We start from the raw sequence: 59,965 nt of genomic DNA, 5'->3' as shown, positions 1-59,965 counted from the left end.
GAGAGATTAAATATATAGATGAAATATTTAAATATATAGCCTCTTCATGAAAACTATCTTACAATTTTTTCTAGAGAATGATATTTTTTAAACTTGAATAGACATATTCTCTTTTGGAGAATATTATTTTCTTATGGAGTAAAACTTATAAGAAATAAATTAAATATAAATTGAATAAATATTTTAGATAGTTAGAGTCTCGTACTTATAATGTGTTATAATAGATGCAGAAAAATAAATAAAGATGAGATAGAAATTTACATGGTTCTACTATACCTATTCCACAGGCCGATGAGATCAACAACTTTACTATTTCAGGAAAAATTATAAGATGATTTAGAAATGACCTTATATAAAATATTTCTATTCATTTTATCCCTTCTTTTCTCTTCCTTCATCCTTTTTATATGTCTACTCTCTTTAAGAATGCTTTGTGTATCATATAAAATGAAAGGGAAATAACCCGTTTATAGAGAAAGGGATGAAAAATAAAGGAGTGGAATATAAAGGAGTTGAAGAGGAAAGGGGGACAACCATATTTTTCATTAACATGTGCTTTATGTTTAAATTATTAACGAAAGGGGTGGCTAATTTTTAAGAGATTTTCTCGTGGGTTACTCCCTTCCCGCTGCCGCGAGTACCGAGCAGCGTTCGAGCATCACCGCTGCGCCCGCCCAAAACGAACACGCTTCAACAGCACCCCAGCTCATTCTGCAGACTTCGGCAGCTCAATCGCTTCAAATCTCAGTGTAGAAGAAAAAGACACATCGAAGAAACTCCATATAGTAGTAGAGTAGAAGAAGAAGAAGAAGAAGCAGCAGCTAGATCTCGCAACACATCCTTTCAGACATGAGGAGGTACGAACGATTACTGGCATTTCCATTATACTTTTTGTCGCTTTTTGAAAGCATCAATTCAATTTTGTTTTCTGGAGCAACGAAAGCATTTCGAAAATCTTAATCGAGAGCATTTCCAAAATCCAGTTTCTTGGATCTCTCCTCCACTGATGATCCATTTTGCAATTTCTCTGGAACTGTTTCTTTGTTCGTGCAGGCCTGGGCATCACCTTCATCATCACCATCATCGGCAAAAGCAATTTGGAGTAATACGAGCGCTGCTGGGGAGGTCCATGATCGTCGTCGTTGTTATCTTGATCTGTTCCATCTCGCTCTTTGCGACACTTAAAGGGAATAACCGACCTGCGTCTCCATCTAAGGTCAGTTAAAACTATTTCGGAGGGGTATTCAATTTAGAGATCCGGCAGTTTCTAGGTTACCTTTGTTACTTTTGGAACCTGATAAGTGCTTCCAGACTCTTGATCAAACTACCCGTGAACTTCAAGGAACTCTGTTTCATCTTTTAGTTTCCATGCTTCAACTTTTAGGATCCTGAATGGCTCCACTTAACTAACTGTTCTAGTCTAAAAAAAAAAAACAAACAAACATGTGCTGTGGCTTACAGGCTTACAACGGATTTTTTATATGAAAAAAATGTTTTATTATTAATATGAATAATTTGATTAATGTGTTTCCAAAATTAATAATTTGTTTTTGACATTTTATGCAGATTGATTTAGAAGAGATTTGGGGGTCTGCTTCTTCCAGGGGTTGGAGGCCATCATCTGCGCCACGATCTGATTGGCCCCGTCCGTAATTTTCCTTTTCTGCACAAGGATGTTTATGTGGAATGATACTAATGTCATACTGAAATTCTATGACTCTACAGTTTCTGATTTTGGGGTCTATTTTGTCTTTTTCCACGGTGGCAGCTCCTCCTAATGAGAGCAATGGCTATCTGCGTGTTCGATGTAATGGTGGTCTGAATCAGCAACGCACTGCGGTTGGCTTCTTATCCTACCTATGGACACTGTTGCATAATTTAGGCATACTTTCCTCATAAAGTTTTTGTTGCAAAATTTTCTGTGGGTTTGTCTGCTGCTTTTTCTTTTTTAATGTACACAAGTTTGCCTTCCTGTTATGGTTCTGTTTGTTTTGGTGCTAAATGAAATCAGGAAAATAATTGTGTTTTTGTATCTAATTGGGGCTGTTCTGTATCTGTTTATTTTGGCTGAAGATGATTTGGAAGTGAAGCATCTTTTTGCCTATCTTTGAAATTGTTGGGTTACTAAGCTAAATATTGAAGAGATCAAAAGATAAGCTGAAGGAAAGTAGTATCCATAGTTTTAAATCACGGTAGCGGGTAGCGTAACGTAACAGTAATGGGTGTAATGGGAAGCGGGAGTAGCTGATGTTACATAACGGGAAGTAGGTGTCACGGCCGTGAATTTTTTTGAAGCACGCCCAACCTTGTGCATATTAGCGTACTTGCATGTTTTAAGCTTTTAGCCCTTCTTAGAAAGAGTTGTAGTGTATTTTAGATCCTTTAGTTCGTGTAACTAAGTTATTTGGTAAGGGCAACAAGTTTACATTTGTTTTAAACCACCATTAATAGAAAAATTTCGTGTGTATGTGTATTTATGCTTCTCATCGTTCTTATCTGTGATAAATTCTTATGTGTGGTAAATTAATTAATAAAGCAAAATACATTATACACTCCATTAATCTATTAGACACATAAGACGTACGAATAATACAAATATAAAATAGCTAGAAAAGAAGGAAGGTTGAAGTTGAAAAATATAGAACATAAATATCACATTACTAATATTATCAAAATAAAATGTTTTCCTGACAAGTTTGTATTTTTAAATTGTTAATTAATGCATCTATTGTGAGTATTTAAAGAAATAGTAAATTTTGTGTCATTGTCATCCTCATTATAATCTTTTCCTCCTTCTGCCACTAGGTATATTGAGAATGATATATGAAAGAGAGGGAAAAAGTGAGAAGAAAAAGTAAAAAATAAAATAATTTTTAAGTGTGACAGTCCTGTACCGGTTACGTAACGGTCTTAGCGGCCTTTATGTAACGGTCACGGTCTGTAATGGCCGTTACGGCCATGATTTTCTTCCCACCGATTTCGCGGTGTGTAATGGTATGGTAACCCAAAAAACCATTATGGCGTTACGTAACGATCGCGGCCTTTATTTAAAACCATGGTAGTATCTTTATCTTTTTGCTTTTGGGATATCACATCGCTAATTAGCAAGAGTAGTACTTTCTTCCTCCATTTTGAAGAAATGCATGATGCTGGACAGCGGGAAGATGAAGGGCAAGAGACAGAAATAAGAGAGAAAGAGAAAACCAGAAGGACGGAAGAAGAGTTGCTTTATTCTGGAGGGAGAAAGAAGAGGAACACAAGAACTTTTTTGATTTCAAATTGATTACTGATTAGAAATAAGAGAGAAAGAGAAAACCAGAAGGACGGAAGAAGAGTTGCTTTATTCTGGAGGGAGAAAGAAGAGGAACACAAGAACTTTTTTGATTTCAAATTGATTACTGATTAGTCTGATTCCAACATACAACTACCAAATGCTTGTATTACCTAAGCCTACTAAAACACAAAATTACAAATTATTCTCTGAACAACATGAAAATATATTGTATATACAACAAATAGAGAATACATGCATTTCATTTCCTGAAACTACACCTAAAATGTATGCCAACCAGGTGGCCTGAATGGTGATGGCGGTCTTCAGTCATACTCCCCAACCGGAAAGGAACTTGACTGTGGAGAGTGTGACTGCAAATGACTAGTGATATCTTGGGAGAACCATCATGAAAAAATTGAGCTCTGTCCTCAATAAGCTATGTGTATCCCTTTCATTTTGGTAGGATTTAAATGGAGAGTGTAAAAAATCTCCTTTTCAGAATGATTGATGGGTTGTAGAATGCCCATTCAATGATGTTATAAACATTCTTGACTGGCTTCACCATCTGGAAGAGTGTCTCAGGTTTCATTAATGAAGACAGCTATTAGAACATTGAAGAACTGCAGGACACGCTTCTAATGGACTTGGCTACCAAACTGAGAAGCATCCCCCTTCCATGGAATGAGAAAGCAGTGATGTCTTAATATGAGTTTGTACAGAGGGTAGAGAGAATATTCAATCAACTGTTCCTATGCTATTCTTTCTGTTAGCAGGGGGCTGGAGAATGAAAGTAACTTTGGCAAACAATTTGGAAAATTAAATGCCTGCAGAAAATCAAAATGCTAATTTTTCTTGCTGGGGTATGAGTCGTATGACAGACTCCATACTCTTGATTTCAGAGCCAAATCGGGCATCACTGAAAGCTCCATTTTCCTGAGATGCTCCTTGGAACCAGAAACAGCCTTACATGTATTGAGATTGTTCTGAATCTAGGAATATTTGGAACTTTATGACTCATCAAGATGACAACTTTTTCTCAAAACCACTCCATGACTGGCTGCTGTCAAATGCTTAGGACAGATTTGTAAGTTCAAGTATATGTCTGTGTGTGTTTCTTTTTTGTTATGGACTGCGAGAAACCAGGTTGTGGTTGGAGACCAAAATTATGCAGCTAGGCAAGTCATCCACAAAATTGTTAGGCGAAGCGATGATGCTAGAGCATCCTTTGATGATGAAGGCAGCAGAAAGGATCACACAAAAGTCCATCTTATTAGATGGCTGCCTCCCCCTTCTCCCTTTTTAAACTGAAACACCTGATGGCTGCTGCAAGGGCAACCCTGGCCTGGCAGCAGGATCTGAGAAAATCTGACAGAGGTTGGACATGGGTTTATGCACATTTTGTATGATTTTTTACCACCAGCATTGTTGCTGAACTATGGAGCTTAAGGAAATGGATGAGTGTTGCCTGGGAGTGGGGAGTGAGGAGAAGTATTGTAGAATCAGATTCACTATGCTTTTCACTTGCTCAGATCCGAACTGGGTGAACGAATGCTAGTCCCATAAAGCCTTATTCAGGATTCAAGAAGTTAATAAAATGGAGCTGGAATGCTCCATCCAAGAGACCCTCGGAGAAGGAAATGGTTGTGCATATTGAGTGATCAATGAGGGAGTTAACATCTAGGTTGAAGACTTTTTTTCCCTTCCTCCTCTGCTGGGATTTATGATCAGTTATTAGCTGATACTTTTTTTGGCTGGTATCTGTACTGTTTCTTTATAAAACAGAGTTGGAATGCTCCATCCAACATACCATCAGAGAAGGAAATGATTGTGCATATTGAGTGGTCAATGAGGGAGTTAACACCTTGGTTGAAGACTGCTTCTTTTCTCCTTGGCCTCTGCTGGGATTTATGATTAATTATTAGCTGATACTTGTTGGCTGGTATCACAACTATTTCTTCTGTTTGTTGGCCCACCCCCCACAAACAACTAGTCAACAACAACAAGAGGAGGACAAATATTGTGGCTTTAATAGATCAAGCATAATTGTAGGATCTTCTATTCTTAGAAGATGTCAAATTTAATAACAATTTGTTTTGCTGTAATATCATATACAATTCTACTAGCTACATTGTTGTTTTTTTTTCTTTATAGCATTTTTTTTATTAAGCATTGTAAAGTTCAAATTTTTATTATTTCTTGTTGATTCATTCCCTTAAAAATGATAAAGTTCTATTTTTTATTATTTTTTCTCGATTCCTCCCCTTATTTATTTATTTTTAAAAAAAGCGTACACATGATTTTTTTTACTGTTAATATATGTTGCACTTCCACCATAGATATAAAGGATAATTTTTTCAAAAATTTTCATGAATCCTTATGTTATTTTTTTAGCATATCTACTTAATGCTTTATTTTTGACTCTTTAGCTTTTAGTGTATCAATTCATATTTGTTGAAATTTCAATATATTTTACTATTTTGTTTGTTGTACACACATGCATGTCATTCGGAATCGATTTTTCAAATTTTGTATCGAGTCTTAATATTTGATTTGATTCTCAATTCTCGATTAATGAAATTGGGATTTTGATTCACAATTCGAATCTCGATTTGACAACTATGGCAAAAGGTACAGTGATTGAGTCTATTTTAGCCATCTAGAGTGGCCATATTTAGAACAGTAACTGTGTAAGCTGGGATAGCAGCTGACATTATGGAACTATGCAAGAGCCAAAGAAGATTATTTACAGAAAAAGAAATACCTGATGTAACAACCACATCTTGGGTTAGACAAGGAATACACAACTTTGAGGCCTAAAATGACACATTTAGTGACTACACCATGCAAGAAGAACTTTTGATCTAAAGGAAAGTGTCCTCCATTCCTTGTCTCCTCTTTTAGCCTCCTCATTCTACATCACTATCAAAATTTTATTCTGGGCAATGGATTGCTGATGATTGAATTTGGATTTTTTTTTTTTTTGGGTGTTAGAACCAAACAAGGCCCTAAAAAAGATTACATATGAGAAAAATATCAAACTGAAGTCATGAGTTGTTAATGCTGGACACTAAAAGAAGACTTACTTCTCTGAATGGTTAGCATTAGCTTTGTGCTTTCAAAGAAAATGTTTATGTAACACTTTTCCAAGCTATTTGAAAATGCATCTTATTTAGTAATGAAAAATGAAGAGAAAGAAACCTTATCCATTGAGGAACAGTTTTTGTTACTGTACATCAGTTTGCATCCAATGAAGAGAAGACAGCTTGGTTCCTGAGTGGTGAGTGGATTATATGACAAAGAAATTGTGGGGCCCAGGAGCTCAAGTTGGTTAGGAATTCAGAGGAAAAAGGCTGGTTTTGAAGAAAAGTGAGGGGGGTCAAGGGGTTGAGGGAGCTAGTAGGCATCTTTTTTTTTAAAATTTTTTTTTTTCTGTTTGTAATAACTAATAAGGGATATTTTGGCAAATTTTTGAGCCTTGTTTCATTTCATTTCTCTTTTACATTTTCAGTTTTTGTTGTGGAAAAGTAAGGGAAAAGTAAGGGAACACTTGGCTCTGTTGTCTTTATAGTTTCCGGTTTCTATTGAAAGTTTTCAACTATTGTCACAAATATGATTTTCGGTTGTTGTGGTAACTTGATGCTAACTGTACTCTACTATCCAAAATATGCTTGATTATGAATAAAATCATTATTTTACAGATTTTTTTTATTAAGAAATTTATAAATTAAAATATTTTCATCCTTTTCAAGTTTGGATGTATAGTATAATTCTTATTGGGTACTGTTTACCCAAGAGAATTTAAAGGCATAAGTATAGTGATTTCTCTTTTTTATTATAATATCTTTTAATGTGTGTTCTTTGTTTTTTCACGATTCTAATCATATTTTAATTGATTCCATGTTTAAATCTATTTTTAAATGTTGATCTTATAAAAGTTTAATAGTTGTACCATTAGTTGCTTAGGACTTGAGAACAAGAATTTTATAGTGATTTAGTGGTGGCACAATAATGAATTGTTATTTGATTCAAACCAAAAAAGAAAAAAATGCATTCAATTAGGTTTTTTCATTTTTATCTTTTAGGAACATACCAAACTGGTTGCTAGTTTTCATTTTTTAGTTTCTGTTTGAGGTTTTCAGTTTCTGTTTCTAGTTTTTGTTTTTGGAATTTTTGACAGATACAAACTGGCATAATACTTTTGTTTGTAATGTTTAGTGACACAAATAACTTCTCAAGAAAAAGAAAAAGCATAGTGGCGGAGAGGGTTCATTGAATAATAGCAAAAAGGAAATAGACTTAATCAGCAGAAGCTGTACTTTACCAATTCTGCCAAAATATGATTAGGGTTTAGGGAGACACAGAGTTCCTGCAGTAATCCTCCAAAGAGTGAACCTTGAAGTTCCAAGGGTGCATATTTGGCAACCACACAAAATTACATTAATGATTCTTGAAATGTTGATTGCCTCAAGCCGCTGAGACCTGGTTTAGGTGGTAAAGGACTGTGGTGTGGGTTGTGGGAGATCAAAGGTTCAAATCTTACCAATAAAAGCCCCAAAATGTTAATTGCCTCATTAAGAATGTTTGGTAACTCCTATGGTTCTCTTTATCTTTAATCCATTTGAGTGGTCACCTGGAATTATGATCTGAATTCCCATTGTTTTGAGTCTTTGTATTTTTAATGGGTACGTAAGAATCTTTTGGGCTTGTTCAGTTCCTCCAAAAGAGCACTCAGCTTAGCAAGTGCTTCAAATTTTGACTTTAAACTTAATCCCTGGACAGTGCTCGCATAAAAAACTGGAAGAAATATAGGTCACCATTCTGATGAAGCTATTATCATAGTTCAATATATTCTTGAAACTGCTATTATAAATTGTCATTTCACTAAAGCATTTCATTTAAATGTCCTTTATGTCGTCGCTTTGGTACTCACTGAGGATACAAGGGGTTATTTGAGGCTGGACACTTTTTGTGAAGTACTAAAACTCAAATTATGTGTTCTTCCAAGCTAAAGTTCCTCCATAATGCTCTCAATTGTTGGAGTTGGATCTCAACTATGAAGGAGATTTGTGCAATGTACTGTCTAATGGAACGTGACAGCCTGAACCACAGGGTTCATCAGTAATTTTAGGTTGCAATTGGAAATGCAAAAACTGAAAAGTATAGATTTTGAAGAAACAGTGAGTGCAATGACCATATAAATATCTCATCTTGAAAATTATTAGAGAAACATGAGACATGTCTAGCTGGTATTAAAGGTATGGATACGATAAAAGATTTATTATCAAAAGAATCCCTGTCCCTATCCTCCGCTTTTGCCCATTGCATTAATAAATTAACTCTGGTGCTATTGACTAGTGACGTCAGATCTTGTCATTTCTGGGAGAAGTGATGCCAAGATTATTCTAGCAAGAATAGGTATAAATGGATTTCCCACAGGGATTGTTCTCTTTGAAAGATTGGAGCTTTCAAGTCAATGGATGGCTATTAAGGATAAAGCCAGTTGAAGCTTCTGGTACAAAAAGGAAAAAAGAATTAGCAGTTTGTGCAAAGGAATCTCATAGGGTGAAAGAATTGAACATTGCAGGAAGAGTTGCACACAGAAGAATAGGGTGTGCGAGCTAATACTGTTAATTTCATAATATAAATATGATCCATTCTCTCTGTTTTTTCCTGGGTCTTTACATTTAGGGGGGGGGGGGGGGGGTACAGCAAAAAATAAAAACTGTGATACTTGGGTTTAGAGTTCACTTTAATCTTGAATTGGTGTTTTCCATCAAGCTCATTTTGTTTTTTGGATACAAAAAATCCATTTCTTTATGCCAATAGCTCTTATGGGGTGCTCTTTTATCGTTGTATGATGGCAACGTTAATGCTGCATCTTCAAGGGTCTTGCTTAGTTTTGATGGGTTTTCTATGAAGTATTTTGGTGTTAATTCTTTTTCCTTGGCATTAATCGTTGATGAAAAGTTGTACTTACAGTAGCATGTTTTTAAGTGCCAAATATGCTATTGACATTAATATCAGATGCAGATGACTAGTTACAAAGTCATAAACCCCCCACTCCCCAAAACAACCCAATTCTAGCTGTTAAGTATGCCGCAGCTATAGAAACCTAGTACTGTTTAGAATTCTAAGTTTAATTACCTTGTTTGTTGATACTTGCATGTAGGGAAAATTGGTCATTTGGAGTTAGTTAAAATTGCAAGGCCTGTTGCTATTTATGGATGTCGTATTTTCTCCAAAACTTGCATCAGTCTCTGTGCATCTTTGGATATTAACCTTCCAGGGAAACAGTTACTGCTAAAGGGGATGCATTTAGGTCTGAATTGTGTCTTATGGGCTGCAGAAGAGCAGCCTTAGGTTGCGTATTCTAGGGAATATGGCTTTGTGTTGCCCACCTCCATGGGGCAGAGTAGAGCTAAATTTTGATGGATATGCTATTTTCCCTCAATATTGGTTGCACTTTGGAATATTTGGATTGTAATACTATTCCTTGTTTCTCCAATATTGCAAATCCTTTCTAGTCTTTCTCGGGAAGCCTAGAGAGTTTAAAGGGTTGGATTAAAGGGATTTAGTGGTGAACGAGGATTTTTTGGTTGTCATCTCTTGTGCAAACTTGGAGGTACGGGATCTTGGCCTATTGGTTTGGTTGATTGAGGGTGATTTTTATATAGTTTTTTCTTTTTTTTGAAGGATTATTCTACTATTTTGTATTCTCTTTCTTTTTCTTTCTCTTATATACTTTTCTTTTGTTTTTTTCTTTTAATAAAAAAAGAATCTTACAATTGACTTGGCATTATATTTCAATTATCTAATGTTTTTGTTTTGGATAACCTGGGGACTCCAGCCACCATTGCCCACTTTGAACACTATGGTGCGGCACCAAACCCGGGGGGGTGAAACCCGCCCGCCCATTGACACACTCCTGATAATTCACCGAGGTAAACTCTCAAGGGGGAATCGAACCCATGACCTTGGGGTTACCAAAGTCACAAGTCGCCCTTACCACTTGAGCCAACCCGGCTGGGCTTCAATTATCTAATGTTGATATTGATTTGTTTTGAAGCAGTCTTCTACTTCAGAATTTTAGCAATTTGAAGAAAAATAATAAAGTTTTCCTGCAAACACCTTTAATACCACAGATGCTGCCTATGAATGAGGCTGCTCATATGAATTAATATATACTATTTTGGATGCTCTAGATTTGTAATGCGGTCCTTGCTGCACGAATCATGAATGCTACACTCGTGCTGCCTGAGTTGGATGCAAACTCCTTCTGGCATGATGACAGGTATGTCTTTCAAATTACTTCATAGTTTGTGATTCATACAATTTGCTTAGCATGTAGTGCGTTTCTAACACATTAGGGCTTCTCATCATTAAAGTGACATGGAGGGAACATAATTATGCTGTGTGGAATTTCTCAAGAGACTAGGAAGTCAGAATATAATAACTGTAATTAGCATTGGTAGAATTGGAAAAAAAATATTTACATAGGTTTAGAGATATGGTGGTAACTGGAGTTAACACTGACAATCTATTTTGTTTTAATTAGAAAATGATGTGGTTGATATGTGTACGTGAGTATTTGTGCATGTGTTCCATGTCTGTATTGATAATCCGAGATTGACTCTTTGATGGGGCTGTTAGAAGTTGTAACAGGGGTTCATGGATGAGACCTTCTGGATGAATGCCTTGTAGTTCTAAAGGAACTTGGTTTTGGGCTTTTAAGAATTTATCTGTTACCTATTTTGGATGTTGAATAAAGAAATGCCTCAATCTTTCCCTCTTCCTTTTGTTCTAGAAGAGAAAGTAAACATTATGTTCACTTAAAAATTATCGTTGTGCAAATTACTATGCCAGAGTTTATCTATTTTTGACATATCCTACGTAGGTTTGTTCTTTGCTTAATTCTTCCTATATGGGTGGAGGTCCCTTTGCATGTTTTCCTGTATGGGGTGAGCCCTTTGTTTGGAGTTGATGTGGAAGAAAAGAAACAAACCCTCACGTAGAGGCAGTGTTTGGGGTGGCTAGGAGGAAGGTATTGGGGGGATAGAGGCACATGAGGATTTTGTTGAAGATTTTGGCATTGCTTGGGTTTCAGTTTCTTTTGGAGCATGTCATTAATGTTGAAATGATGTAGCTGTGACTTCTCCTGTTTGTTTGATTGCTCAACCTACAGGTGCTTCAAATTGGTTTCTATTGAAACCTATTGTAATGATTGCTCTTTTGAAAACTAGACCAAATTGAATCAGGCTGATTATGGGCCTATTGTGTTTTTTTTCATCTATAAGTCTACTGCTTCGGATGATGCCATCATAGCAGAGCTCCTTGTTTTATCTTGCAGTCTAAAGCAGGCTAAAAGAAGACGTTTATCAATGTTTTTGTAGAACAGAAATTCTACTAACCTTGTCCTTGGATGTACAATGGCATGGGCATGACATGCATCACATACCAAGGGACATTTGGAAACTACTTGTATGATGGTATCTTTCAATTGTAAGTTTCAAGGTTGCCTTGATAACACAGACTTGGTTGACAAAGGTGCCCATGGCTTGGATTGTCTCCTATGAAAATCCTTCTGACTTAGCTTGTAATCATAGGGAAATGCATGACTCCCTAACTTGCTCCCTTTTAGTTTCTCTCTCTCTCTCTCTCTCTCTCTCTCTCTCTCTCTCTGTTTTTCTAGTTCCACTTTCATGAGTTGATTTCCTTTTACTTTATCTTTTTTACCCTATAGTAAATTTTATTTAGTGCATACTAGCAAATTAAAGAAGAAAACCGAAAAGAAAAAAGAAAAAAACAAACAATCAGCTCACATTAACAGTCCAGCAAATATCGCCAATCTCGCTAAATATCTGAAAAGCTCACCCCCTTAAAATTCCCATGATCCACACATCGAAGGGAAGCCATATAATGAATCTTCTCCCAGACTGGCAAAGATGACAACTTCTCTGAGAATATATGCGCATTGCATTCCATCCACAGCCCCAAAAAAGCTACAAAGGAAGCACATTTTTAGAGCATTGCCCTTTCCTTTTTCCTGCCAAAATCAACAAAAGAAATTGCCAAAAAATCTTCCACTGTTGCCGGACAAACTCAACATTCTCCGAGTAAACCAAATAATTTATTCTGTACCCTCCATGAAAGGTAGGGATAATTTTTTCCAATATATGAGATTTCAGTTGAGCAATGGGGCCAACATTTACTTCTGGCATGACGTGTGGTGTGACAGCAGTAATATTAGAGCTGCCTTTCCTTCCATCTACAGTTTGGCTTGTGACAAAGATGCCCTCATCAGTCATCATCTCCAAATCACTGATCATGGGATTTTTTGGAATATTCCTTTTACTAGGGATGTGGGAGACATGGATCTTCATGCAATCTTTGACTTTTCCAGCAATCTCTATAGTTTTTGATACCAAAACTTTTCTCAATGAACCAAAATGGGGTTTGGACAAAAATGGTGTTTCAATGTTAGATCTTTCTACAAGAAGCTCTCTTCAATGGGATGGGAACAAATTTCAACAACTCCCTTTGGATTCACATTTGGAGGACAGCAGCCCCTTCAAAGATTTTCATTTGTTGTGAGTCTACACATGGAAATGTTTTAATCCTTGACAATCTACAGACAAGGGGGCTTATGGTTGCAAATAGATGTTTTCTTTGTATAGCTGATTGTCAACCACATTCTTCTCCACTGCCTCTGGACAAGGAATTTGTGGAACATGTCTCTGTCCTTGACTGAATATCAGTGGGTAGCTGCAAATTCTGTGGGAGGGGAGATTTGGGCTTGGAAAGGCATCAAAGCTACCAAGGAGAAGTGAAAGGCTTTGAATCTTATCCCTATTGCCACCTTTTGGCGTGCTTGGAAATAAAGAAAAAAGAGAGCCTTCAAAGATACAACTACGTCGCTTCAGATTTGCAAAGAGCAGTGGATTGCTGTTGTTTCCAATTAGCATAGTGGGCAAATTGTGAGTGGTCATAATGTAATTCTTGACGTTTGTGACACTCTACAGAGTAGTTGACATTTTGTATGACAGGTTGGCATCCCCTTGTAATTATAGTATTGGCTACAACTATCATTTGAAATTAAACTATATAATTAATTATGTAATCAATATTATAGTTCAAAAATCTTTAATTATGGACACCTTGGTTCAAATGTGTACGTAATTATGTAATTGTGAGTGTATGCAATTAATTTGGTTCAGTTATGCAAACCAATTAATATGCATGCATGCATGTACTTGGTTACATAATTGGTTAAGTTAAGCTATGTCCGTAATTATTTAGATATGTAACTATAGTATTGGTTACAACTATTATTTGAAATCAAATTATATAATTAATTACATCGTCAATACTACAATTCGGAGATCTATACATAATTTGTAATCATGGACATCTTCAAATATTTAACGCAATTATGAGTGTACAAAATTGGATGGGTTCAATTTTGAAAACCAATTAATATGCATGCATGCACGTATGTATGTGTTTACGTAATTGGTTTGGTTTAGATATGTCCATAATTATGTTGGTATGTAATTATAATATTAGCTGTACTTGTTATTTTGAAATTAAACTATGTAATAATTTGGGGATGTATGTGCATAATTTTGTAAAGTGTTAGGGTATGTACATAATTATATAATTATATACATACATATGTGATTTGGTTTGATTTAGATATGTATGTACATACGTACATAATTATAATATTGACTACACTTATCATTTGAAATTCAACTATTTAATTATTTAACTAGTTATGTATTTCGTAATTACGTATTATTATTATTATTATTATTATAATTCAGGTATTTAACCCTATAAGATGGAGGGAAGTTGTGGCAATGATAATGTTTGAAGCTATTAGCTTTTTCCAATATTCAACAATTGGCTTCTGATGTTTTAATGTTAAATGGGTTGACCCATGTCTAAGTGAGTAGGGTCATAAATGGTCAAATATTTTATATAAATGGGTCATAAATGGGTAAATGGATCACGAATGACACAATCCATTTTGACCCTGCCCATCTTCACTCATACCCCCTCATTTAACATGAATATCTAGTGTCTCCCTTGTGTAAATTCTCTTCCTATGAAAGAAAATTTCTTTTGCTATAAAAAAAAATCATGAATATCAAGAACCGCCACAGCCATTTAGCAAAGAGAGTTGTTTTTTTAAGATACCAAATTGCCAAGACCCAAACCATCCTATCGTTTAGACCTACACATCTCCTCCCACCTCACCAAATAATCCCTAAGGCCCCCAATCCTCGACCACAGGAAATTGATCATTATTTTCTCAATCTTGCTAGCAACCCCCATAGGAATCTTAAAAATAAAAAGAAAATACAACGTGATACTAGAAAGACATGCCTAAATGAGAGTAATTCTACCTTCAAGAGAAAAAAGAGCATCCTTCCACCCATCTAAACACTCAAACACCATCTCCATGACCGGATCACAAAACTTAGCAAATAGGATTACTCAACAAAGGAAGCCCTAAATAGGACAAAGGCCAATTGATGCAAGGACCTGCAGCCAAGGGAGAGGTTAGAAGAGATTGAAGAGAAGAACGAAGGGGAAGAGAGGCGAGAGGAGATACAAAGGGATGGGGGGAACTCACGTTTCACTTCATTTCAAATTCAACAACCTCTTAGAACATGGCTTTCAGATACTGTTTACAAGAGAGCCTCTTCACATGAAATTACACATATGCCCCCAAAACTATATTACATTATAAGCATACTCATAGAATACACAAAATACTACAAACAAGCCCCCAAATACACATAATACTATATTAAATAAACTAAACCCATAGTAAACTACTAACAATGTTTTAAAATGCGTTTTTGAGGTGTAGTTCAATAGGCGAAAATCTAGCTATGCATACACGTTTTGGGTCAGAGCATATGCCTCCACTGAAGAAATGCATTTTTTATGCCTCAAAGAGGAAGGCACATGCATTCTGGGCCAGCACTTAACTTTAATAATATAAAAAAATTAAAGGAACTGCAAAATAAGACAAAAAGACCCTTTCTTTCGTGCTTCTATCAACGAATGGATGAAGAATCGAACGATTGAAGGTTCCTTCGACAAAGAGCCACTGTCATCTTCTTCGACAAGCTCCTCCAATGGGATGACTGCACTGCCAGCTCTATCTAGCTGTTCATCCCTTTCGCTCTCGTGTTCTCTATCTGCAACGAGATAATTGGGTCGTCGTCTCTCACTCTCGTCTCAAGTGTCTCTTTCTCGGCTCGAGACCCTTTTCGATGGAGGTAGTGGACTGTGGAGGGAAGATGGTGCGAGAGAAGCAACCAAAAAAGTAAGATTTCTTTATTGGGTGGGAAGGAAACCTGCAAGGAGGGCACGTGGCAGTGGAAAGTCCGTGTGGCTGTAGCATTATTTACACTTATAGGAATACAATATAGGTAATAGAGACAACTTTGATTAATGTCTTTTGATTTTTGTTGAACTATTTTTTTAGTTTAAAATTCAGACAACAAAATTTATAATTTGTCTTAATAAATTTTATATTATTTTTTGAATATATAATTTTTTTTATATTGTAAAAATAAAAGCATAAAAATATCAAAAGGCTTACGCCTCCTCTTCTCAACAGGGGTAAAATGCCTCACCTTACACTTTTGCCTTTTAAAACACTGCCACTAACTAAATCCAACAATTTCTTAACCCAATTCTTCTTAATTATTCTCCACCATGGATCTTCCCAAGGTCTTGCTTCTTGTCCTACATCAACTCTCCCCCAGTTAGAAAAAATTCAGCTTTGAAATTTGACATGTTGGAGGATCATAAGCAAGAAGCAAACTTGGAATCTTTGAAAGCTAATGCTTGATTGAGACAAGAAACCATGTTCTATGGACAATACCATAGAACAGATTTGAGCATTGGCATCAATGAACTCATCGGGGATGACAAATTCCACAATAGAAATGTTTGGTACACTTTGGATGTCTTTGAACACATTCATTTCCTTTCTTGTAGTGTCTTCAAGTTGAGTAACTCTAGTAGATTCTTTGTCTTGGTTGATTGGTAGAGTGGGCTTCAAAATGATCTTATTACCATTATATTGGAAGACATTTGTGCTCTCAAGCCCTTGAGTCACACCCAATCATCCAATTAAGGAGAACCAAGGAGAACATGGCCAATCTTCATCAGTATGACATCACACCAAACATTATCAAAATAGTCACCCATTTGGATAGGAACCAAACATCTTTCACAAACATGTGTGGTAGTGTTATCAATCCAAGATGTCTTATGAGGCTTTGGGTGAGATTTTGGATGAAGTTGCATACAAATGATCCCATTTGAAGAAACCATGTTAATAGGGCATCTTCCAACGATGATGATTTTGCAAACATTTCCTCTACACCTGAGAAAGGTATGGAAAAGCTTGAAATTGTGCCCAAGGTATGATAAATGGCACTCCTTTGTCCAATAATTTGTCACTTTATTGCTGGATTTGTAAACATATGCACTACAATTATGTATCACCAAAAGTTCTTAAAACAATTTGGCCTCAATTCTCATTCTATACATGTAAAACCACAAGTTCACTTTTAAATATTTTCAAGTTACCTTTAATCTTGGGTTTCACATAGATATAAAACAAATTCACTTACAAAACTCACAAATTGCAGCAATAAAACCTAATTTTTTATGCTGGCAGCGACAATTTCTTGCTTTTCATACAAATTATTGCGCTTTCTTGCAATATATTGTCCACAATCAAAATACCTTGTTGCAGGTCAAAATATCACGGAGAAAATCCACAGAGAAAACCCCAAATATTGTTGCTGGAACCAATTTCTTGCGATTTTGGAAGCTGCATGAGAGTCTGGCAGAATCTCACCTGCAGTTGCCTGTGTGTGGGGTGCGTGCGCCGCTGGCGAGGGTCCTCCAGTGATAAAAGTTGAGGCGATGGGAGATCAAGGGATGGGATTGCAGTTGTGGTGGTTGTTGATGAGAAAAGCATAGGAGGTTAGGGTTTTTGAAGAGTTGACAGCTAGGAAATTTTGGCCAGGGCATGGGGCTTTACCGGTAGCCAAAAGGTGATGAAAATTTACGCTCTAGGGTTTCGGCGGGGGAGGGGGGGGGGGTTCTGTTTTTGTGGGTGTGGGTGGCGTTGTAAAATCTAGGCTGGAAATTAGGTTTTTGAAGAATGAAAAGTTTAGAACTGCTTTTTGTGTTTTTCTGTTTTTTTTTAAACTGAAATTATGGGCTGAGAAGAACCAGAGAGAGAGAGAATGAAGGAAATTGAGATGGAAAAATAAAGATCGATTTTGGGCTCTGATACCAAATGATGCAGGGGCAGGATCAAGGATCTGCAGCCAGGGGGAGGTTAGAAGCGATTGAAGAGAAGGAAGGGGAAGAGAGTAGAGAATAGAGAGGAGATACAAGAGGGGAAAACTCATGTTTCACTTCATTTCAAATTCAATAACCTCCTACAACGTGGCTTTCACATACTATTTATAAGAAAGCCTCCTCACATTAAATTACACATATACCCCTAAAACTACATTACATTACAAACATACCTCTGGAATATGCTAATACTACAAACAAGCCCCCAAATACACATAATACTATACTAATTAAACTAAACACATTGTAAACTACTAACTAAACCTAATAATCCCTCTTCTTAATTATTCTCCAACATGGATCTTCCCAAGGTCTCGCGTCTTGTCGTACATCACCAATCTAGACAACCACACCACATCTCCAAAGACAACTCCCTAACACGCTCAATAGACACATTAATAGCCACTTTACCACTTTTCCCCATATTAATCTTAAGCCTAGAAACCTTCTCAAAAATATGGAGAAGACCCAAAATATTCAAAAAAAGACTATGATCCTCCTAAATGAAGATAGTATCGTTAGGAAACCAAAGGTGTGAAATCATTAACCACTCCCTCCCCACTTCTAGCCCTTTCACTATACCTCTATCGGCAACCCTATTCACCAATCTACTCAAAACATCGGCCACTAAAACAAACAAAAACAAGGAAAGGGGGTCACCTTGTGTAACCCCTTACATAGCCCTAAATCAAAATTTATGCTTGTCGTTCACCAAAACCTAATAACTCATGTTAGACAAGCAACCTATCATCCATCGACTCCATCTCTCTCTAATTCCCATCCTCAAAAAAAATCTTATCCAAGAAGCTCCAGCTCATTTTATCGTAAGCTTTCTCGAATCCAACTTAAATATGAGCCCCTTCTTACTTCTCCATATATCTTCAATGACTTCATTAGCAACCAAAATGGCATCCACAATTTGTCTCCTCCCCATGAATGCACTTTGAGCCTTAGTGATATTTTTATCAAGCACCACACAAAACCTTTTAGGTAGGTTGATAATTTTATAAAAAATAGATACTAAACTATTAGTGTATAATTAGATATCTTGATAGGCCTACTTTTTTTTGGCACTCATGAAAATGGAATTAATACTCCAGCTTAAAATCTCATTCCAAAAAAATTCATTAGAAACCTTAAGCTAGTCACCCTTAACCACTTGCAAACAATCTTGAAAGAAAGTCAAATTGGACCGGCTTTGATGGCAACTGTGGGAAAACCGTGTATAATTAGTTAGCTATTTTAGGATGTTCTTTTAATAACAGATTGTATCCTTAGAATTAGGCCTATACAGCTAAGTTTCCTATTCTGTTAGGGTGTCCCATAAATCATGGGATTTGATTTATTAATTTACTTTTTGGGAATGCTAGGATTGTTGTATATACTCACATGTAATGTTTAGATCAATACATAACTCTTTTCAATTTTCGACATGGTATCAGAGCCAAATTAGGCTCCTTAGAGTTTCAATTTTTTTCAGCCTTCATCGCTGATATTTCCAGTCTTCATTGCTGGTTTCTTCCCGTCTTTGTAGACCTCTGTTCTACTCTATTTTTTGAGCTCGTGCACCTCTGTTTCTGCCAAGTAGGGCTTGTTTTGTCAAAGCCTTAAAAACTTCTATTTGCCTTAATTGCCTATTTTTCTCTTCTGTGGGTTTCACTTTTGCCCAGTCGTCATCATCATTTATGCTTCCGGTTGACATCATCATTGATTAGCTGATTGTTGAAGCCTTCAAGATGTCAGAAATCGTGGAGACTACTACTACAACCCAATTAGAAGAGGTAATTCGACCCCAACAAGCAGGAGAATTGCAGAATATTCATGCCTCCTAGAGGTTAGATGGAAAGAACTACCTTAAGTGGTCTCAACTCATTCACATAGTGTTGAAAGGCAAGGGAAAGATTAGCCATCTCACGGGCATAGGTCCTAAACTAGGGGATCCTAAGTTTGAAGCATGGGATGAAGAAGACTCTTTGATCATGGCGTGGTTGTGGAATTTCATGATTCCAGAAATAAGTGACACGTGCATGTTTTTGGCTACTGCAAAGGACATCTGGGATGCGATTTAGCAAACCTATTCCAAAGCTAATGATGCGGCACAAGTGTACAAGGTCGAGGTAAAAACTATGGCTGCAAAACAAGGGAATAAAACAGTCACTGAATATGCAAATCAACTGAAATCCTTGTGGCAGGAATTGGATCACTACCGGGTGATAAAAACAAAATGCTTCGATGATGCAGCGGTTCTAAAGGCCTTTATCGAACAAGATAGGGTGTATGATTTTCTGGTTGGACTTAATCCAGAATTTGATCAAGTGAGGATACAGATTCTTGGGAAGTTGGAGGTTCCAAGCTTTAACGAAGTAGTGACTATAATCCGAAGTGAAGAAAGTAGAAGAGGGTTGATGCTTGAACGACAAATCACTGATAGTTCGGCTATGGTGGCTAGTGGTAACAATCAATCAGCCACAAACATGGAGAGAGGAGCAACACTTGAAGGAGAAAAAGGTGGCCAGATGAAAACCCAAAATCATGACGGATTATGGTGCACTTACTGCAAGAAGTCTCGTCACACCTGTGAAAAATGCTGGAAACTTCATGGAAAGCCTCCAAGCCGAGAATGGGGCCAAAAAGGAGGACAACCATGGAGCAATGGACAAGTTCACATTGCTGCAGGACCACAAGGTGAATTGACATCGTAGGAGCTGAGTAGTTTCAACCAAGAAGAGATTGAGAGGCTGAGATCACTTATCAACAGTCTTGGAAAACCTGAAGGATTTCCAGGTACTTGCTCTTTGGCATATTCAGGTGAGCTTCCATCTTCTATTGGATTAAATGCCTCAGATAAAACCTTTACCAACTCCTGGGTCATGGACTCAGGAGCAATCAATCATATGACCCATTTATCCAATGTTTTTTTAACCTATACTCCATGCCCAAGCAGTAGGAAAATAGCCACAGCAAATGGATCCTTGACCACTGTAGCTGGTTTTGGGGATGTGAAAATAAGACCATCAGTAACTTTGAAAAACGACAAATCTGGTCTCTATACATAAACTCACTCAAGATTTATGTTGTAATATGATTTTTGATAGTAGTAATTGTATATTTTAGGACAAGGATTCGGGGAAGATGATTGGACGTGCTAGGGAAAGGAATAACCTCTACTATCTTGAAACAGCAAGTCAGTTGCACATGACCAAGGACAAATTATCTTCTTCCTTTATGTCAAAGTTTGTCTTATCCAATAAAAAAAAAAATTTACTTCATCATTGCTGACTTGGACATCCATCATTTAGGGTTATTAAGGTTATGTTTCCTTCCTTGTTTAAGGATTTAGATGTTGAAAACTTTCAGTGTGAGGTATGTGAACTTGCTAAACACAAGCGAATACCTTTTCCAATTAGTTACAAAAGAAGCTCAATTCCTTTCTATCTTATTCACAGTGATATTTGGGGTCCATCTACTCTTTCTAATGTTTCTGGGGCAAGATGGTTTGTTTCTTTCATTGATGATTGCACTCGTGTCACCTGGATTTTCCTACTTAAACATAAGTCTGATGTTAGTATTGTGTTCCCAAATTTCTATTCCATGATCAAAAACCAAGTTGGGGTCAATATCAAAAGGTTTAGGTCAGATAATGCCAGGGACTATTCAATCAAATTCTTACCCCATATTTTCAGATAGAAGGAATAGTACATGAGTCATCTTGTGTCAATACCCCATAGCAAAACGGGGTAGCAGAGAGGAAAAATGGCCATTTCCTTGAAAAAACCAGAGCTTTGTTGTTTCAAAAAAATGTGTCTAAGGTTTTTTGGGGGGAAGCAGTTCTGACAGCCACTCATCTGATAAATCGTTTGCCTTCAAGAGTCTTGGGTTTCAAGAGTCCTATGGACATACTTTCCACATTCTACCCAGACCTAACCACTACAAACAACCTTGTTCCTAGGATTTTTGGGTGTGTGTCATTTGTCCATGTTCATAGTCACAACAGGGGGAAATTAAATCCGAGGGCTCTAATATGTGTCTTTGTGGGTTATTCTTTGACTAAAAAAGGATATAAGTGTTACCCTCTGTCAAAGAAATTCTATGTCTTGGTGGATGTTACATTCAATGAACAAGAGTCTTATTTCACTAATCCTTATCTTCAAGGGGAGAATTCAACTAGGGAAGATAAGGAAGATTTTTTGCTTGATTTGCCATCAATTCCTATGTCTAAAACCTCGAACCCTATACCTGTACCTCCTTGTTCATCTTGTTCCAACCATGTACTTGAGAGTTCTTCTGAACCTGTTCTTGAAACACGTAATGAACCCAAAGAAAAGAACGATTCTCCTCCTAGAAATACCATATTTGGCAAGGTGTTCACAAGAAAAATTGGTTGTTCCTGAACCAATGCAGGTCCAAGAGTTCAACTCAGATCATTTGAATGAGGTAACAATTGTTAACCATCCATTGCAAGATGAAACTGAATCTCATGTTGATAATGATGACTATGACCTTCCAATTGCCTTTAGGAAAGGAACTCGAAAATGCCCAAAGCAACCATTGTACCCTCTTGCACATTTTTTGTCGTTTAAGAAATTTTCACCATCCCATAAAGCCTTTCTTGTAAGCCTAAATACCATCACCATTCCTACCACATTATCTGAGGCTTTGTCCAATGGAAAATGGAGACAAGCTATGAATGTGGAGATGGAGGCATTGGAAAAGAACAAGACTTGGGCGTTGATGAAGTTACCGGCAGGAAAGAAACCAGTGGGTTGTAAGTGGGTATATACGGTGAAGTATAGGGCAGATGGGTTGATTGAGAGATACAAGGCGCGGTTGGTAGCCAAGGTGTATACTCAAACCTATGGGATTGATTATTTAGAGACCCTTGCTCTTGTTGCAAAGATGAACACAGTTAGAGTATTATTATCACTAGCAACTAATTATGGTTGGGAGTTGCAACAATTTGATGTCAAGAATGCTTTCTTACATGGGGAACTAGAGGAAGAGATTTATGTGCAGGTTTCCACCGGGATGTGGGAAGAATTTGGCTGCTCACATTGTGTGTAAATTGAAAAAGGCACTGTATGGCCTTAAGCAATCACCACGAGCATGGTTTGGGAGATTTGCAAGAGTTATGTTGGCCATGGGATACAAACAAAGTCAAGGGGATCACACATTGTTCATTAAACACTCTCCTTCAAGGGGAGTTACAGTCCTTCTAGTGTATGTTGATGACATAATAGTGACAGAAGATGATGCTAAGGAGAAATAGGTCTTGAGTCAATATTTGGCTAAAGAGTCTGAGATTAAAGCGTTAGGGAGATTGAAGTATTTTCTCGGGATTGAGGTTGCTCACTCTAGGCAGGTGATTTTTATCTCTCAACAGAAGTATGTCACAAATCTTCTCAAGGAAACTGGCAAGACAACATGCAAACCAGCGAGTACTCCCATGGATTCTAATCTTAAACTTGGAAAAGTTGAGGATGTCGTAGTAGATAGAGAAATGTATAAACAACTGGTACGAAGACTCATTTATTTGTCTCACACACTACCAGATATAGCATATGTAGTGAGTGTGATTAGTCAGTTTATGCATAGCCTGAAGGAAGTTCATTTACAAGCAGCCCATGGAGTACTACAGTATCTCAAGGGAACACCAGGGAAAGGTATCATGTTTAGAAGAAATGGAGGATTGGTACTTGAGGCATACACTATTGCTAATTATGTTGGATCAATTGTTCATATAAAATCAACCTCAGGATATTGCACTTTCTCGGTGGGAATCTTGTGACATGGAGAAGTAAAAAACAAAGTGTGGTAGCTCGGTCGAGTGCAGAGGCTGAATTCCAGGCAATGGCTCAAGGTGTGTGTGAACTACGTTGGCTGAAGATCATCCTTGAAGATTTGAAGATTAAGTGGGATGGCCCTATGAGACTTTATTGTGACAACAAATCTGCAATCAGCATAGCTCATAACCCAATACAACATGACCGAATGAAGCACATTGAAGTTGACAGAAACTTTATCAAAGAAAAGTTGGAGAGTGGATTGATTTGTACACCTTACGTGCCTACACATGGTCAACTTGATGATGTCCTTACCAAAGGGTTGAGTAGCTTTGTTTTCCAAACTATTGTTTCCAAGCCGGGAATGGAGAATACCTATTCACCAGCTTGAGGGGGAGTGTGGGAAAACCCTGTATAATTAGTTAGCTATTTTAGGATATTCTTTTAATAACATATTGTATCCTTAGAATTAGGCCTATACAGCTAAGTTTCCTATTTTGTTAGGGTGTCCCATAAATCATGGGATTTGATTTATTAATTTACTTTTTAAGAATGCTAGGATTGTTGTATATATTCACATGTAATGTTCAGATCAATACATAACTCTTCAATTTTCGACAGCAACAAAAAACAAGATTTTGCCCTGGATAAGGGCCAACTTTGATGACAACAAAAACAGCATTTTTCCCAAATCAGTATGTGTGGTATTTCTATTCTTACTTGGGGAATGGAGGAAATATGCGCAATCTCTCTCTTTGTCTCCCTTATTATTGTTCTCATTGTGTATTTATCATGAAGGTGGTAACTGTCCATGATTGAGATGGAGCTTCAGAAATCCATCTTGACCGTAGCCAATGTCTTTGATCTGCAACTAGAGAGAGTAGGCTTAGGGGTTTTGTTCAGATCAAGAAGAAAAATCAAATATGGCGCCCAAGATGATTTGCGAGAGTTTTATCTTCAATTTTCACTCATTTGGAGCGGTTTCCTCACAAAATGCAATTTGGTAGGATTTGTCATTGGGCGATGGTTCAATCTACCCATGTAGGTAGATTTCTTTAACTGGGTCCACAATCAAGAGGCAAGTGTTTTTCATTTTTTTTTTTTTCTTTTTGGAGGTTCAAATGGCTCGGAGATTGTTTTGTGAAACTTTGTGGTTGATTGTGGATTAGAAGGAGCCATAGAATGCCGCATCTACTATTACTGTTTTAAAAAAAGTATGCCATAAAATGCCCACATCTACGATTACTGTTAAAAAAAAAAAAATGTCCTGGAAGGGAGAGTCTCTTTATTATCTATCGTTCACCGTATAGAGTGGAACTTGCTTGCCAAGTTTTTTGTTCTTGTTTTTGTTTTTGTTGTTTTTTTCCCCCAAGGGTTCAAATGGCTCAGAGATAGTTTCATTAAATTTTGTGGTTTACTGTGGATTAGAAGGAGCTGTAGAACTCAGGTCTGCAGTTGACAATAACCAAGGAAGGCAGAAGATGATGTGGTGTTGTGAAAGGAGGTGTCAGTGTAGAAATCAAGTCAAATGATATTTCAACGGTTTTGTTTTTTGATGCAACAGCAGCAGCGTGGTGCAATCAACCAGTGGGTGTGACTCTGGCAGTTTGAAGAGATGCAGACCTAGGGTTTCAGGTGAACCACACTTTGAAATAGGGTGCGGTGGTAATGGTTCAAAGCGAGGTGGCTATGTGGTTTCCTGCAAGCCAGATATAAAGGAGAAGCTGGGGCTGGATGGGCTAAAGAGTAACGAGCCTACAATGATGCAGAGAATAAGGTCAATAGGTGTAATGAGTCTAAGTAGGTTGTTGTCCTTTTTGATTAATGGATTAAATATTATTGGGCCTATAAGGTGGCTCTATTGTTTCCTGCAAGCCATAAATTGAAGAAGAAGATGGTGATGAATGGGCTAAAATGTAACGGGCCTTCAACCCTGCAGAGAATAGGGTTAATGTGTGTAATGAGTCGAAACAGGTTGTTGGGATTTTGATTAATGGATTTCATATTATTGGGCCTATAACTAAATGTAAGGTTTCGTGGGCCTGCTGAGAGAGGGAGGGACTTGGTCTAAAAGTCATAATAGGTGTCAATTGGTGAATTGCTGTGTCCTGATTTCTGGGGTGGAATAAAGTTGATGTAGATTGAAGGCTTAATGGTTCAGTGCCCAATTATAAAAAAGTCAGAAGCAGTTAATAGGGTGTCACAGGCTCAGTTAAAGGTGTTTTCTTTGAATAGTCAGTTTTCAGTGTTAAAAAAATGGATTCCTCAAGGGGATTTCGTGTTGGGGCAAATATGGATGCTATACAAATGGAGAAGAGGAAAGGTTATGGTTCGGTTCCTTCCTCCCCAAACCTGGTAGGTAGTTCTCGAGGAGATTCTTCCCAAAATCATATGGGTGACCCATTCGAAATGGGTGATATGCAGTCTTAAGATGTTTGATAGATGTTGATCTGGTCACTAAATGTGCATTAAAATTTAATGATTGAAGTGTTCATGGTGTGGAGGTGCCCAGTAATATTTCTTTCATGATTACTAGGGCTAATAATATGAGATTTTACAGCTGTGGGAGTTTGGGTAAGGGTCAGATGGCCAGAACTCATAACTATTTTGATGAGATGGATATCCTATAAAGTGTGTGGAGAATAGTGGTGTAAATAATCTTGTTTGTGGGTGGAGAAAATACTGAATTATAAAGAGGAATACTGATGGTAGTTTGTGTATTGTAGAAAATCTGAGGGAATTGCAAGTGAAATCAGTTAAGGAGGAGAGTGATAGTGGTAAAGGGAAAAAGAAACAGGGTGATGAGTCTCAGGGTTGGAAGATCCAGTGGAGCTGTTCTGTAATTTGTTGTCTTTTTTTGGTTTTTTTCTTCATTTGTTTGTTTGGTTTTTTTTTTTTAGGTATTATGGGAGGATTTCTTATTCTCCCTATTTTTCCTTTTTATTTTTTAGTTGTAATATTCTTCCCCTATTTTAACAAGATTATTTGTTTATAAAAAAAATAAAAATTAAAAATTTTAAAAAATAATGGGAGTTATCTTGATAGTGAATTTGTTTGTGAGTATTTGATGACTTTTATGAACAATATGGGTATGCCTCAGTTTTCTCTTATCTAGGGCGAGATTTCCCATGTGCTGGCAAGTCTGCTTGAAAGCCTGGAAGGTGTTCCTATTCTTGAGGATGATGCTAGGGAGCTGAAGCAGCTGGTGAAAGATCAGGTTAAAGATGGTATTTTGCCTCGTCTGATTCGCCTTTGGGGGGGGAAGGGGGTGGTTATTGAGAGTGGTGTTGAAGCTTAGCACTGGTTTGTGGTTAGATAAGATGGGTTTATGGTTGTCTGATCTTGGACAACAAGAAGTTTGTTTTGATGGTGGTAAGAACAAGGGGAGAAAAGGTAAGCATGAGCTTGCTAATTCGAAAAGTGCTCAATCAATTATGAAGGCAAGGGATTAAGAAGGGACATCCTTATTTAGGTTGAGTTAGGTTTTTCCTTTTGATGTTTATGTTATTTAATTTTGTTTCTGGAGAACTTCTGATCCTCCTTTAGCTTGTAATTCTTTATCTTCTCTCTGATTATATTTCTTTTGTTATATGAAAAAGTATGAATAAATCAACTACAATGTAACAATAGCTATGCCATGCCTATGCATATTATAATGGCTATGCCATGTATAATGTGTATTTATCAAGTGCTGCATTCATGAAATTGTTTGCAGAGACTGAAGATAATATTTTTTCAACTGAAGCTAGTATGTGATTATAATAATAACTTTCTTTTTTTATAGATCATTTCATTGAATTAAATTTGGTATAGTTCTGTTTCTTTGTAAAGTGGCTTTCAGGGTATCTATGATGTTGAGTATTTCATCATGTCACTGAGGTACGATGTCCGTATTGTGGAAACAATTCCAGAAATTCGTAAAAATGGAAAAACTAAGAAGATAAAAGCTTTTCAGGTATGATGTTGGCTTTTTGTTCAATTGCATCCAAGAATTTGAAGCTCAGATTCATGAAAAATAATTATTGAAATGTTAACCCTTTTTGCTTCTTTTTCAGCTTCGCCCCCCTAGAGACGCTCCTATTAGTTGGTACACAACAGTTGCTCTGAAGAAGATGAAGGAACATGGTGCTATCTATCTCACTCCCTTTTCGCATCGTCTCGCTGAAGAAGTTGACAATCCTGAATACCAACGTTTGAGATGCAGAGTTAATTATCATGCCCTCAGATTTAAGCCACATATTATAAAGTTAAGCCACTCCATAGTCAATAAACTTCGTTCTCAAGGTCGTCATTTCATGGCAATACATCTTCGTTTCGAGATGGACATGCTGGCCTTTGCTGGGTATGTTATCTAATTATCTTGCAGTTTCTGTAAATGTCTTATGCTGACATGTGCATGTGCAATGGACGTCCATTGTCCTATTGCTACATGCAGATCTCATTTGCTTAAAAGAAGAGTATGTGTGCTGGAGTTGAGTTGAACTGAGCGAGAATTTAGGGGCTGTTTGGTATCATGTTTCATTTCTGTTTTCTCTTTTATGTTTGCGTTGCAATACGTTGAAAAAACAGATTATTTGTTTGTTCATGTTGCTAGTTTTCTGTTCTGTTGACAGCTTGATTCTGCCGCAGTTTAATATCCACAATTCAGGATTAAATCATTCATTTTATACCTGCTTTTAAATTAAAATTAGAATAAAATTAAAAAATATCCGTAAAATTTATAAAAATTTGAAATAAAAAGTCATTCAAAAAAAATATTTTTACTATTTTTAATTTTCCAGTATTATAAATTGTTCTTAGATCACTAAAAAGTAAGTTTTGAAATATAATAATGAAGTAAAATAAAATTTATTTAATTACCATTTTAATTGTAACTAGTAAAAGGCCTGCACTACGCGGTGGGGCAATTTAATCTCTATATAGACTTTAGTATATCTACAGAAAAAGATAAGCATAGAAAGTTCATGTCAAATAATATCACTAAGACCTAATATTGTATGCTAGAGAAAAGTAAGAAAAACCCAGAACAAGTTCACAAAAGTAATTCTTAAAATAGAACAATGTAAATGTATAAAACAAGTCTAAAATGATTTTGATTCTGTTCTTTTTATCTTACTAATTATTTCATTACGACCTTAGTTAATAAGGAGTTTAAGTTAATTTTCAAATATAAAATTTATACATTTAATTTAATAGCTTAATTTTGTGTTTTATATTAAATAATGTCATCCAAATTGCATAATTGATGCAAGACAGGTGCAAGAAGATACTAAGATATGCTCAAGAGAATTACAAGCTAGAAGAGGACAAGTGATCCTCAAAGCAACAATAAAGAGAAAAACAAGAAAGACAAAGGAAACTAAAAAAAGCCTTTTTAAAAATTAAATGACAGGTGTGTTAACTTTGATAACTTAAATCTCTGAAATTTATGTCCATGAACCAAAGTAGCATGGATCTTTTCTTGATAAGCACATATTAATCCTAAAAATTTAAATTAAATTCAAAATCAAATCTAAAGCTATCCCAAAAATCTATAGTACAAGAGACTTGGAACAGTAATTAAAAGAATACTGTAACACACATAACACCATTCTTACGATATAATAACATAAATTCAATAAATATTTAATTCTATGCTTTATTTATTTGTGGAGCAATTCTTTTTTTCATTATTTTATTATACATATCTGAACTCATCAATTCATTAATCTTCTAATATACATGTTAGAATATCCAATAGAAAGTTTAAGTGTGAAAATTTTATATCAATAATATCATTGAGGTTCATAACACAAAACTTAGAAAAACCTAGAGCATGTTTGCAAATATAATTTTTAAAGTAGAAAAAAATGAGAGGCATTCCTTGCATTTTATTGGAAGAAAAAAATCTAAGTTAATGGAAGATGAATTTTTCATTTTATTTTTTTTTTAATTTTTTTATATATACCAAGTATTAATATCTACGATTAAAACACCAAATTACAGAAAAACCCCTGCAAAACTGGAAATTACACAACAGGAAAAAATCAAATACAATCATACTTTCCTACTTCTATTCCTAAAGTGTGCTGAATAGGCAGCCTAAAGGATGTAGGCGGTCCTCCGTCAACTTGGTTTTGTTTTGCTTTTTTCCCCTTTTTTAAAGTAGGTATTGCATTAATGGAGCACCTAGGGGGTGCTTAAACTATGCACAAAAACAATCCTGCAACAAAGTCAAGAAATCCAACCAGTCAATTCCCTGAACAGTCTGAACTCAAAGAAAACAGTGTGAATGGTTATATTGTTTTAGTTTGTGCCTTAAAAAAATTCTCCTGTTTCTTTCTCACCAAATATTTCAGAAAACACTGTGAGGAATCTTCTTCAGATATCTTCTGCTTTGCCTTGAATGCAATAGCTTTTCTGCCACAGCAGGGATCTCACGTCCTTGTCTATCATCTGAGTGATGCTGAACTATTTTCACACCCTTCTCCACATCTCTCCTGCAAAGCAGTGCAATAAACAGTGGTTGGGGTCCCCTCTGAGGTCTTACAAATGCAGCTCCCATTGGTCAAGATGACCCCTTGTCCTAAGGTTGTCTCTCATTAGTATTGTTCACACAGAATAAGCAACTCTTCTTTGAATCATTACGTTCCAAATAGTCTTCCAAGGGAAAATGATGTAGCTATCAGCTCTTAAGATATTATCAAAATTTTCCCTTAAAAAATTCCTCTATTTTCCCCTAGCCACCTTGTATCTTCTTTATCAGGCCTCACCTTTGGTTGTGTCAAGTTGACTTGGTTGAGTTTAAAGTTGACTCAAATGGGATTAAGAATAGCAGTCTCGATTTTAGAAACTTGTCATAGTATTGTGTATTCTATGGTGTACAGCTGGGTGCACCTAGTGCATTAAACAATGCCTTATGCATTTCTGTGCCCCCCCTTTTTTTTTCCAATAGTTGTTTAGAGTTTTATTCTTTTTGGTAGTTATTTTGATCATTATCATCATATTGTCAATTCACATGTTTCTTATTGTCCACAAATCTTTTTGAAATTGTTTGTGTTAACTAGCAGCCTAGCATATATTCAGTCTCTGCCAAACTTGGTGCTGGCCCCACTCAGTCCGTGGTTTACTTAAGCTTGGAATTTGTGCCGCTACTGGATATGGCTATTGCCTGTCATAAATATTTTTCGATTAGAAGAAATATTCGTTAGATGTTTGAGGATATAAAAGCCTACATGAAAAACAGTTAGAACAAAGCAAAAGTTAAGTTTTGTGGAGTTGAAGGGCCTTGGTGGATGTGGGAAAGGCATTTAGTTTGTACTATTGGCTAGTAATCTTAGAAGGGTCACATCTTAAGCTTACAGGTGTGGTAAGGGGAAATGGAGCTGAGAGAGATAGAGTCTTGTTGCAGGTTGATTAAAGGTCCTATGATCTGGTTATGAGGATGTTTATAGAAGAGCCAAGTTTTGGCCAGTTTAATATCTATGACAAGATTCTTGTTGATAAAGGGGAATCCTGTGGATTTTTCTTTTTTGCTAAGCTGGTGTTGAGTTAAAATGGAAATATTTTAAAGGAATCAAGGGTGGGAAAAGGTTTATGGAGCTTTTGCTATGAACAGGAAAAGACATTGTTTCTTAAAGGTGTTGGAGAGTTGTCACTGCAGGGGATGGGGAATTTTGATTTCTTGACTGGTTTCTTCAGGTCTGGAAGTGGGTCAGATTTGTAGGGGTTTGTTGCAGAAATGAAGCAACCATCTTCTTTTGAGAGGGAAAGCAAGTCAGGAGGTAGCTAGAAGAGTCGAATGACAAATGTTTTAGTTGAAGTTCTGGAAGGTTTCAGTAGGAACCAAATCCACCTTTTGCTGGAGTCTTGCTTGCCAAAAGTACAGCATCTGAGGAGTGCATTTGCTGAGAGGTTTTCATCTGGAACATTAACTTTCTGGTATGGTTTGTGAAGTAGAGGCCTTTGTGAATAGGAAATGGAGAGTTCTTTCAGGAGTGAAAGTGAGTTTATTGGTTGATGACCTGTTGCTCTTTCAGTTTCTGTCAATGAGGGAACTCAGGGAAGCAACCAAGGAGGCGAAGAGAATCCTCTAACAGGGGAACAGACCAGAGGTGATGGGATCTTTTTACTCAATTGGTAATACCCGGTGGATAGGGTGTTGGGACTACCAGCCCAATCTGTGGGATGACAAGGCAAGGAAGGGGCAAGATTTGCAGTGGGCTAGGATTCTGGAGAGGATGTGGAAAAGCAGGATTCCAGTCTTGGGTGGGTTGCATGTAGGGTCTTGGGTTGTTGAAAAAGAGTGAGTCAAAGCATCTCCATGATGAAGATTTCGAAGAATGGAGATGTTGCAGACCAGGGTGTGTTGGCTAGGAGGAGGAAGGAGTGTGCAGTCCATGCAAGGGGCATGTGTGGAGGAAGAGCAGTATCAGATTGGTGTGGAAAATCATGTGGAAGCTGATGGAAATTTGATTCCTATTTAAACTTCTAGCAGGGTTGAAATGGTTGGTGGAACCCCTGGAAGTCTCAAGAAGTTGGGCTTGAAAGAGAGAGAAGCCCAGGAAGCTCCTCCTGATACTTACTGATATGCAAAGGCTACTCAGAGTTGAGGTGCGAGGCGTACGCATGCACCTCATGAAGCTGAGTGCTCTATTAAAATTGCGTATAGAATGCCCATATCGTGGATTCTTAATTTTTGTAAGCACATTAGCGCTGACAACTGAACCATTAAAAAAGACCATAATATTCAATAGTTTGAAATGTATCTCAGACGCTAATGTAGCAGACAAAGAATACAACTGCCCAGTGCTCTAGGTAAAAGGGACAATAGGCAGATGCTTTGCTGTGAATGGGAAAAAAATAGCAGCAGAAAGGGGGAAAAACAGCAGGCAGTGATCATGCTAGAAATGCCAGAACCCCAGAGAAAAGAAGCAGAAATTCCAGGAAAAAGCATCAGAAATGCCAGGAAAAAGCCAATTTCCTTAAAAAAAAGAAAAACCATCTGAAATTCAAGGGAAACGTAAAAAAAAAAATTCTTTATTTATTTTTATTTTATTCTTTTTTGGGGGTTGGGGAGGGGATGAGCTGTACAAAAGCTGAAAGACACTTTTTTGGCCAGGAAAGTGGAAATTTTAATCCTAATGTCATGGAGATCTATTTCTCAGATTTATCACTTATTTTTTCCTCGCATTAAATTTGTGGTGAGGAGGGGTTCTGTGATTCCTTTTTGGAAAGATCTGTGGTTTGGGAATGATGTTCTAGCCACATCTTTTCGTTTTCTTTCTGTTGAGCTCAGGGCAGAATAGTAGGATTTCCTTCTTTGTGGTTGATCCGGTTAGCCCTCTGGTTTCTTGGAATTTTCATTTCAGAAGATCTCTAAATGATAAAGAGCTGACAGAACTCTCCTTCTTCTTGTTGTTATTGAACAGTTGCCATCTTTCTTCAGCTAGGGATGCTTGGTCTTGGGCTTTGGATCATTTAGGGGTGTATTCTTGTAAATCTTTTTTTGAGTTTTCAACCCGTTCCAATTCTTGTTTTTCCCTATATTCATTTATCTGGAAGGCCAAAGCTCGCCCAAAAAATAAGGTTTTCATTTGGCTGATTGTGCTAAAACCAACACTACTTGCCTGTTGCAGGTCAGGAGACCTTTGAAGGCTTATCTCCAGATATTTGCATGCTCTGTCATTTGAATTCTGAAAAATAGTGCCTCATCTGTTTTTATACTCTGATTATGCTTGGAAAATCTGGAAAAAATTATTTGGTGGGAGAAACTTCGGTTTGTGCAGTGTCAGTGGAGAATGTTGTATATTTCTTTTGAGGGATTTAGAAGAAGGAAGGAGAGGGTAGTACTATGGAAATGTGGCATTTTTGCAGTGTTGTGGGGATTTTTGTTGGAGTGTAATGCACGGATTTTTTCAGGGAGAAATTGAATGGGCGGCTGGTTTGGGAGAAGATTCAGTGTTTGGCTTCTTACTGTGTGTTGGCTTCGGTTGCTTGAAGGGAGTTAGCTTTTAGGAGGTTCAGTGAGAATGGAGGAATATTTTGCTCCTAGTTCTTCTGTTTTTAAGTTTTTTATTCTGGATTTATTCTGGAATTTTGACGGGAGAAGTCTCTTTCTCCTTTTTGTAAATTTTTTTTCTCGTCAATGAAATCTCTTCTTTTGTTATAAAAAAAAGATGCTGATTCCTGGTTCCAGTTCTTGGATTTTAATTTGTTGTTGTAGCTGTTCTCTGGTTTTTTGGCACCCCCTTGATGCCTTCTTTTGGAATGTACATCTTTCCTTCATATAATAGGTACATGTCCTGGGTTTTGCATATAAATGAGACTTTTATATGTGATCTGTAGGCTTATACATGTTTTTGTACTTGTACATGTCTTGTGCATGTTTTTTTACATTTTGTCAGTGCATACCATTTTTCTTAGGAAAAAAAAAGGAAGATATATCATTATAGAGGAAAGGATGTACAAAGAGGAGAATAATACATCATCCAAAAAGAAACCAAAAAAGACTTATCAAACAATCAAAATAAAACTGTCATTTTATACCTTTAAAGATGGTACATGTTATGTGATCTATAAAGGTCACATAATATTTTGGGCATGCTTTTTGACAGAAGATCATTCTATACTGTTAAACATAGTTGGCCTCATATACTTATAAAACTTTACTGTGATGTCTACAGGTGCTCACAGTTTTTCTCCTCACTCATCTTACTTCATTGAATTCTTGTGCTATCAATAGAATGACTTTTATGACTTCAAGGATTTCTCTTACCTTGGATTTAGCAGCATGTATTTTGGGCCTTGGATTTAGTTTTTTGTGGGTGAACAAATTACTGTATAAAATTGTATTTTCTGTATTCAATAAGAAAATAGCCAAGTTTGTTTTAGTAGTAAAGTTAAGCACACTTCTAAATAACATTTGAAATTGGGCTGAAATATCTGGAAATATCTGCAGGTGCTTAGATATATTTACCCCTGAAGAGCAAAAGATATTGAGGAAGTATCGGAAAGAAAATTTTGCAGACAAAAACCTTATATATAGCAAAAGAAGAGCCATAGGAAAATGCCCATTAACTCCAGAAGAGGTAACGTGTTCTTGTTTGTCATTGTCTTATCTTTTGCTGGAAAAAATAAGATAAATTATGTCTTTGCCATAGGTTGAGTTCATGAACTTCTCCATCCAAGTCTCTAGCTACTATTTGCCAAACACTTTTGGTATCCCTGTTGTTATGCAGTGGCAGATGTTCTTTTTTCTTTTCTCCCTCCCCCCCCCCCCCCTCCCCCTCTTATTTTTGGGGTGGGGGTGTTGTTTCTCTTTTGCCTTAGTTTTATCTCTGTTTATTATTTCTTTACTGTTCTAGTGTTGATGAAGTTCTGTTATGGTTAGAAATAGCCCCAAAATTTATACTGGATAGTGATTGGTGGATTTAGGTTATTGAAATCAAACCTCGTCAGTCCAGCGGAAATCATCACATGCATCAGTTTGTGTCTTTTGTTTTATTGAGTGGTTATTTCTTCTTTTAAGATCTTGACAGTTCTACATTAGTTTTGAGCAAATCTTGCTCAAAGTTAAAAGGAACAACTTTTAGCAGTGTCACATGATTACCGACACTGGGTCAAGTAAGGCCTCTAGTCTCTTAATTGAACACAGCAGGAAACTGTTAGGAGTATGGTGGGTGACTAATAATAGTTTTGCCTAGTTTTTGGTCAAAGATGCCTCTTCCAAGTGATAATCCAGATGATGCCTAATAGGAAACTCAATTGCAAATTTTGTTCTTAAACATTATTTGATTCCCTACATCTCTTTGGTTAGTTGATTTTAATCTCTTTCTCCAATAGAATTAAATTGTCTCAAAACAGTATGCTTTTGCAACTATCTTCCCTGAAATAATGTGAAACCATATCAGAAAGAAGAAATCAAGATAGGGATATCTTGCATTGAGTCTAGTAATTGGTGTGCATTAGCCCAGTAGAAATTTCTTTTGCATAAAAAAAATTTAATTTGTGTTTAAAAAAATAATCAAAAGTATCTACCATTTTCTATCTTAGCTTGTAATTGCAAATATGAGAAGATAGGACTATCTCGTGTTAATTGTTAACCATGAATACAGTTAAAGAGTGTATTTTGTTTTCTTTAAAAGTCAAATTACCTTGGCAAAAGGGTGATGGAAAGAGGATTCAAGATCCTTGGTAACTTAAAGAGACTGAAACTCTTAACACCTTGTTATGAGGATGATAGATACACATCTTTAAGAAAATCTTGATTGTTGAGTTTCAAAATCATTGATGATGATTTTAGGATTAAAATCAACTTGTTCAAGAGCAGTTTGGTGGGCATTAAGGTCAGTGGTAGGGAATTAGAGCGGTTTAAGGCCCTTGCGGGCTGTGCTACTATTGAGTGGCTGCTCTCTTATCTTGATCTTTCTCTTAGAGGCAACCCTAACTCTAGGGTCCTAAGATTCTAATGGTAAGGTAGGAGGTTGGAGGGGTGGAAAAAGACAAATTTTTCTTCAGGAGGTTGCACACTTGCACCACCCTCATTACTGGTGCCCTCTGTAATGCCCGGTGTTTACTGTTTTTTGTCTTTTTAGAGTGCACAACAGTGTTGCTAGGATCTTGGGAGGATGATGCATGACTTCTTTTGGTTGGGTTTTGGGAGAAGAGATCACCTCGTGAGTTGGGAGGTTGTTAGCAGACCTAAAATAGAAGGGGACTTGGACATGCTAATGTTGATTTAAAGACATCTCTGACTAGAAAGTGGTTGTGGAGGTTCCCAGAAAAGTTAACTCCTTATGGCATAAGGTGATTAAATATGGGATTCACCGAAATGGTTTGGATGTTAGGGGAAGGGGCATTGTTTCTCATGCCAGTCCTTGGAAATTCGTGTGCTAAGTTGCTTGTCTTTGCTTTCTCCTCACCCATTTTAAAGTGGGGAATGGCAACATTGTTCGGTGTTGGGAGGATGCTTAGGTGGGTGAGGGTCCTTTGGAGTTTATGGTGCCCCATTTGTTTAAACTTTCTACCCTTCGAAATACACATATCATGCCTTATTTTCTTTTTTCTTTCTTTTTTTTTTTTGTTGGGGGGGGGGGTGTTGTTGCTTGGGATTTTTTCAGGAATCTCAATGAAAGAGAGGTCAACGAGCTTACCATCTTACTTAATGCTCCAGATCATTATGAGAGGTTTGGGAGGGTAGTTCCTTAAGCCTCTTTTCCACTTAATCTTCCATTTCCTTGTCCTTCCCCCATTTTCTTCTGTTGGAGTCACATCATTTGGAAGCAAAGGGTCATTTCAAGATTTGACTTTCATCGGGACAATGACTGTAAACTGGATTCATAATTTGTTATAGATCAGAAGGCCCTCAGCCCTGATATGTGTGTGATGTGCCATGAGTCTAATGAAACGAATGCTCACCTCTTCATTGTAGGGTGGCAACCGATTTCTCGAGTATCCACTTTTCTTGGTTTGGTGAACCTGGGGTACCACCTCAGGCGGTGGGCAATTTCTTGCGTGTGAGATTCCAAAGTTTTGGCTCAAGTGGGGAGGGAGGAGCTTCTACGGTGCAATTCAGATTTGTTTTTTTTTTTTAAAGAAAATGTGAACTTTATGGTTGGAGAGGAATGTGAGAACTTTTTTAAGGATCACACTCTGTATGTTTTGGGATAGAACAATGTTCTTGGCCTCTTTTTGGGTCCATTCCTTTAGGTTTTTTGGGGTGTGTGGTTTACCTGATCTGCCTAGGATTGGAAGCCTGCATTATTGTAATTTTCTGGTCGTTTTCATTTGATCTATGTAGGAATTCTTGTCCTCCTCTTATTGTACTGCCCATAGGAAGATCATTGTCTTATCTCTGTACATTTCCTTTTCTTGGAATATATATTCTTTTCCATCCAAAAAAAAAATCATTCAATTCTTAAATGGAAATTAGCATTCCAATCCCCACAGGGAGAAAACAGAGATGCTGGTGTTAATTGCATCTTGGGGTGCATCTAGATGGAACTGAGATGTTGTCATCAATTGCATCTTTTTCGGGTTCATCTTAACAAGGATCTATGTAACAAAACAAACTAGGAATATGATGTCTAAATAGAAAAACTGATACAATTTTGCAATTTTTTTCAATTTTTGTTTTTGTCAAGTGTTGTTATTTATGGGTGCTATGGGTATTTTTATAATTTCTGAATTTTGGGGTTAATTTATGTCCAATTTGCTTTGGGTCATTTGTAATTTTCAGGGGTATTTTTGTGATGGTACTTGTTTTTGGTGGGGCTTTAAAAGTGGGTGGTTTTTAGAGGGAGCTATGTGCAAAATAGGAGTTGGCTTCTCTTGGAAGTTTTAGGCCTTGTATATATAGGAGCCTCCAGCCACTTTTTCGGGGAGTTTTTGGCATTTATCTTTGAGAAGATTTCTCTCCAGGGCTCAGCTCCGGATCAACTAGGGTTTGAAGATTTGGAGGCTTGGGTTTTGAGGATTCAACCTTGTGGTGACTAGAAATCCCTCTGGCGCTGCTAAAGGCGCAAGAGGCTAGCAGAAAGCCGTTGTTACTGTTCCAAAACTGTGCCTAAACAGTTACTAGTCTGAGGATTAAATTGCTGCTCTGCAAAAAAAACTGCCTTTTTTTTGTTGTGCATAGAAACACCCATAATCTCTTTATCATTTGGAGGATTCAGTAGTTATTTAAATCAAGAAAGGTAGCTAAAACACTATCCTGAAATCTCAGCCTTTATTTGTGAATTTCTTGTTATATTTCCACACCAGTTTGCATCAAATTGGTATCAAAGCAAGTTTGATCTTGTGGGATCATGGCTGCAAGTGGTGGAAGAGGAAATAGGGGCTGTAGAAGTAGATATGTGACTGTTGAGATGTTTGGATAGCTGAAGGAACAAGTTAGACAACTTACTCAGCTTGTTGCACAAGCTATGGACTATTGAGGCTGCTGAAATGATGGCAATAATGAGTATGTTTTTGTTTGAGGAGCAAGAAATGAAATCAATGAGCAATCTGAGGCTGAAATTGACAGCTCTAGTGATGATAGGAGTTCTGAAACTGAAAGGCCTGCACAACAAAATGAAAGGCCTCTCCAAGATAGGTAGATTGCATTGTACGTCTACAAAATTCTAAAGAGTATGGTGTGCAAGTGAATATATCAGAATTTGAAGGGAATATGGAAGCTGAAGAACTTTTGGACTGGGTTGATAGCATTTAGAGTTATTTTGAATGCAAAGAAGTGCTGGAAGAGAGGAAAGCGAAGCTTGTGGGAGCAAGGCTTAGGGGCCTGCTTCTACTTGGTGGAAACATTATCAAATCATTGTGAGAACAAAGGGAAAAGGAAATTCAAAAGACAGGACAAGATGAAAGAGAAGCTGGAGGCTCAATTACAACCCTGGGATTATGAGCAAACCTTGTACAAAAGGGTTCAAAACTTGAAGCAGTATGAGAAGTCAGTCGAAAATTACACCCAAGAGTTTCATAGGCTTTCATTGAGGTGCAATCTTGCTGAAACCAACAGTCAAAGGGTTAGTTGCCATGTGAATGGTCTCAAAATGACCATACAAGACCAAGTAGCCTCGCAGCAGCCTTATAAGGTGAGTTATGCAACTGATGCCTGTCAGCTTGCACTAGCACAACTTCCCTGCAACATGCCTAAGAAGCTGGCAGCACTAGAGCTGGTTGGGCAGCAGCCCCTGATAATCAACCAACCAGAAATAATAATGGTAAAGCAGCCCAAGTATACCAGGGGAAAACAGTGGTGAAATGATACAGATGTTTCGAGCTTGGGCACAAGTCAAATAAGTATCCGAAGAGGGCTAAAGGCTGAGTTAATCTTGCCAAGGATCATGAGGCTGGTTGTGAAGAGAAATTTTCAATTCTTGAGTACCACGTCTAGCGACTAGATTCTGTAAAGGATGTGGCTGAAGAAGGCATTGACGGTGATGTCCTTGGTGAGGCTTTAGTCTTCAATGGTCATTACTTCCCTTCCAGCAAATAGTGACAATTAGATACATAAGAATGTCTTCTAACTAGATGTACAGCTGGTGGAAAGCTTTGCAACTTGATAATTGATGGTGGGAGCAGTGACAAGCTGGTTTCTCAAGTGATGGTAGACAAGCTGGGACTGAAAACTGAAAGACATCCACAGCCATACTGGATTTTGTGGTTCAACTAAGGAAATGAGGTAACCATCTCATCAAGGGCATCTTGTTAATTTCTTAATTGGTTCCTTTTAAAAAAAATCTTTTTATTGTGACGTGGGCCATGTAGCTCCCGTGTATGCATGTCATTTTCTTCTTGGGCAATCTTGGCAATATGAAAGAGGCACAATCTGATGGTATCAATAATACTTATTCATTTTTTATGAAAGATGGTGATAAAAAGAAGAAGCTTGTGCTGAAACCAATGAAGGATGATGATGTTAAGAGGTGAGATAATGGTTGTTCACTTGCTCTCTCAAATAAAAAGGATATTGCTCAAGAAAGTATGGAAAGTGGGATGATTTATGTCCTCTTTCAAATGGAAGGGAGGCTGCAGTTGGAGCTCCCAAATGATGTCAAGGAGATACTTGATGAGTTCAAAGATGATGCCAAATAAGTTACCTGATGGACTTCCTCCCATGAGAAACATAAAACATCAAATTGATGTTTTACTAGGTGCTGCATTACCTAATTTACCCCACTCTCAGATGAGCCCAAAGGAGCATGAAAAGCTTCGAAATCAGGTTAGGGAACTTCTTAGAAAGCCTCTGTCCTTGTGCCATACCAGTTTTACTCACTCCTAAGAAGGATGGAACTTGGAGGATGTGTGTGGGCAGCAGTGATGTCAAAAAAATCACCATTAAATACAGGTTTCCTATTCCACAATTGGATAATATGCTTGACATGCTAGCTGCATCTTAGTTTTATTCCAAGATTGACTTGAAGAGTGGTTATCACCAAATCAGAATCAGGCCAGGAGATGAGTGGAAAACAGCCTTTAAAACCAAGGGCTCTATGAGTAGCTGGTCATGCCCTTTGGGTTGTCTAATGCACCTAGCACCTTCATGAGGTTTGTGAATAATCTGCTAAGATTTTGGGATTTTTTTTTTCTAGTTTTGATGACATTTTGATGTACAGCACAGAAAGCAATGCCACGTTGACCATTTGAGGGCTATCCTACAGATCTTGAGGCAAAATCAGCTCAGGCCCAGAGATGAGTGGAAAACAGCCTTTAAAACCAAGGGCTCTATGAGTAGCTGGTCATGCCCTTCGGTTGTCTAATGCACGTAGCACCTTCATGAGGTTTATGAAATATCTGCTAAAACCTTTAATTGGGATATATATATATATATATATATATATATATATATATATATATATATATTCTAGTTTTGATGACATTTTGGTGTACAGCACAGAAAGCAATGTCACGTTAACCATTTGAGGTCTATCCTACAGATCTTGAGGCAAAATCAGCTTTAAATATACATATATTTTTAAAAACACTAAATCGAGATGGAATTGCAAATGAGTTTTCTTCATAGGTCTCCATATTTTTTTTGGATAAACAAAGGGTTATATTAAAGGAAGAGAGAAGTACAGTAATGAAAAAGAAAAAAAAAAAAAAACCAGGGAGAACTACATATCCTTCCATTACAAAAGGGAAGCAGCTAAACAAAATGAATGTAAATGTGATACAGATCATAGAGTAATGTCAATCAACCAATCCCACTGCATGCCTCCCAAAGAACATGCTGAAAAAATCCATTTGCCTATTACCAATGAGATGCCAAGAAGACCACTCTGCTCCAAAGCATATTGCTGAAAGTGCTAATAGTGTAATAACTTTAAAGATTCTAGCTTTTCTTTCCAACTAATGCCCAAATAATAGCCAAATCAGTACACAGCCAGAGAACTTTTCTCTCTTTCCTTTGAACAAAGCCTCCAAATATTTTTTTGATAGCAGAAGAAGTTCATTACCATGGTCTTAAATTTTCATGAAATTGCTGAAATTTCCATCAAAATTTTTGCTTTCTGTCACCCTGGAAATCAAAATGGCAGTCAATTTCTGGCTTACAAAATTTTTGTTGAAATTTCAATGAATCATCTGAAATTTATCAAAATCTTAAAAATTTTAGTGAAATTTGTCAAAATTTTGATCATAGAATGAAATTTTATTCGATTTAAAATGTAAGATTTCGATACAAAATGATTTCTCTCTTAATTTATCTTATTCTTTTTTGGGACAAAAGATTGCTATGAAGGCTTTTGAAGTTGTATGAAAAATTAAACTTGGATAATAGCAACAACATTTTATGTGACCATTCATGTCTAAATTATCTTTATACTTAAAATAAATGATATTTAATTGATTTATGAATTTCATTCATACAAATCAAATATGCTTAATACACATATTATGTTAAAACTATTGCTCTTCATACCCAAGATGTATTTAATTTATAAAATGTTACTCCTAGAACTTTCATTCTTACATCTATTAATCATTTGATCATTACTAGATTAGGAATACACAGAAAGGAGAATAAGGCATCTCCCTAACAAAATATGGGACAAAAAATGCAAAAAACAGAATAAGAAAAAGAAAACATACAAAGAACTCCCAGCTCACAATATCAAGCCAACAAAATACACCAATCACATTGAATATCTCACTCCTTTAAAATTCCCTTTCTTCTGTATCCTTACTTCCAGTTCAATCCAGAAAGGGCCATCCCCTTCAGAATGTACTTAGGAAGAGCCAACCTCACATTGGCCTTTTGCAGCAGCCTATATAGATTTATTCTCTTTCAAAAGAGGCCCAATTGCAGTTCTGTTTGCAAATAGAGTGCCTATTACGAGACAGAAAGCATTGCTGCTGAAATTTCAGCTCATTAGCCTTGGGCCCATCAAGGTGAGACCCAACAACAAATTTCTCAGACTGTCTGAAATTAAAATTAGATATATCTTGCAAAACCAGAAGTAAATCTCTCCTCTTTTCTTGCGAATTTTAAACAATCAGGAACCTGGTCTTTTTTGTCTGGAATGAATCCCTGCCGTTACGGAGTTTCACTTTGTTAGAAAAAGTTTCTAGGAACATTGGTATAAGATCCTAGCATGAATCTCTGATTCCCACAGGCTTTCTCCTCTTCATCGATCCTTCAAATGTTAGTTGATCCACACCCCACTCTATCCGCTATGCAACACCATTCCCTTTGCTTTCTACCAGCTCTTGTTCACTATTTCAACTGTAGGAATCGTCCTGCCACCCTCACAAGCTAACCACCTAAGCCTTTGTCCAGCCCACATGGTCCAGACCAAAATGAGACCAATAATTGCATGAACCAGAGAAATTCTTCGACGTTCAGAACCAAGAAAGACATCCGCAAAATCCCAGATACGTGTGGCCCTATTTTCCAGTATATCAAAATTAAAAATTTTGTGGTCATCTCGAAAAGAATAGTGGTAGCCTATATGATTGTTTGTGGATGTATCAGATGATTCAGAGCGGTGAATTTCAGTGAAGTTAATGGACAAAAAGATCAAAGATTCTACTGGAAAATGGGAACGGGTGAAGGGAGTGTCAAAGACAAGTTCTGGCTGTGGATAAAATGATAGAAGTCAGAAAACTAGTTTCACAAAGAATCGGTGCAAGATCAAGAGGGGTAGGAACTGTTTTGGATTGATGGAGTTTGCAGAATAAATGCAAGGTCGAAAAGGATAGAATCTGTTTTAGGGTGGGAATAATCTAACTGTGAAGTTCATCCCTGCAACATCCATCTCAATGGAGAGGAATGGAGAATTTTAAGAATGCTTCTCTAGATGACTTGTAATGAGATTCATCATGGGTCTCAAGAACAAAGCAGACTGCAGCTACAAGTCCTTTTCATTTGAGTGGGCTTTTGGTTTGTGGTCACTCAGAGTCGTGGAGTTGTCAGCAGGAAATTTCTATTTGTATGCTGTTGTAGACCGAGTATAATTGGGTCAGGCAACAATTACATGAATTCTGGTTGTAGTGAGTACCCATGCATTTTATTGCTCAGATGTTCAGGAGGGCTCTTACTCATGTGATTTGTGTCTAACAACTTGGGACGATTAATTGTGATTGAGAAATTCTTATGCACTGTAGGGAGGTCATCACTGAGATTACCCTATGAGAAGGAAGCTCCTGGATGGTGGTTGTTTCTTAAAGCCATGGAAGGTTTTGTAAAGGGACCTCATAACACCAAGCACCAACCTCTGCAGCAGGGTAGGCACCCAATTTCAAAGAAATCTGGGTCAATGAATTTGGTGGAAAAAGATGAGGGATCCTGTCTTCAATAGGCTGTATTATGTACCTAACTATGCCAGATATTGTGAAGTTTGGCCTTCAGTCAAAAACGGGTATTTTCTGGAAATTCTGGCCATGAAAATCAGCAGGGAAACATTTCCAATTTGTAAGCCACTGGATGATACGTGAGAGATCTTTGGCTGGTATATTGGGCTGAATCCCTTTTGAATTCAAACAGTAAGAAAGGGCAAATGTTCAGTGTAATGGACTGAGGCACTTTGGGCTTGTGGGCAGATAGCTTACTTATTAGACCTGCATATCTAGTTATCTGTGGGTAAGGAAGATGAACTGGTCAAGCTTGGGTGAAAAAAATCAAGCCTAAGTTAAGCCTGAACTCAGGTGTGAGATACAAAAAGCACAACATTTTTCCCAAGTGAAGGGGCAATTTTGGGGGAGTTTCAGAGAAGCACTTTGCTCAATTCCTGCTAGAGACGGCAATGATATTGCGGCGCTAGTTTTCATCTCTCCTTAAATCAGCCTCAATATGGCATCTACCTCAAAATTGTTTCAGGGACGGGATATATGGTGGCATCAGTAATGTCAGGGGGACTTTACAGAGAGACATTATTGAGACAGAGGGAAGGGATGATAATTGCAGACAGGTTATAGTGACGAAGGGAACTGTAAATATGAAATTGCTGGCTGTCCTGAGACAGAGTAGTGTTAGGGATTGTGGAGGCAGCGCCAAAATATAGTCGATACAAAGTGATACTTATCAGAATTCCAATAGAATGTAATGGAATGACGACTGTCTGAGGATGAAGCGAGAGATGGTTTAACAAGTCAGATGTGAATGCTATGGTACTCCAGCAGGAGTTAAAGGTTTGAGGTGGCTAATTCTCAGGAGGAAAATGATCTATCTGTACATGAACAGGAATTGGGCGAGTGTAGGATGAGAATAATTTGTTACTAGAAGAAATTTTTGGATATGAGGCTGATTTAGACCTTTTTTCTGATCAAGAGATCTGACTACCTGATAATGGAGATAGGGTATTAAAGCAAGAGGCGTTGAACTAGAGGGATGTGGCTGCGGAGAGCTTCTAGCTGGGGGGACTTTAGGGACAATGTGAAACTGTCAAAAATTTTGAAAATGAAGACCAGAAATGGAAACTAAAAACCAGAAATGGAAAACTAAAAAGCAACCTGTTTGGTTGCAAACTAAGAACTTGGTTGAACAAATGCTCATTTTTTTATTTTAATCAAACTATAATTAAAATAATTAATATATAAAAAAATACAAATTAAAAAATATTATAATAAAAACAGAAACTAAAATAAGATTAACATGGAATAGAGGGATTCTTTTGGGAAAAAGTATGGAAATAGTGGAAATAATGTTGAGAAGGAAAATTAAGTTAATTTGCCTTCAAGAGATGAAATGGGTAGGAGAGAAAGTTAGAGAAATTGAAAAATCAGGATTTAAACTTTAGTACATTGGTAAAGAGAAAAATAAAAACAGGGTGGATATTATTGTAAATAAAGACCTAAAAGATAATGTAGTAGATGTTAAAAGAATAGGAGATAGGATCATTCAAATCAAGATAGCTTTAGGCCTAGAGATAGTGAACGTCATTAGTGCGTATGCTTCCAAATAGGCTTAGCAGAAAATCTAAAAAGACAATTTTGGAAAGATATGAATAGTATTTTACAGGGGATACCAAGGTCTGAAAAGACATTCATAAGAGTTGATTTGAATTGTCACATTGGCAAGGATAATGTAGGATATGAGAGGATACATGAAAACCATGGATATGGAGATAAAAATGAGGCCGGTGATTCAATCTTAGATTTTTCCATGTCTTATGATTTGTTTATATTGAATACTTGCTTTATAAAAAAGAAGAACACTTAATAGCTTTTAATAGTGGGTATAATAAAAGTCAAATAGATTTCGTCTTAACTATGAACGGGGACCATCTATCTTGTAAGGATTGTAAAGTTATTCCAAGTGAATGTTTGGCTACATAACATAAAGTCTTTAGTATTAGATATTCATATTTAAAAATGGAAGAGTAGCATAAATCAACACAAGAAGACTAGATGGTGGAACTTGAAGGGAGATAATATAGTAAAATTCAAAGATAAATTGAACAAAGAGTCTGATTGGACGGTATGGGATGAGGTTGATGCAAATACTATTTGGAATAAAATGGCAAATTCTATCGTAAGGATAGCAAAATAGGATTTTAGTGAGTCCAAAGGGAGATACTTGGGTAGTAAAAAAAGTTGGTGGTGGGATCAAGAAGTCCAAAAAGTCATTAAGACAAAATAAAATTTGGTATAAAATATGGCAAAATTGTAGAAATATAGAAAACCTTGAAAAATATATAGAAGCGAGAAAAAATGCATAAAAGACTATCAGTGAAGCTAAACATAGAGCTTATGATACTTCATATACTAAACTAGATACAAAAGGAGAAAAAGACATTTATAGACTTGCTAAAGCTAGAAAAAGAAAATGCAAAGATTTAGGTGATCTAAAATGTATAGAGGACGAGAATGATAATGTCTTATTTAGAGAAGAAGACATAAAAGAGAGGTCGTGGAGATACTTTGATAAAATGCTTGATGAAAATCAAAATGAAATATTGAACTTGGAAGTGACAAATGAAGAGAAGATTAAAAATAGGAGATTTATTCGCAAAATTAGAGTCCTTGAAGTTAAGATGACATTAAAAAAGATGAAAAGTGGGAAATCTATAGGATTAGATAAAATACTAATTGAAGTTTGGAAATGTTTAGGGGATAAAGGAATTATTTGGTTAACTAATCTATTCAATAATATTATAAAAGCTAAGAAAATGTCAGAAGAATGGAGGAAAAGTACGTTAGTACCTTTGTATAAAAACAAAGGTGATAATCAAAACTATAATAACTAATCTGGAATTAAGATTGTGAGTCATGCGATGAAATCATGGTTTTAAATTAAGGTAGCGGGTAGTGTAACATAACAGTAACGGGTGTAATGGGAAGTGGTAGTAGCGGATATTACATAACGGGAAGCAGGTGTAACGGCTGTGGATTTTTTTCGAGCACACACAACCCTTTGCATATTAGCGTACTTGCATGTTTTAAGCTTTTAACCCTTCTTAGAAAGAGTTTTACCATATTTTGGATCATTTAGTTCAATTAAGCTATTTGGTAAGGGCAACAAGTTTACATTTTTTTTCAACCACCATTGATAGAAAAATTACGTATGTGTACGTATTTATATTTCATATTGTTTTTATCTGTGATAAATTCTTATGTGTGTTAAATTAATTAATAAAACAAAATACATTATACACTCCATTAATCTGTTAGACGCATAAGACATACGAATAATACAAATATAAAATAACTAGAAAAGAAGAAAGTTGAAGTTGAAAAATATAGAACATAAATATCAAATTACTAATATTGTCAAAATAAAATATTTTTCCTAACAAGTTAGTATTTTCAAAAGTATTTTCAAAATGTTAATTAATGCATCTCTTGTGAGTATTAAAGTAATAGTAAATTTTGCATCATTGTCATCCTCATTATAATCTTTTTCCCCTCTCGCCACATGGTATATTGAGAATGATTTATGAAAGAGAGGGAAAAAGTGAGAAGAAAAAGTAAAAAATAAAATAAATTTTTTGACGTAACAATCTTGTAGCAGTTACATAACGGCAGTAGCGGCCTTTACGTAACAGTCGCGGTCCGTAATGGCTGCTACAGCCATGAATTTTCTTCCCACCGATTTCGCGATGTGTAATGGTTTCAATAACTCAAAAAACCGTTATGTAATGGCGTTACGTAACGGTTGCGACCGTTATTTAAAACCATGGATGAAATTATGGGAAAGAGTAATTGAACATAGAATAAGATTAGAAACGAAGATTTCGGAAAATCAATTTGGTTTTATGCTTGAGAGATCAACAATAGAAGCTATTGATCTTTTAAGAAGTTTAATGGAAAAGTTTAGGTATAAGAAGAAGGACTTGCATATGTTTTTTATTGATCTAAAGCAAGCTTATGATACAGTACCTAGGGAAGTGATTTGGTGGGTATTAGAAAAGAAGGGAGTTTGCAATAGGTACGTAGATGTCATTAAGGATATGTATAATAGAGTAGTGCTAGCGTTAGGACTGTAGGAGGGGATTCTAGAGAGTTTCCAATCACAATGGGTGTACATCAAGGTTTTACTTTCAGTCTTTATCTTTTTTATTTTAGTAATTGATGAAAAAAAAAAAAGGAGCCTGGTGCACAAAGCTCCTGCGTATGCACGGCCTGGCGAAGTGGCATAGCACAATGGGTCTATAGTACGCAGCCTTACCTTGCATTTTTGCAAGAGACTGTTTCCACGCCTCAAACCTGTGACCTTCAAGGTCACACGACGACAACTTTGTCATTGCACTTAAGTTTCCTTTCTAGTAATTGATGAAATTATAAGGAAAATCCAAAATGAGATCCATTGGTGTATGTTGTTTGCAGATGATATCGTGTTGATTGATGATAGTAGGAGTGGAGTGGAATCTAAGCTAGAACTTTGGAGAGCTACATCAGAGTCTAAAGGGTTTAGGATAAGTAGGAATAAGACAAAATATATAAAATATAATTTCAGTAATGTAAGGAGTGGCAACAAAGAGAAGATTAAATGGATAATCAAAAGATTAATAACACTGATGGATTTAGATATCTTGGATCTATCATGCATGGTGTAGAGGAAATTGAAGAAGATGTAGTACATAGAATTAAGATAGGTTGGGTGAAATGGAGGAGTGCGTTAGCCGTCAGGTTTGTTGTGTGATTGTATAATACCCTTAAAATTAAAAAAAACGTTTTATAAGATGGCTATAAGGCCAGCTATGCTTTATGGTTTAGAATGCTAGGCAACTAAGAAACAACATGTACAGAAATTGAAAGTTGTTGAGATGCGCATGTTAGGGTGGATGAGTGATTTAAATTTAAAAAATAAAGTAAGAAATGAACATATACACAATAATTTAGGCATAACACCTGTTGATAACAAGATAAGGGAGGGGCAACTTAGATGGTTTGGACATTTGAAACACAGGCCTAGTAGAGCACCTCTAAGGAAGAGTGAGTTAGTTATGATTTATGGTATGAAAATGTGTAGAGGTAGGCCTGAAATAACTTGGAATGAGGTAGTGAGGAAGGATTTGATAGCCCTTAATCTAATAGAGGAAAATGCTCTGCGTCGGGTGAATTGACGGAAAAGGATTCATGTAGCCGACCCTACCTAGTGGGACTTAAGGCTTGTTGTTGTTGGTGTTGGTGTATAATAAAAACAGAGAAATTATTATAATGGTTTTACTTAATTATTATATTTTAAAATTCACTTTACAAAAACAATCTAGTACATGGCAATAGAAAAATATTGGAAATATTTCTTAAATGACTTCTATCATTATTATTTTTTTGAATTTAGAATTTTTATGAATATTTTATTTTATTATATATTAATTTTTTTGTAAATTCTTTTTCTAATAATGAAATCTCTTCTTTTGTTATTAAAAAAAAATCATATTTTAAATTCACATGCCCTCGATTAAGTAAATTGACGGAAGAGGATTTGTATGGCCGACCCCACATAGTAGGACTCAATGCTTGTTATTGTTGTTGTATATTTTAAATTCACATGGACATTTTATTTTTATTTAATTATATTTAAATTTTTTTTAAATTCTTTTTCTATCAATGAAATCACTTCTTTTGATATATATATATAAAGTCATATTTTAATTCACATGCCCTTGATCAAGTGAATTGGCGGAAGGGGATTCATATAGCCAACCCCATATGGTGAGACTTAAGGCTTGTTATTGTTTTATACTTTAAATTCATATGGACATTTTATTTTATTTTTAATTAAAATTTATGTATAAAATGAATAATTTAATCCACAGAAGTCAATTTTGGCAATAAGTTGCCAATACAACTAAAAGGTTTTTATATTTTTTTTAAAAAAAACATATGAAAATTGACAATGGAACAAAAAACTAGTACGTGAACAAACGCCTGTTCATAATGAAAACAAAAAAATGATACCAAACAGACCTTTAGCTTTATTCTTTCTAGAAATTGTGTTTCTGGTCACTTTAACTTTGTTTTCCTTAGGGAATCCTTGTGCCTAATTCTATGCATGAATTCTCTACTAAGAATGATATTATTACTTTTGATAAAGGTATTCTGCCTACAACCATTGATGTCTTTATTGAATAGGATTATAAGCTATGCCATAGAGAGAGAGATTCTGAAGCGTGGATCATGACCTTAGATTCATTGGGGGATGAGAGGGGCAACTGGAACCCACAAGAGTTGTTGGATGGGATGCACACTAGTTAATCCTCTAGGTCATGCTTTGAAGGTTTTTGTTACCCCTAGAACTTACGAGTAGATAAGGAGGAGCAAAAAAGGAATTGCAAAAATTGGCTTCTACTTCTGGTATGGTAGGAGGAAGGGTAGCAGATGTGGGGATGGCGAGGTGTCAAGTTGAAGTAATTGAGTTGAAATGTTATGGGGGGCTAGGTTAAACTTTAAGATTAAGGAGATTATAGGCAAAGCTTCTCCTAATATTGATATGTTACAAGAGTTAAGAGTTAGTGGACAAGTTTCTCGTTAGGAGTATTTGGGGTTTTAGGTGTAATGATTGGGTGTGGCTAGTGTCTACTAGTTCCTTGGCAGAAGTTTTGGTTATTTGGGATGCTAGGTTTTCTTGTTAACTAGATATTAAAGGTAAGGAGCAGTGGTGGTTTACCTTGGTTTATACACCCAATTGCCCTTGGTAGAGGGTTGGATGAGTTTGTAGCGGTTTACAGTTTGTGTTTTCCAAATGGTGCTTAGTTAGGGGACTTCAATATTATTAGATCCACTAATGAAAAATTGGGAAGTTCTAACATCACTTCTAGCACGAAAGGTGTTGACTCATTTATTAGGTATTGTGATTTAAGGAATATTCCTCTTTCTAATGCTCATTTAACCTAGTAAGCTATTGGTGACATGTCAGTAACCTACTAGGTTTGATAGATTTTTTTTCAATACAATTTGCGAGGATTCCTTCCTTACCTAACTCAAGAAGTGCTTCCTAGAGTGATTTCTAACCATTGCCTTGTAGTGCTTGAATATAATCTGGTGAAGTGAGGCCCAGCTCTGTACAAATTTGAAAGCATTGGGTTAACGCATTATAATGTTTTAGAGATTGGCAGGAGAGTAGTGGGGTGAGTGTCTTGTGGAAAAATGGCAGGTATTGTTTTTTAAGGCAGTTAAATTTGTGAAAGAAAAACTCAATTTTGAATGTGGAGGTTTTGGGCAATGTCTGTCGAAGGAAAACATATATTTTACAGGAATTAGATGTTATAGATAGGTTGACAGAGGAGGGTTCTCTCTCAAATGAAGTAGGTGGTAGGAGAGTTAAGTTTTCAAATGATTTGAGTAGGTTCTTTCTAGGGAAGATGTTAGCTGGAGATAGAACCCTAGAATGAATTGGGTTGGTGGGGGAGAGGGCTTGTAATGCTAGATTCTTTCACTGGTCGTTGTGTGGTAGGAGGAGGCATTCTTTGAAAGAGTTGGAGAATGATAGGGTTGTGATTGCTAGGAGTCTCGAGTGTGTTGCAGGTATTATTACTGATTTTAATAAGAACATTTTCTCAGTGCTGGATGAGGGAAGGGCTATGATTGAGGGGTTGGATAGGTTCTTTATTTCCACTAAGAAAGCTGAGTCAGAGGCTTCGTGAGGAGGTGATTGGAGTGTTTGAAACGGAAAGAGACGAGGCTCTTGGGTCTGATGGGTTTACAATGCCTTTTTCCTAGATTGTAGGGATTTTTTTCATGATTATTTTTTTTCCATAATGGAGTGGTGGATAGGAGCATTAATTCAACTTTTACCACCGTGGTGCATCAAAACAGCTACTACTAGAGTCAATGTTTTCAAGCCAATAAGCACGGTGGCAAATGTTTATAACTTACCGAAATTTTATCTAGGATATTGGCTGCAGTCTTGTTGGATGCCATTTCCCATAATCAAAGTGTGCTCATTGGTGATTTTCTGATTTTAGATGCAGTGTTGCTTGTGAATGAGGTTGTCAAAGATGCTGTTAAAAGAAATTAGAGGGGTTTGGTTTTAAAACTGGATGTTGAAGAAGCTTACAAAGTTGGTTGAAGTTTCTCGCACAGAGTGCTGGACAGTGTTAGAGCTTGATATACATTGTTGGCCCACAACCTAATAGCTTAAGCTTCTAGGTAAAGTGGTAATCTAACATGGTATCAGAGCTGGTTGCCAGGAGGTCAAGTCTTGTTGTACCGTGTGGTCCTTTTTTTTAAAAAAAAAAGACCATTGTGTTCCCTATCATGGGTGCTATTTATCATGTGTTTATCTCTCCACGTGCTGTCCAGCTGCACGTGTGGGGAAGTGTTAAAGTTTGATATTCATTGTTGGCTCACAACTGAATAACTTAAGCTTCTAGGTAAAGCGGTGATCTAACAGTTAGAAAAGGTTTTGGTCTGAATGGAGGAAATAGATTAGGGGGTGTCTCGTCTGTGCCTTTTTCTGTCTTAGTGAACCTTAAGTTTTACCTTAAGAGTTTTAAGGGCTGAGAGGGGGATCCTCTATCACCTTCCTCTTGCTATTGTGGCTGGCGCATTGAGTAGAATCATTGACAGACGTGTTGATGCAGGTTTGATGGAAGGACACCATTCTTTTTCTGTTGGAGAACACGACCCATTTCTCCAATATGTTACCTTTTTTCAAGTGTTTGAAAAAGTGTCAGGGTTAAGGATAAACTTCTGAGGGTGGCATCGTGGATATAGGGATTGACTTGCTAGGTTAGCAAGTTGTCATTTTCTAAGTTGGTCCATCACTTATAAAGTTGTTCCATGAGGTGGTCATCCTATTGAGTGAGGAGGGTGGCTTGGAGATTAGAGAAGTTGGTTAGGGATTTCTTGTGGTCAAAAAGGGATTATCTTGTGGGGTGTGCAACTTTGAGTTGGTCTAAAAGGGCAGGAGGTTTGGGTTCAGTAATTTGATGTCTAAAAACATTTCCTCAGTGGGGAAGTGGTTATGGCTTTATTCCTTTAAACTTGATTCTCATTGACATAAGCTGATTTGTAGTAAATTTGGTCTTTACACAATGGTGGGATGCTAAAGTTGGAGTTAATGACTTACTCAAGTTCTTGGAAATTTGTGTATCGGATGCATCATTCTTTCTTCCCTGATCTTCAGTAAGAGTTGGTAATGGGGAGAGAATCTGTTTTTGGGAGTTTAATTGGATTAGGGAGGTTGCTTTGGCTCTTATGTATCCACATCTTTTTTGATTGTCTAGTTCTCGTGAAGTCCATATTTTTGCTTTCTTTTCTTGCAAGAGGCTAGGCAATCTTGGGATTTTCTAAGGAACCTTAACGAGAAAGAGAGACTAACAGGCTTGCTGTTTTGATTAATGTACTTAATTCCATTCATTTCTAGTGAGGATGGATATAAGAGTTTGGAGTTTATATTCTCTTGAATAATATACCTGCAAATCCTTCTGTGCTGTTCTTTTTGCTCTTTTACTCTTGCATTTTGGAAAGCGAAAGTTCCTTTGAAGTTAAAGGTCTTTATGTGGATTGTGATTCTTGAGAAAATTAACACTAATGACTTGCTTCAGAAACGAAGACCTAATATGACCCTAATGTCTCCTTTAAGAGTGTGACACGTTCACATCTGTTCCTACATTCTCACTTGGACTCTTTGGAGTAATTTGTTTAGTAATTTTGTAAGAATTATTCCTCTTTGGATAGATGGGAGGGAAAATTTTAAAAATGAAAAGGAAAGGAAAAGAGGGAAAAAAAGAAAAATGATGAGGAAAGTTATTTCTCAATTGGTTTTTGTTGATATAGCATTTTAGATGAATTTTTTTAATTCATGTAGTAGGGGGTAGGCAGAATTCTCATGTTGTACTGCATACAAACTTCTGTCCCTCAAATAGAATGAACTTTCATCCTAAAACAGAAGATGGTTTTGAGTTTATCCCTTTTGGTGTATTTGCTCCCTTATTTAGTTTATTTCAACTGCGATTAGAAATTGCTTTTATTACAATGTTTACTCTAGTAACCAGCTGTGTAGGCTGCTCTTTGAGCTCAGCTCTGTCTGGCCTGAGCTTGTCTTGGGAGCTTATGGATGAGCTAGACAGAACATTTAGTTGAGGTAAGCTTGAGTTAGTTTAATTTGTAAGCCTTATATGCTGGTGATCACAGAATGATGGAAATATTCAGATTCCTTCAGGAATCCTTAACAGTCTGCCAAACAGCTCCTGAATCTTTAGCAATTTTAGTTTCAAGATCATTGTCTATTTTAGAATTGAACACCACCAACCAATTTACAGAGTAATTTTTCTTCCTTCAATTAGCATTGCTGTAAACATCCTTTGGAGATTTTAAGGTTTCACTTGCACCCCCTCTTCCCCAGCCCCTTGTGGCAGGTGACTGATGGAAAGAAGCCAGCTCAGGTTGCTGTCCCATGAAAAAGAGTAAATGTTAAAAAACAGTAGCAGCTGCTTAGCTTTTTGGCTACTGAAAAACTATGAGCCTGTTGAAATGTCTTAAATTAACAAAAGAGACATTTTTGTAAATCTGTATGAATTTTCACAAGAATTGTAAAGAGCTGGGATTCATGTGAGGTTCAACCTTTGTCAAAAATGCCAGATTTTTCTAGCTTTATTAAAACAAGTCATGCTTCTGTCTGCTGATTATTCTTATAAATTATCAATTGTGCAATCTTACGCAAAGTATCTTACAATATCTCAAGATTTTTCCTCTTGCTGCAGGTTGGTCTTATTTTACGTGCAATGGGGTTTGACAATTCCACCAGGATATACCTTGCAGCTGGTGAACTTTTTGGTGGTGAGCGATTTATGAAACCTTTCCGGTCATTATTCCCTCGCCTTGAGAACCATAGCACTGTGGACCCTACTGGTGAGCTAGTAGAGAACACACGGGGCTTGCTAGGCTCTGCTGTGGATTACATGGTTTGTCTCCTTTCTGACATTTTCATGCCAACATATGATGGCCCAAGTAACTTTGCCAACAATCTCCTCGGGCACCGACTATACTATGGCTTTCGAACTACAATCAAACCCGACAGGAAAGCTCTTGCCCCGATCTTCATTGATAGAGAAAATGGACAGATAGCTGGTTTTGAAGAAGCTGTTAGGCGTGTAATGCTCAAAACAAACTTTGGTGGGCCCCAAAAACGGGTCCAACCAGAGTCTTTCTACACTAATTCGTGGCCCGAGTGTTTCTGTCAATTATCACCAGATAATCCTGCTGATAGATGCCCACCAGATAATGTTTTGGATATTCTAGAGAGGCAGTTAGAGAAACAAGCAATCAACGTTTCAGAATCCTTGATGCCATCAAATTTGACATTGTCCCAGGCAAAAAACTGAGAATTTGCCACAAGTTTATAGATGGTCATTATTCTACTTCTCTGGCAATGCAACTGTACGCTTCAAATTGGATAAGAGAGTTTGTCATCCAATTCACTTTCAGGTATCTTTTTCTGGAATTTGCATCCTCTGTGGAACTTAGGGTGATGAAACTTATGAACTTGTAGGGGTATTTGTGTGAGATATGACATGGCATGCCATAGAAGAGAGTAAAATGTGAAGGATGGGATTGAAAAGGCTGAAATTGAAATTTCAAGAAGGATTTTATGAAAAAAGCTGGAGCCATTCCTGAATCTACTCTAGCCATGATAACTGTTCTCGTCTTATCGATAACTTCCTCTGCCTTTTGCGTCATCATTCAAATGGATGAAACAAAACTACACTGATCTCTCCTTTGTTTTCTTGAAACAACAATACCTCCCTCAACTTTGACAAAATACCAGGGAGTTGCCTGTTGCGGGCATTCAATAAAAGTGTCTTTTATTTTTTCTTTCTTATTTTTGTGTAAAATAAAAGGTCGCGTCATTTTCTAGGCTATCCCAAGTGATATTTAAATGATGTAGAGAGAGAGCCTTACAGCGATTCCACCCTCCCTGCCCCCCATGGCCCCACTGCATGGTGGCAAATCACCTCAACAATTTCCATTCCCCACCCCGCACCCCCCCAACTCAGCACAACCAATTTACCATCATCAGCGTAGTGGCAACTCTCACACAATCACCAATCTTGAGATCATCACCCAATTTATCATCATCATTGCCCCACCACCCTATAGTTCTCCATCTTCTGTGTCAGTTCCATTATTTTCTTATTTCCATTTTCTTCATTCCTATTTTTCTTGTGCTTCATAGCACATCACTTTTTTCCTCATCTACAGGCCTCCAAGTACCTTTGGAGCAACCAGAGCTGTATTTTTCTGAAGCAATTTTGCTGGCTGAATTACTGTTGGGTGCACTGCTGCTAATCTAGATCATATTAACCTTCTAGAGATTTAAAATTTGTTCAGATTCTCAGTTGTCTTGAATTATCTTTACCTTGAACTCTTTACTACCCATTAGATCTGTGCCAGGCTATATAGCTCACTGCTGCTTTTCCATGTTTGGAAAATTGATTTTAGGCCTGTTGCCTAAACAAATTTGCAACAAAGAAAAGGTTCCTTTGACACCCGCACGGGTGTGTGTGTGCGTGTGTGTTTTCCTCTTCTTGTTAATTGAAATGATGGGTATTTCAGTAGATCTGATCATTGCGTGGCTGTAGATTACAGATGCATTGCTGGGAGATTGATCAAGCGGCTGTGTTCATGATGTCGAGGATTGAGCCTTGCCGGGGCATCTTTTGAGATGAGGGGTCAAATTGTGTTTCGAATTGGAATTGGATGCATGGCTGAAGCATGGGTGCATGACCCCGTTTCTAGGTTTATGTAGTGCAATGAATTTAATTTGTCCACATTAGACTTCGCTTGGGTATTGTCACAGTGAGTCAGTTTGCTTCAAGGCGCCTCTGTAAAAAGTAGTATCGATATATGCACCTTTACAACAGTCCTGCCTGCTCCTGGTATAAAAAAATCTTACCTTCACCTATTATAGTGCCTTTCATTTCTCTGAAACCAGTTGGAAAAACATCATGTTTACAATTGTATAATTTTAAGCCTTTAATTGATGGAAAGATTAAGGGCTTGTTCAGTGTGATGAATAGTTTTATGATTTTTTAGTTGGTTTTCCAGATAATCATAAAAATACTGGATTGTTTAATTTTTGTGCATTTGTATAAACATATATAGGAAAGTTAGAAGACATTTCTTTATTGCTTATTTTATAAATGAGGAATACTTTTCAATTCTCTTACAGAATTAAGAATGAAAAAATAGTATAACTTTTCACAATTGGACATGATCTAACTTTTTGAACGTTAGAATTTGAAGTGAGAATATTTAAAATAAAGGGAGTAAAAATGGATTATAACCATTCAAATAAATAGATTATCATATATTGACATTTAATTGGTTTTAAGTGGTGGCTTCAAATTTCAGTTGCAGTTTATTTTTCCATGTTCCAATAGATGAGCTATTTCAAGTATCAGTAGCTATGTAGATTCTCATTCGCAGTACATGAGTATAATTTTAGGGGAAATTTTGTTTATTTTTACCTCATTTTTATAAGAACTAATCAATGTGCCACGTGCGTTGCACGTACTTGTGAACAATATTGTTTGAAAATATACTTTTATAATTTAAAAAGAATTAGATATATTTTCAAAATTAGTTAATATTTTATTGCCATAATTAAATTTACAAATACTAAACTAAATTTTTAAAATTATTTATAAAAATTAATATTTTTTTAAAAAAAATGTAAATATAAACATAAACATGAGATAGTATTATAACATCATGTAAATATAGGAATAATAAAAATCTTTAAAAATATAATATACCATACAACACATTCTCAATATATGACTTCTTTTCATAAATAATAACTTTATTACAATTTTTAAAATGTGATTTGCACCCTAAATTTTTAATTATTTTTTATTTCTTGTTTGTTTAATGACCAATTAATTAGTTTTCTAAATTGAAAATAAATATGAAATTTATTATTTCAATGATAGGTCTAGGTTCACTGTTCCATTCCTAAAATTTATCTTTTAGAAATTATATTATTATTTATCTAAATTATGTTTCACCATCATTTTAGAAGATATTAGATGAATTATCTATTTTATTATGGGAAGTACATTATGTTTACAATTATAATAGCATAACATTTATTTATTAAATAAAATGAATTTTTTAGGTCCAAATCTTGACTTATTCAAAATAAAATTTTTGAATGTACATTTATCTAAGTTATTGAATTTATTTTTTTTAAATACTTTTCTTACTTAAAAAATATTATAATATTTTGCTTACAAAATTATTTACACTATTTGTATTTTTATATGATATTTGTTTATATAGTTCTTTTTTTTTTACTAAATAAAGTTTCTTTTTCAGGTTCAAACTTTAATATATTTAAAATGGATTTTTTAAATGTAAACTCATTTAATTTTGGTTGATTTTTTTTTTCAAGAGTGTTTTGTTTTGCTTTTAAAATAAAGGATTTTTGTACTACAAAATGACTTACTTTATTTGTACTTTTATTGATTTGTTATAGGATAGGTATATTATAGAAATCTATATATAATGTCAGCTTTATTTTATTTTATTTTTTAACTAAATCGTAAGTTTTTCTTTTAAGTTTAAACATTAATTTTTTATACATTGTAATTGTAATTACGTTTAACTTTTGTTGAATTTATTTCTATATATCTTGTAAATTTTTATTTTATTTTATAAAAATTATTTGGTCTTAATATTTTTTGTCAATAAAATGATAACACTTCCATGGTTCTATATATAGTATAGAAATTTGCTTTTCTAGCAATATTACTCTTTAAAAATTTACTTTTGAGAATAGGGATATTTTTGTTTGATTACAATTGCATTTTTAGGAATTGTTTGTCTTTTCTTAAAAAATAAGAATATACTTGTCCATAAAATGATTTACACTAGTGTACTTTTATATACAATATAAATATTCATATTTCTATATACATATATGGTCAGAAATTACTTGGATTAGGAGTTTTTTGTCTTAGTATAGATTGTAAAGATATCTATAAAGATATATGTTTTTGTTTTAAAAAAAAAAAATTAACATTTTTATACATATGGGAAATTTAAAAAAAAAAAAAAATTCTTGTTTTTTTATTTTTTATTTTTATTTTTTCGATTTTTCAAGTGTTTAAATTTGAAATCCATTTAAAGTGAAAGTAAAAAGTAACTCTTAACTGAACATGACTTGATCTTTGAAGGATTCTGATGAAACATTTATAATAGAAAATTCAATGTATAAAAAATGATTTTACGTTCTGACTAGCTAAATACCATCAATCAAATGCATAGGCCCTTCTTCTTTCCTGTGAGTAAAGCTCTCTCAATTTTTTTTGTAAAACACATTTGACATTTAATCAGTAAGTTAATAACCCTAAATTTCAACAGCAATTTTTTTTTTTTTTCCAAATTACCATGGAAAGAGTTATTTTACATACCCAAACAAATCCTCATATACTCATATGCAATACCTATATAATCATAGAATACTTTTAATTTTTTTTTAAAAAAAAAATGGTTTATAAGAATTATAAAGCTAGTCATACTAAATGGATCATAATGTTAGAAAACTAATAAATAATACATCCAAAAAGGTAAAAATTAGGTAAGAATGCTAAGATAGATAAATGGTATATTTTTAAAGAATAAATTTAGTGACACAATTACAACAAAAGATAGGTATAACACTAGTAGAAAATAAGAAAAGAACAACTTAGATGATTTGATCATTTAAAACATAAACCAAGTAATGCTCGCTCGAGTGAGAAATGAATTATTACTAATAGTCGGTTGTAGAAAAGATAAAGTAAACTAAAAATAACTTAAAATGAAATGATGAAAAATGATTTATTAGCAACTAAGGCTTTTGTCATTATTAAAATTTGTCAACATTTACATAAATATGACTTGAGATATTTTCAGTTTTACAATTTTAAAAATTTAAAAAACAAAACAAAACAAAAACAAAAAGTTACATTTTCTCAATTTTTGAAAATAAATAATAATTTTTCACAACTACGCACCCCAACTTTTGATCATTAATAAATTATGAGAACATTTTTGGACATCTAACAAATTATAAAAGATTTAAGTTGTGATCAAAATGCATAATAGCCCAATCAAACATTCTACAAGAATTTAAGATAGCCCTCTTGTCCCCCGG

General features: G+C 36.0%; 1 protein-coding gene across 3 annotated transcripts; it reads left to right on the top strand.

Moving 5' to 3' along the window:
• Nucleotides 1-531: 531 nt before the first annotated feature.
• On the top strand, nucleotides 532-56,899 carry LOC131151112 (O-fucosyltransferase 1). Of its 3 annotated transcripts, none has more exons than XR_009135692.1 (10): nucleotides 532-857; nucleotides 1,054-1,216; nucleotides 1,567-1,645; nucleotides 1,769-1,839; nucleotides 10,477-10,565; nucleotides 27,289-27,412; nucleotides 27,513-27,799; nucleotides 34,397-34,526; nucleotides 54,528-55,251; nucleotides 56,413-56,899. XR_009135692.1 is itself a non-coding variant. In XM_058102315.1 (9 exons), exons 1-9 carry the CDS (start codon nucleotides 850-852, stop codon nucleotides 55,146-55,148), a joined length of 1,572 nt encoding a protein of 523 aa, XP_057958298.1. In that variant the 5' UTR covers nucleotides 561-849; the 3' UTR covers nucleotides 55,149-56,899. The 3 variants fall into 3 exon arrangements, 1 of the variants encoding a protein (XP_057958298.1); XR_009135691.1 differs by having other exon boundaries at nucleotides 56,406-56,899; XM_058102315.1 differs by having other exon boundaries at nucleotides 561-857; nucleotides 54,528-56,899.
• The last annotated feature ends 3,066 nt before the right edge of the window (nucleotides 56,900-59,965 follow it).

Source organism: Malania oleifera, chromosome 3 (genome assembly GCF_029873635.1).
Source record: "Malania oleifera isolate guangnan ecotype guangnan chromosome 3, ASM2987363v1, whole genome shotgun sequence".
Taxonomy (NCBI): Eukaryota; Viridiplantae; Streptophyta; class Magnoliopsida; order Santalales; family Ximeniaceae; genus Malania; species Malania oleifera.
Note: the sequence above shows the minus strand (reverse complement) of the source record. Positions and strands in the feature narration are given on the sequence as shown.

What these genes read in the sequence shown, in the direction of transcription:
- LOC131151112 (XM_058102315.1), top strand. An exon ending in GCCACGATCTGATTGGCCCC is followed by an intron (nt 1,646 to 1,768) that starts GTCCGTAATTTT and finishes CCACGGTGGCAG; the next exon opens with CTCCTCCTAATGAGAGCAAT. An exon ending in TGAATCAGCAACGCACTGCG is followed by an intron (nt 1,840 to 10,476) that starts GTTGGCTTCTTA and finishes TGGATGCTCTAG; the next exon opens with ATTTGTAATGCGGTCCTTGC.